Raw genomic sequence first — 72,089 nt, 5'->3', positions numbered from 1 at the left:
TATATGATTCAATATCAAATGCGAAGAAAACAGAAGCAGTGTGGTTTGATCGAAAACCGATCTATTTCCACGGGAAGAGGGAGTTGGTTCTTTTATTGAGCATCAACGGAGTACAATGATGGTGCACACAACTCTTTGTATCTTTGCTTGTTCTCTCCCTATGCACACACCATACAAGAGAACCCTCAAAGATTATCCCCAAGTGTTTCCCAAATCTAATACTTACTCTGCGTATTTCTCACTCAAAATGCAGGTGATTATTTTCTACAGAATTGCTTGATATGAATATGACAAGGGATTATTACGTGCTAATATTTTGAAATAATTTCAATAAGCTTGTTGTCTCGAATGTACAAACTTGATGGTAATTGAAGATGAAGTATCAAATATTCGAGTGTAAAATGACTCGAGAGACAATAGTTGGCTCATACCCTGTGGTGCCCCAAACCTCGCCACGTAATCATAAAACATGTGACGTCATATGCATAAAAATTTTCTTTTCAACGACGTAATAATATAATGCATATACGACAAAATAGTGCAATCACCACACTATCTACGTCAATGCAGCAGAAACAATATAATAAATACACACATACAACTCAAGTAAGACAATAAGCTATACTGTCTCTATCTACTATCAACTATAGGACTGTTTGACTAGACACACCTAGTCCTTCACCACTATCCTGTCTCACAGCATAGTCCTGTAACCTGTCCAACAGAAACATCCCCCAAAGGGTGAGCATATACAACAATCATCATCGTAATACATAACAGTTATATTAACAACATAACATATAACTGAAATCATAACAGAAATACTCCCTTTGCTGTTTCTGGACAATCAAACCACCAACAACATCACTCACATGCTACTGCAGCAACAACATGGACGATACGTCGCACCCCAACACCGGCGACAGCAATATCGTCGAACGAATAACATCAACAATACGTCGCACCCCAACTCCGGCGACAACAATATCGTTGAACGAACAACATCAATGTGACAACATCAACGAGACGTCTCCCAACAACGATTGTAACGCCCCAGATTTGAAGACTGTCCTCACTGTACCAAGACGAGTCTTTCCAGCGTGCTTATGTCCTCACTCACACGCACCCTAGGAAACTTCCCAGGAGGTCACCCATCCCAAAATTGCCCCAAGTCAAGCACGCTTAACTTTGGAGTTCTTATGTGATGAGCTACTGAAAAGAAGATGCACCTTCGTGATATGAGTAGTACCAATCAAATCTTTTAAGCCCTCTTCAACTGTTCAGTCCATTACATTGCACAGTCTCGGAATCCCTCTCATTCCCGTGTGGGTCGGTTCATTCATGTTCCCTTCACCTAGAAGCCTGCCAGGAGCCGCTCATTGTCCGTGCAACTGATGGCACCGGCGTTCACCCCCCTGCCCTCTTCGGCCCCGGGCCTCACATGCCCACCAGCTTCCGCTTGGTTCGTCCCCGAACCACACCGTACTAAGAGAGGTCGGCTCTGATACCACTTGTAACGCCCCAGATTTGACGACTGTCCTCACTGTACCAAGACGAGTCTTTCCAGCGTGCTTATGTCCTCACTCACACACACCCTAGGAAACTTCCCAGGAGGTCACCCATCCCAAAATTGCCCCAAGTCAAGCACGCTTAACTTTGGAGTTCTTATGTGATGAGCTACTGAAAAGAAGATGCACCTTCGTGATATGAGTAGTACCAATCAAATCTTTTAAGCCCTCTTCAACTGTTCAGTCCATTACATTGCACAGTCTCGGAATCCCTCTCATTCCCGTGTGGGTCGGTTCATTCATGTTCCCTTCACCTAGAAGCCTGCCAGGAGCCGCTCATTGTCCGTGCAACTGATGGCACCGGCGTTCACCCCCCTGCCCTCTTCGGCCCCGGGCCTCACAACGATAGTCAACAATATCAACAATAATAAACAACAACAAATATAATATCAAATCACCCAATTCCGGTGATTTAGCATCGTTCAACGCAATAGTATTCATCAATACTAAACAATAACAACATATGCTCGTACATCAACACGTACTTGATAATCAAGTATATATAAAATCTGGCTATTTCTTTGATCCTGAGGCTTGTGATGTATCTAAATAATTCAACAATAATTATCAGATCATTGTCACCGTATCAACACAGTTATAACAGCCTCAATATATAACATCAAATAGCCCAACAACAATTAATTCAACAAAATATAAAATTCGATTATAATTTCGTATTGTTCAACAATTTAATATTCTGGTGTATTTACTTCACAATACTACCATCAAATACACCCTAATTAATTAACTTCAAATAATAGGCTATTTTACAACATCCGTCAAATTATGAAAACTTTATAAACGTGTAGCCTATACTTCATAAACTCCGAATATATAATCAGAATTAATAACAACTGACAAACAACTCTCCAATCTCAATCTAATGATTAAAAATCTCTAATTATAATAAATTAGGAATAATTCAAAATAACACCACTATAATCTTCTCTACTTCGTTAAAATCATACACTATTCAACAATCTTCAATTTCAGTATGATTTAACAATTTATCAGATTTATTCTAGAAATCGAAGAATTTCAAATATCACCAAAACTACAAAATTTATACCTCAAATCGAAGACCTCGTATCAACGATCTCAGAACTGAAGTCGGTTCGTCGATTGAATAAACTGATAAATCGCACGATAAAAAAGAAAATCTGAAAACTATTTCTCTCATTCGCTCACCTCACGTCTCTGGCCTCATGTTCGTGCATATAGAATTGATTTCAATTCTATCAATTCCACCGATCAAAGTTTAGTTTATTATTATTACATTTTTTTTTAAATTTTTTTAATATTATATTAATAAAATAATATAGTATAATATATTTAACATTTTAACACCGGTATATCTCTTTGGATCAGTCAAACGATTAAATTTTCCAAAACTCAAAACATGAAACTTCTATATCTTTGAGTTTTCTAATTTATATCCAAATTTCAAATCATTTGGATTTCATATAACCAACATATGTCATATTTCTCTCTTTAAAAATCATTAATTATTTAATAATATCACATTACTAAATCAACAACTTGTGATATTACTTCAGGCATTACATACCCGATCAGACTGCTTGTTTCCAAGATAAAGATCAAAGTTCAAGAATCTTTTTGTCCATTGAATTGAGGGCGTGACTCAGTCTAGATCGTGTTTGACTTTCATGCGTAGTCAAATTCACATCATTTGGTATCAAAGTCATGGCTTGCTTTGATTATATCATTTGATAATTAGGTCTAGGTTTAGAGACAAGTAAGTTATCTCGTGTGTGATTTTTTTGAGTTTTCTTCGTTCTACTATTTGAGTTCCTTATTTTTATTGCGTCCCAAGAATTCTATTAAGAATCTTGTTATATCGTTGTCTTTTGTTCATGAATCTCGCGATTCTCAAAAATTCTTGAGTCGTTCTTCGTTATTTATTGTCACAAAAATTTCATCGTTTCTTGTCGTATAAGTATTTTAAAAAAAAGAATCAATCAAAAAACAAGAAGAGGAGATCGATCAATACAAAAAAAGAAAATAAAGAGTGTGTCAAATTTTCTTGCTCGCATTTTAACATAGAAAATTCTTCCTTTTTGTGTGAGTCATATTCGAGTCTTAAAATCATTTGTTTTTGTGCCGTCCAAATGAGTCAATTTGCAAGTGTCGTGAAGTTTAATCTTTGAGTTTGATGCACACAAGCTACAAAGCCTAAATGTACCCTTAATTGAGAGTTCTCAAATTTGCGTGAAAATGCTCGAGTCTGAGTCTTCTTTAATGGAGAGGAGTGTGAGATATTTTTAGCGAGGACGAAAGAAAAAGCTGGTAAAATTTTCTTTGGAGTGACTGTTATGATTTGTGTGAGTTACAGTTACATATTGTTGTTATTTCTACTAACTTTCTTGCAGGTACAACATGTCTGACGATCGAAAATTTCAAACATTGGTTGGAGAGTTGGGTAGAATGTGAGAGGAGTTTAAGCCTTTACGTGAGAAGTATATGCAAGTTGATGGCAGTGGAGAAGCGAGAAGAGTTGACGGGGATAGAGAATCAGGCTTGAATTGAGATGATGATATGTGGTGTGATAAGATTAGTAGAAATAGAATTTGGGAATAATATAGAGTGAATGATGTTAAGATGACAGCTCCATCTCTCCATGGATGGAAGAGTCACTCCAAAGGAGTATCTTGATTGAGAGGAGAGGATGAAGTGTACTTTTGAGGTCCGAGATTATTCGGAAGCCATGAAGGTAAGATGATCTTATAGCGAGTTAAACGACTATGCTACTACGTAGTCAGAGAAATTAGTGTTGGGTAGGAGAAGATGTGGAGAGAACCCTATAGTCAAATGGGATGAGATGAAAAGGGTGATGATGAAACCATTTGTTCCTAATCACTATGATAGGAGAGTTTATAGAAGAGATACGTTACTTGTATAAGGCGTCGTTGACATTCACATGGAGGTATAGCATAGAGGAGGAAATCGTGGCTAGGCCAATGATTGATTCAATTCATGGAGTTCCCAAGCATCGATATCGAGTACATCTGAAACTTTCAATATTCATACTTATGATATTAATGCATTTGGTATCAAGAAATTGGACATGATATTAGTCAATGTCTAAGTAAATAGGTGGCAGTGGTAGATTCTGAAGTGGGACTTGAATCCAAAGTTGAAGTTGAGCTTGAGTCCAAGGGTGAAGTAGAGAAAGTTGAGGATGATGATATTCCACCGGGTGTTGATGGGAGTGTTGAACAATATGCAATGGAAGGCGAATCATTAGACGAAGAAAAAGTCCTTAATATGTCTACTATGAAGGCGGATAATAGACAAGGTGAAACTTTGGTTCATACATGCGTTGAGGAAAAATGTATGTCTTGTTCCATTGAATCCAAAAGAAGTTCTTGAGGATCAATTGGAATTTCATGAAATGGGTAAAAAAAATGTGAGAAGGCCGAAAAAGAAAAAGAAAAGAAAAGAAAAAACCCGAATATGATTTTTTTTAAAAAAAAGATGAGAGGAAAGAGGCCAATAAAGATGTGGAAAAAAATAAATTGATGGTACAAAAGAGTGAGATTGATAGATACTTGTTTTTGCATAAACCTATTTGACGCGATCATGAATGAGCCTCGAAATGGGCAAGCTCTTAAGAAAGTATGGGATCCGCTAGTGCGGTGGATAAGACTAACCACTAGATGGCCCTAACTAATCAGCGGATAAGAGTAAAATCTATACGTTCAGATGGGTAAAAATAACCGTTATATGACCCTAATACGGTGGAACAACTGGAGGATGAAGAAGAAGATCAGTTTTGGGATGGTGTTTAAGCTTCATTCTGTGAAGAAAATAAGTTATCTTCAAGTTATATTTTTAATCATTGCACGCTTCTGCACTTTTGTTGATTATGATCATTTGTACAGAAGATCATCTATTTTACGAAATAGACTGATTTTAGCAACTTAATTTACTAGAGGCTTTTTTTAGGATTATATGATTCTGAAACAACGCTTCACCCGACCACACCTCGGTTTTGGGGCGTGCAAAACGTGGGACGAAAAGGTTAATGAAACTAAATTATAATGTTAGAACTAATTATAATATCAAAATCTTGTTATAATTTCTTTTAATGAATTAAATTAGAACAATGGTTGACCAAATACAAGCGTATATCCCCGTGGAGTAAAAGAAAGCTGCCCAATCCCAGTAGCCGCCGGAGCCTTATTATCCCTGATCAAGCCACCGTCTCCAACTCCAGAGCAAGGTGGTACCACCCCAAGAGCTGGCGAAAACAAAGAGCTCTCCACCACTACCTGCTTCGCCTCCACCTTCCCTACCTGTCGGCTAACATTATTTCTAAGCTCCTCCATCGCCGCCTTCAACTGCTCCAGATCTTTCAGCCCCATCTCCTCAACCGGAGCCTCCCACCACGACCCAACCCCGTGCGTAGCTTCCCTCAGCCGCCTCACTTCCTCTCCCCGCCGTTTCTCCACCTCCAACTCACCGACCATGTCGTTCAAGTACATGTTAAGTTCCCTCACACATGCAACACGATGAGCCTCCACGAGCTGCATGGAACTGGTGGCGCTAGGCAGAGTATTTGAATTTGATGACCACGACAAGTAGCGATCTATGATCGAATCGACAGCAGGATGCCCGAAAGAGAACACTTTCTTGCCCGGAGAGAAGACGATGATAGCAATCTCCGCGCCGCAAAGGGTGCATAGTTCGCTCGCTTTCTTGAACAGACCGGTTCGACGCTTCGAGAATGTAACGAGGAGATTTCTTGCTTTCGACATCTTCGCCATTTCAATCTTTTGACGACCCCTGGTTTTTCCGGCCATGCCTGAGGTTTTTGACTTCCTTTGTAAAGAAAGGCAGATAAATAATAAGAAAAATAAATAAACAATATAGGTTATAAATAGGGTTTGGTGTTTCGTAATACTATGTAAATTTTAATTTCCCTTTTGAAAATGTTTGATATTTTTCCTTTTAAGTTTTATATTCATTGTATTTGGGAACATGAACATTATCTATTTAACACACAATTTAATGCACATTGCCTCTTAATTTCAAATGGAGTAGGTATCTTGTCACGAATCTTTATCTGTGAGACAGGTCAACTTTACTGATATTCACAATAAAAAGTAACACTTTCAGCATAAAAAGTAATACAATTTCATAGATGATCCAAATAAGAGATCCGTCTCACAAAATACGACCCGTAAAATCGTCTCACACGAGTTTTTGTCTTTCGAATTATATATACGTACTAAATTACATATTTTGAGAAAAATATCAATATTTCGCAATAGTAATATAAAAAAAACAATAAATCCTACGCACATTAAATGCTGTCCCATAAACGAGTACGATGTACATGTGTTGAAAATATCAAAGATCGCATTTTTCAAGTTTGGAATTTTAATTTCTTGTATTGATTTTTTGGAGTGTTTTGTCTTGGTACGAAAACGATTTTCTTTGATATAATATATAACCAAAAGTAGAAATGTCATCAAATAAGCAAGAAATGTATACACAGAATTGTGTTAAATATAAGATAAGGTCTCAAGTTCGAGATTCGGGTAAACACTTTCCTTCTCAAATGTCCAAAACACGGTGTCTTTCAAGAATGGATGATCATGAAGTGATTCAAAAGTTTGTCTATAATCTATATATTGTTTATAGGATCGAGCACTTGTCGCTTTACCAAAAGCTATAGCTGGTGATAATGGTGCAACTCAAATCTTTTAAACTGCATAACAGTTCAAGCAGCACGATTCAATCGCTCTATCAAGCAGGGACAATTATTGAACCAATAATGTCTCTCCCGATAATTGCACTCCTTGCAATCAATAAGAATCGAACTCATGACCTTGGCTCTGATATCAATTGTAGGACCGAGTACTTGCCGTTTTACCAAAAGTTATAGCTGGTGGTAATGGACCAACTCAAATCTTTTAAACCGCATATCAGCTCAAACACTACGGTTCGATTGATCTACCAAGCAGGGACAATTATTGCACCCAACATTGTTCCAAAAATTAATGTATTTGGATGTATCTATTTGATTTAGATATAAATATTTGTCTTGAGAAAAAAATTCAAATTTGATTTTCGAATCCCACCTATATCGAATGTATTTAAAATACTAGACAATTACTAATTAAAATGACTAGGGAGAAAATTTTGAAATTTACCTAATAGTATATTTCATGTGAGACCGTCTCACGGATCATAATCTGTGAGACGGGTCAACCTTATCCATATTCACAATAAAAAAGTAATACTCTTAGCATAAAAAGTAATACATTTTCATGGATGACCCAAATAAGAGATCCGTCTCACAAATACGACCCGTGAGACCGTCTCACACAAGTTTTTGCTTTTACCCTAAATGGACTTGAATGAGTTTTTCCCCTTCTCCAGCAAGTTAAATAAACTTGGAACAATTAGTTTGAATGTTTTAGCAACCTGGAATAACATCTGTTATAATGTTTAGTACTATTAAAATCCTAGGATTAACATTAATTTAATTTTAATATTTTGAATATAAAAATAGCCACATGAATGGGTTTTTTTAAATAACTTTTTTAAAAAATATTTCAAAAATAATGTAGATGATGGAATTGAATTTTGCAAAATTAATCTAATATTTTGTTGCGTCAGCCATTAATAGCAGAAGACGCTGCAAAATGGCAGCAACCAAGCTGACGTGTGCAGCTACACATGGCAGGGTAGCGGATGAGTATTATTATTTATTGAATTTGGATACATATCTTAGCAAAAACTTGTGTGAGACGGTTTCACGGATCGTATTTTGTGAGACGGATCTTTATTTGGATAATCCATGAAAAAGTATTACTTTTTATGCTAAGAGTATTACTTTTTATTGTGAATATGGATAGGGTTGACCCATCTCACAGATTGTGATCCGTGAGACGGTCTCACATGAGACCTACTCTATTAGTAAATAATTAGAAAACTACATACAAGAAATGAAAGTTGAAACTTAAGTTTAATAATTTGAAAAATAGATCATTTTGAATGGTGAGTTAGTCAACAATTTTTTTTTAAAAAATCTTTATTTATGAAATATTAATTAATTTATATTTAAAAAATTAAACTTAATTTTGTTTTATAAATATTATTTATTTAAATACGTGTTGGTTTAGTTTTAAAAAAAAAATGTTTATGTGTATACATCAACTTATTTTTTATTTTATTATTACTAGTAATATGATTAATAAAATAATAATAACAATAGTTGGAATATGAAAATTCTTGAATTTTCTTATACAAAATTTTTGAATTTGTAACTTTTTATTTTTAAAACAAAGCATTTTATTTATTTAAATATACATTGATTTAGCTTTCAAAAAAATAATAATAAAAGAAGCTTTGTATGTGTATCGTTTTACTTATTTTTTATTTCTTTAAATAAATGAATCTGAGCTTCAACTTGCATTTATTGTGTATATATTAATTTGAAAGATAAATCATTTTTTATTTTTCAGTTTTGTAGGAATTTTTTTTGGATCTGTGAAAAAATTTCGAAAGAATTTTTTTTTAATATTTTTAAAATAAATATTTTTCTAAATTGTTGACTTGTTCACAATTTTAAGTGATATCTCTGAAATCGGTGATGCTAGCTGGGAGGTCAGATCCCTGCTTGGAGAGCTCGGACCAAACGTTTGAACGCTGTCTGGGAGGTCGGATCTTCACCTTGGGAGCTCGGATCAGACACCTCGAAATCCAGAAACACAAACAAGAGTGTTAGAAGGGGGCCGGAAGGTTGTTCCGGCGTAGCCCCTCCGACGCTCAAGTCAGAAAACTGAGAGAGAAAACTGTGTGTGCAAAGAGAATGTGAAAAAGTATGAATGAATCTTAGAGTTAACGAAACCTGGTATTTATAGGGGAACGATAGAGTCCTAGTTTTGGTAGGATTGGATCCTCAGAATCTTCGGAAGATTTGATAAGATATCGTGATAGATTTGCTTAGATCTCCGATGGGCTTTGCCTTTCTGGGCTTTGATCTGGGTGGGCTACGCGCTTATTGTTTGAATAAGAACTCTTGTGGATATGAGTCCGCCTGATGCTGGGACCTCCTGGGAGCTCGGCTCGGGAGCTCGGCCGGAGAGTCTCCAATTGTCCTTCTATCACCTTCTGGGAGGTCGGCTTGGTTGGAGGTCGGCTCGGTATAGGAGGTCGGCTAGGGAGCTCGGGTAATGCATCTCCAATCGTCCCGATATCTCTATGTAGGAGGTCAGCTCGGCTTCATGCGGGGAGGTCGGCAAGGGAGGTCGGCACGGGACCTCAGCCGCCCTCTCTGATCGACGGTCCTGCTGTTTTGGGAGGTCGGCTGGGATGACCTCCCGGATGACCTCCCGCTGATGACTTCAAGTGCTCCTTTGAGTGCTGGGCCTCCCTCGAGATGGGCTATCGGGAGCGGGCCGAGCCCATCCACCATCCGGGGGTATCATTAAGTTATCTATCTTTCTAATTAGTCTATTTGCAAAAAATGGAAGTCGGAGGCTCGAATCATTAATTTTAAAAAATAAAAAAATAAGTAGATCGACACATATACACAGCTTATTTTATTATATTTTTTGAAAACTAAATCAACGTATATTTAAATAAATAAAATATTTTGTTTAGAAAAATAAAAAGAATATGAATTCAAAAAATTTACATACGTAAATTCAAGAATTGTTATATTCCAACTATTATTATTATTTTTTATTAATTATATTACTAGAAATAATAAAATAAAAATAAGTAGATGGATACATATATTATATGGGTTTATTTTAAAACTAATTTAAATTTTATTTTTTTTTCAAAAATAATGTAAAAAAAAAAAGGTTTGCAAATTTACGGCAAACCGTGCTTTGTAAGCACGGACGCTGCACACGTGGAGCAGCGTCCGTGCTTACAAAGCACGGAGGATGCTCCACGTTGGAGCGTCCGCGCTTACTCCAACGTGGACGCTGCTCCCCCTACTTTTTTTTTGTTTCATTCCTTTTCTTCGTTCCGTAATTACTTTTGACCGTGACTTTTGTTTTTTTCCATTCATTTTTTTTGTTTTGTACGATCTTTTCAGAAGTTCACGTGGTTCAATTATACAATGAAAATTGATTTCAATATATATATCATATATTCGACGGATGGTTGATCAATTTCCTCTTCATTTTCCTTTCAGATTTATTGGTTGATCAATTTCTTCTTCAATTTCCTCTCAGATCTTCATTGGAAAAATGTCTAACATCGATATACTCTTATATTTTGGTGGTCATGTGGTTCTCGATAATGGATCTGTTGAATATAGCATTCCATTTGTTAGACCGATACGAGTAGTACGGTCTATTAATTTGTTGGAGTTGGTTGAAGTTGTGCATAAAATGTTAGGAATCGATCCAACGAATTTTTCTTTGAAGTTGTCAACAAAATATTCATTCATGGAAAGATCATCCTGGCATGAAATTCAAGTCAATCTCGTTGATGATGATGCTCTACAGTTTATAATGCAATGTGACAATATGCGTATGTTGCATTTATACGTGGAAGCAAATTCAATTGAGCGTGATGCTGGATTTGATGATCCTGAATCCTACGTTCCACATGCATCCGATTCAGGTTTCAATAATCAACCCGGTACATCTACGTATGGTGGTTTCCAGGATGTAGAATCTTATGTTCCACAGGTTACTGAAGGACTCGGTAATATGAGTTTCAATGATGTAAGTGGGTCTTGGGATCAATATATCAATGTCTCGTCGGAGCAAAATAATGCTCCATATTGGCCAAATCCAACATTAGATACGAGTACTCGTTGTCCGGATCAGGCCAATAATGATGATATTTGGAGGACTGATTCTGAACCTGATATGTCATACAGCGAGTCTGAAGATGAAGAATTGAATGTTGATGATGAAGTGAATACTTTTACAAATCCAGATGAGGGGACATCATCTCGACAACCCCCTCGTGATACATTACAGAGGCAGACCGTACCATTTCTTTCAAACACTTCCGAAATGCCATCGTTTTTCAATAAATTTTTTGGGGAAGAGCGTCCTGATTCTGTCGATGTACCTTCTGGAGTGCAATCAAGCTATTACAATCCGGATAGCGGTGAATTATGCGTTAATATGTTATTTAAAGATAAGAATGATCTTATTGCATCTGTGAAAGATTATTCAGTCAGAGTTGTCAGACGTGAGTACCGTGTTGTGGAAAGCACATGCAGTTTGTGGAAGTTACGTTGTAAAAACAATTCTTCTACTGTCATTTGTCGATGGGGACTTCGCGCTTCTTTGAAGGCCAAGACTGGTTATTGGAAAATAACAAAACATGGCGGGCCTCACACATGTATATCTACCTCTGTTGGTGTAGACCATAAGAATTTGAACAGTGATATGGTGGCACACACGCTACTGGGAGTTGTTCGTTGTGATCCTGCTTACGAGATTAAGTATATCATCGAAAATGTGAAAGATAAATATGGATATCAAATCTCGTACACAAAGGCATGGCGTAGTTTGAAACGTGCTATGGAAATTGCTTATGGTACATGGGAGAGCTCCGTTCAATTACTTCCCAAATATATGTGTGCTTTGTGCAAATATAATCCGGGAACAGCTGTGGAGTGGAAGCATCTCAGAGTCAACAATGAAATGAGTCAGACACTGAACTATGTTTTTTGGGCATTCAGGCAATGTGTTGATGGTTTTCGGCATTGTCGGAAAATAATTAGTGTCGATGGTACACACTTGTATACCAAATACAAGCACAAAATGTTGATCGCTGTTACTCTGGATGCGAACAATCAGGTTCTACATAGATAATTTTTTGAAAAAAAGTAAATAAATTCAATTTTTTTAAAATTAAATAAATTAATATTTTACAAATAATATTTTTTATAAAAAAATTGTCAACTAACTTACTATTTGAATGGTCTATTTTTTAAATTATTGAATTTGAGTTTTAACTATCTTTTTTTTTTTTTGTATTTAGTCTTCCTATTTTACTAATAAAATATATATTTAAATTCAATAAAAAAATTAATAACAAAAAAATAAAAAATAAATAAACAGAGGCAGCTCACCTAACCATCTTCTTGTAAAACCATAAATATTACGGAAAATAACAAATGGTGTGTCGGCGACCGTGACGCCACGGCCACGCCAGCAGCGAAAAGGTAGTTGACCGTTAAATTCGACAACTCGGTGCTGCCACCCTTTTCAGCTATACCCACTTTCAAATATTTTTAAGGGTCTCTCCCAAAACCCTAGTATTATTGGTTGGAATATACCGTATATACATACACAACTGGCAGTTCACCTAACCATCTTCTTGTAAAACCCGTCCTGATTTTATAGAAATTCTTGACGGGTTTTCCAAATACTCTTTGCCGGATCATCAGGGAGTTGGGTTCTTGTAGTTTAGTCCTTTAATTCTCTTGATTACAGGAAATCTTTTGTTTTTGTGGTTCATAGTTCAGGTATCATTCATGACTTCTGTAGGAGATTTGGGTTCTAAGATTACCCCGATTATGGTTAAAGATCCGATTTTTTACTTCAAAAAGGGGCTATTTGGTGTTCCAATTTTAAGACATGAGGTTTGGTCTACTGCTAGGAAGTTTAGGAGCGGTGAGTTGAGAATTGGAGTTCAGGCCGTGATGCAGGTTGGAGCGGAGAGTGCTGAGATCTCTAGGAAGAATTCGAAAGAGGCTCTGGGGATTGATGTTGTTTCAGAAGAAGAATTGAGAAATAAGGGGTTCTTGGGATTAAGGAAAACGAAGCTCGTGTGTACGATAGGGCCGGCTTGTTGCTCGTTGGACGATTTGGAGAAGTTGGCTATGGGGGGGATGGTTGTGGCTAGGCTTAATATGTGTCACAATACAAGGGAGTGGCACCAAGATGTGATTAGGAAGATCAAGATGTTGAATGAAGAAATGGGGTATTGTGTGTCCCTTATGATTGATACAGAAGGTAGCCAGATTCATGTGGTTGATCATTGTGCTCCCTCCTCTGTCAAAGCAGAGGTAATTTTTATATGTTCTTTTTCAAAATGATGCTGTTGATTTGGGTTATTTATTTCGAATAAGCAAGAAATTTGGTGAAATCTTGTGGTGTATCTGTTTATTTTTCATTGTTAGGATGGGTCTATTTGGTACTTTACGAATGAGAAATTTGAGGGCACGCGTCCTTTTACGGTTCAAGCTAGCTATGAAGGTTTCTCTGAAGGTTGGTTGATTAAATGAAAGTGAATTTCTTAGTTATTTCTTCCGCTTCAGAATTTTTTTATATGTATGCTGTTGATTTAGGTATTGATGTGGGAGATGAACTTGTCATTGACGGAGGAATGGCATCGTTCGAAGTGGTGGAAAAGGTTGGGAATGATCTGCGTTGCAAGTGCACTGATCCCGGTTTACTCTTGCCTCGAGCTAAACTGAGTTTCCGGAGAGATGGAAAGCTAGTAGGGAAGAATTATGAACTTCCAACTCTGTCAACCAAGGTTAGGCACCAATTTAAGATTTATTTGAGTTGATGGATATTACAGATATGTTCGGAAACATTATGTTTGGTAATATAATTATCAATCTTTAATTTTGACATGTAGGATTGGTCTGACATCCAGTTTGGAATTTCGGAAGGCATTGATTTCATTGCCATGTCGTTCGTGAACTCTGCAGATGCTGTAACGCACCTGAAGAATTACATTTCTTCTCAAGCTTCTAAGTAAGTGTAGTGAGTAGTTACCTGTCTAGTTTTCCTCAAAGCATGTCAAAGTACCGACATATGGCATAGTATCATTTCTATTGTTTCATTTTCTACAATATAATCTTGTATCCCGTATAGATTCAAGTTATACTGCATTCGTCTAGAGTATAAATCGTGTATGAAAGCTGATCTCCGATCCACAGATCAATAAAAGTTTTGGCAAAGATAGAAAGTTTAGAGTCCCTTCATAAACTGGAAGAAATTGTCAAGGCTTCTGACGGAATCATGATAGCAAGAGGAGACCTTGGAGTTGAAATCCCACTCGAACAGATCCCCGCGATTCAAGAAAAAATTACTTCCCTGTGCAGACAGCTCAATAAGCCGGTCATTGTTGCTTCTCAGCTTCTGGAATCAATGGTCGAATATCCTACCCCAACTAGAGCCGAGGTAGTCATGGGGCCTAAATTTCTTTCTTTTGGAACCACAATGCTACTGCTCTTCTTCACTTTGAAGGTACTCTTTGTCCTAAAAAAAACTGACCCGTGATTTATTTCTTTAGGTTGCTGATGTTTCTGAAGCTGTTAGCCAGTACGCAGACGCGCTGATGCTCTCTGGAGAGTCGGCAATCGGACCGTACGGGCTAAAGGCCCTTTCCGTCCTGCGTATGAGTAGTAGTAGAATGGAACTATGTAGCGGCGAAGAGAATAAGCAAAATGTCTTGTTTCAACACAATCTTGGCGCCTCTTTTCCTGATCAAATCGCTGAACAAATCTGCAATTGTGCCGCACAAATGGGTATGTCTGCTGTTATTTATATTTGAAGGCTTTCGGTTACAAAGTCTGCTGTTGCATTTTAAGTAACCGAGTATTTCTACGCTTCCAAACAAACATATAGTCCTATTTTAGCACTCAAAATACATAAAATTCTGGACTTCATTAAGTCGAAAACAGGTGGAGAATGTAAATTGTCGAAATCAGAAATCAAGAATTTGTTTAGATGCACTGTTTTATATACATCCACGCTTGTTCTTTGCTGACTAATTAGTTACATCTGCAGCCAACAATTTAGGCCTCGATGCAATATTCGTGTACACGAGACACGGGCAGATGGCATCTCTTATCTCGCGAAACCGTCCAAACTCTCCTATATTTGCATTTACCAACGACAGCAACACCAGGATGATGCTTAATTTGCAGTGGGGTGTAACTGCGATTCTCGTCGATCTTTCTGATGATATCGAAGCTAATATCCAAAGATCCATCGAACTTATGAAGACGAAAGTGCTTATCAAGGAGGACGATACAGTCCTAGTGGTCTCGGATATCATTCCAACTTCGGTTACACAAACTGTGTTTCAATCTATTCAAGTGAAAACTATCATGTAGAGACGAAAAATTTACGAAAACTTCATGTAGATGATGAAGTTTCATATGTTCATACATGCTTATTCTTGCGATTGAAACATTTCTTAACGCATCTATGGATCTTCTCTTCAACGATATACTTAGTATCAAGAATGCATGTATCAAATTGGATACTGTTGTTCTTTAGCTGTAGAATTTTATCAAGAATTGCAGCAGAAACTTGAATACACTATTCAAGAACATAACTTTATTTATTAAGAAAACCACCAACAGAAGTATCTGAAGAAATTAAAGAAGAAGATACTCACATATACATGAACCAATTTGGTTCAAATAATTTTTCATATCCATGAATTGGCTAAAGTTTTATTATTAAGGCATCCAAAAACGTGATATTTCAATTTTTTTTAATTAAAAAATATAACGCCACAAAAATTATTCAAATTAAATTAAGAACGTACGGAAAGAAATATTGAGAAGAACTCAGCCTTTTGCTGAATTTGACATTCCTCCAATATCTGCAGTCAATCAAAAATTGTTCAAATAATAATAATAATAATTGTTGAAAATAAATGATTTGAATATTGAAAAGGAATAGTTGAATATTTGAATGCTGAAAATAAGAGTTGTAAAATTAGAAATTTGTGTGTGATGATGTAGGTAATGATGTATTTTATTTTTTGGATTATGTGTAATGAAACTCTATAAATAGATCTCTCATTTGTGAAGAAAATCACAATTGAGTAGAGAGAAAAATATTATAAAGTGTGTAGTTTGGTAAATTTTGAGAGTTTGAGATTTTTACTTTTTACCATAAATTTTTATTTTTTAACAACACGTTATCAGCACGAAGCTCTAAAAGTCCTACATACTTTTCCAAGCTCCAAACAGAAGAAAAATGTAACAAAAGTAATTATATTTATTTTACTGTTATTTATTTAATATACAATATAATGTTGTTATTAGAAATAATAAAATAAATTTTTCATAAACTTGTTATAAATCCTGGGAGGATGTTAAGACGACATCCCACACTCCCGGTAAGAGATACGACAAGTATAAAATCCTATAAGGTTTTTAAACAAAATAAATTATGACACTCATTATAATATTATGATATGATATACATAATTATTTAAACATGTCTAATATTATATATACCATATTATTATCATAAAATTATACAAATACATACCTTTATTTTTTTGTACACCAACGATCATAAATGGTAAAAATAGGCTAGTTTTTGCCCTATAAATATGATCTCACAAACACATTCAATCACTCCAACTTTCTCTTCTTCTCTAAAAATTATCCATCATCAAATTTTTCGAAGAAAAAAGAAGATGACTTTCTCAATGATATTTTTAATTATTTTGGTTATCATACTCACGAGTCTTGTATTTATCGGAGAATATCCTCCTCGTGCGTTTTCTTTATTTTTACAAATACTTGTACTTGTTGTTTATCCGTTACTTTGTATTGCAATATTTATTAACTAATAAAATGCATCGTAATTTTTTTTAGCACCACCATGTCAAATTTAACAAAGCTCGAATTTGTTGCGCTCGACATCACAGGAAAGAATTATATGCCATGGACTCTAGATGTAGAAATGCATCTTGAGTCATTAGGTCTAAGCGATACCATTAAAGAAAATGACATATGCACGTCACAAGTAAAGGCAAGAGCCATGATATTTTTGCGTCGACATCTCGACGATGGATTGAAATGTGAATATCTGACTGAAAAAAATCTCATGGCTTTGTGGAAGGGATTAAAAGAATGATTCGAACATATAAGAGAAGTTATACTTCCGACTGCCCGGGATGAATGGAATACATTGAGATTCCAAGAATTTAAAAAAGTCAGTGATTACAATTCGGCGATGTATAGAATAATCTCGCAATTAAAATTTTGTGGACATGAGGTCACAGAATCTGAGATGCTTGAAAAAACATTTTCCACGTTTCATGCATCAAATATTACTCTACATCAACAATATAGAGTACGTGGATTCGTGAGATATTCTGAACTCATCACCTGTCTTCTTGTGGCGGAAAAAAATAATGAGCTATTAATGAGAAATCATCAGTCCCGACCCACTGGATCAACAGCATTTCCAGAAGTAAATGATGTAAGTAAAAATCAATTTAAACCTGGAAACCAAAATCAATTTCAAAGACAAGGTTTTGGTCGAGGTCGAGGTCGTGGATGTGGACGTGGAATTGGTCGTGGTCGTGGACGCGGCCGTGGTTTTGAAAATAATAGAGATAGTTATTTTTATAACTCATCTCAAAAGAGCGTCCCAAACCATCCACTGAAAAGGCATCATGAGAATACAAGTGTTAATGAGAATCACTCAAAAAGATATGAAAGTTCTTGTTACAGATGTGGTACTCCAGGACATTGGTCCAAAGTTTGTCGAGCCCCTGAGCACCTTTGTAAAATTTATAAAGAATCATTAAAGGGGAAAGAAAAGGAGACCAACTTCACTGAACGCAGTGACCGTTTGAGTGATTCAACTCATTTTGATGCTGGTGATTTTATGAATGATTTCTCTTGAAATGATCAATATGTTGGTGGGATAGAAATGAACAATATTGATGCTGCAGATTTTCTCAACGATTTCTCTGAAAATGAACAATATAATGGTAGAATATAAATGTACAATAATTTATTCATAGAATAATGTTTTATTGTATAATTATGATATGTGTTATATTTAAAAATATATTGCCAGTAATTTATTTTATTGCATATTTTTTGAAGTTCAAATATGGAAAGTGCTATGAGCAAAGCTGAAGTTTGCATACCCGATAGTGGTACAACGCAAACTATCCTCCGAGATAAAAGATATTTCTTGGAACTAAAACCAACAAAAACAACGGTGATTACAATATCAGGTCCTGTAGACTTGATTAAAGGATGTGGTAAAGCACAATTTTTGTTACCTAATGGTACAATTTTTTTTTATCAATGATGCTTTATATTCACCACAATCGAAAAGAAATTTGTTGAGTTTTAATGATATATATTCTCATGGGTATGATACTCAAACAATGAATGAAGGGAATGAGAAATATATGTATCTTATCACATATAAATCAGGAAAGAAATATGTGATTGAAAAACTACCAATGCTCCCTACTGGATTGCATTATACACATATAAGTCCCATTGAATCAAACATGGTAGTTGATAATTTTCGATATTAACCAATTGGCATGATCGATTGGGACATCCTGGTTCAACAATGATGCGAAGAATTATAGAAAATACATATGGTCATCCACTGAAAGACAAGAAGATCTGTCAGAATAATAAGTTTCAATGTAAAACATGTTCTCTTGGAAAACTTATTATAAGACCATCACCAGTCAAAACCCAAACTGAATCACCAATGTTTCTTGAACGTATTCAGGGTGATATTTGTGGACAAATCCATCCACCATGTGGACCATTCAGATACTTTATGGTATTGATTGATGCCTCCAGTAGATGGTCACATGTATGTTTATTGTCAACTCGAAATGTTGCATTTGCAAGATTACTTGCTCAAATAATAAAATTGAGGAATCAGTTTCCCGATTATACAATCAAGAAAATTAGACTTGATAATGCTGGTGAATTTACTTCCCAGACTTTCAATGATTATTGTATGTCTATGGGAATCATTGTTGAGCATCATGTTGCTCATGTACATACACAGAATGGATTGACTGAATCATTGATTAAACGTCTCCAAATGATTGCTAGACCAATGATTATGAAAACAAAGCTCCCTATTTCTATATGGGGACATGCAATTTTACATGATGCTTCATTAATTCGCATCAGACCAAGTGCATATCATAAATACTCCCCATTACAGCTTGCATTTGGTAAAGAACCAGACATTTCTCATCTGAGAATTTTTGGATGTATGGTGTATGTGCCTATTGCACCACCACAACGAAAGAAAATGGGACCTCAAAGAAAGGTTGGAATTTATATCGGTTATGATAGTCCATCAATCATTCGATATCTTGAACCTCAGACAGGCGACGTGTTCACAGCACGTTTTGCTGATTGTCATTTTAATGAGGAAATCTTCCCAATGTTAGGGGGAGAACAGAAACATGCCGAAAAGGAAATTACATGGTATGTATCATCATGGTTACATCTGGATCCAAGAACAAAACAATGTGAAAAAGATGTACAACAAATTGTACACTTGCAAAGAATAGCAAATCAAATACCAGATGCATTTGCAGACACAAAAGGGGTAATTAAATCATATATACATGCTGCAAATGCCCCTGCTCGAATTGAAATTCCAAAGAAACAAATGGAAGATACTCATGATGTCATTAAACGCCTGAAGCGTGGAAGGCCAGTCGGTTCCAAGGATAAAAATCCTCGAAAAAGAAAATTCATAGAGAAACACGATGATCGCAAAATAAAGAATGATGTTTCTGAAGAAACACATGATGATCACAAAATAGAGAATGATGTTCTTGAAGAAACACATGATGATGAAAATGTTCTGTCAGAACCACAAACTGACGAGAATCATGAAATCTCTATCAATTACATTAATACTGGAAAAATATGGAATCGAAAAGATATAGATGAAATTGATGATATATTTTCTTATAATGTGGTGATCGAACTGAACTTGCACAGTAAAATCCCCAATAAAAATATGATTTTGTATGCTCAAAATAAATCGCAAGTGCACGATGTCAAGTTATAATATAGTGTACGTGAGTACGAGTATCGTTCCACTGAAGACTGTGTTTCACAATTATTATTTTAGTTATTAAAACTTTAGCGACGAAATTTGATTGTTTGTTTTATGACTAATAAAATTCAAGAAAATTTAAATAAACAAGCTCAAAGATTAAATGATGAAATATGAATGCTAAATCAATGGATTAAATTTCAAATGATAAAAGAATTTGTTGGGAATTCTGGTTCACCTACCCCTTATTAATTAATTAATTCGTTCGATTGTGTTCTACGCTTCCGACAGGATTTCCTATTCAATTGAACACACTCTCTCGAGCTATGCCAAACTAATTCACTCAATGAAGTAATTAAATGTCTTTAATTATTTATCAAGAATGAACCGCATTTCGATTGATGAAATCCCCTAGTTTTCGACCCTAAGTACTATGACTATCGGCACGTATCCAATTTCATATGTCTATGCAAATTGTAGATCCGCAGATTATACTACTCGATCCTATCACTAGTTATTCTCTCGAACTCATTCGTGATATAAAATTGTCGTAAAAGTTAGCTACGCTCAACGACACAATGAAAATCGTAGAATAATCAAGAATAAATCACAAACCGAAATATAAATTAACCAACTGAAAGTTTGGGGTAGGATCCCCTTTAATCCCAACAAATATTAAAGTTAGCTACTAAAATTCATTGTAAAAATAAATGCAACAATGTTTAAAAATGAAAGAAACTAGATTAGAAATACTAGACGAGACGAAATCTGCGAAGAACGGTGCCCGGAAAACTTCAAATCTTCACTCCAAGCGCAAAGTTCTCTCCAAAGCTCCTTGACGGCTGTCGAATTATGTCTGAATGAATGCCCAAAATTCGTGCCATCCCCTTTCCATAGCAACCACCATCCAAATTAAGGTAAGAAATCGCGAATGAAACTTTCCAAAAATAAACGGCGCTCGGCTGGTGCGGCATTCGCGCTCGGGCGGTAGAAAATCACCGCCCGAGCGCCAAATCTCTGTCTCGGCACTTCGTCTTCTCGCGCCCGGGCGGTAGAAATGTACCGCTCGGGCGCCAAGTTTCTGTCCAACTTCTTCAGTTTATTCACTTTGCTATATTTTCCGTTTTCCGACCATTTTTCCTGCAGATTCATCACACACAAGTGAGACATGATAAAATGCAAATAATTACTATAAAATGAACAAAATGTAAATGAAATGCATGCATGCACAATGTAAACACAACTAAAACTAATGCAATAAACACGTAAAAACACCACTTATCAACCCCCTCATACTAACCTTTTGCTTGCCCTCAAGCAAAACAGGTTAAAGCACGAGACTCTAAATAAACACAACAAAAATAAATAAAAGACTCCAACAAGAACTAACCAACACCATTAAATGTCGATGGTGAGTTGACACGTTTATGCTCATGCCTCAGTTTACTTTCCCACTACCAATCATGTAATGCCCGAATTTTGAAAATGTGATGGTTTATGACTTTAAGTTATGGTATAAATGGTAATGAATGTTATAGAATGGAATAGAAAATGGATGGTAGAATCAAAGATTGAATTTGAGCTAAATAGGTAATGGAAGTGCAGAAACGGTATGAAAAATGTGACAGTAGTTGTGGTTTTTAGAATAATATTTTGTATATTGATCCAATTGATGTGAGGCCACTTCCATTAGAAAGATATGACATAAGACTATAACTTTCCAGTTTTGAGTTTTGGTCAAATCATTAAGGAAGACGAGCCAAAAGCGCCCCGAAGTGTGCCGTGCGTATCGTCGTTCCTACAATGACACATGTTGGGATATTTAGCATAACTTTTTACTCAGAGCTCCAAATGATCTGAAATTTTGAGAGGTTAAATAAAGGACAGAGGGCTACAACTTTGTAGTTTACGACTTTTCCAAATTCTGAAGGGAAGAGGCGTTTCGGAAGCGATCTTTGTAGTGGAGGTGCGCAGTGTGCTCGCCCTAGCGGACAAAAACATCCGCCCTAGCGAGCCTTGTTCGAAATTTTTTATTTCTGGCCGAGAGTTACGCGCCCTAGCGGACAAAAACATCCGCCCTAACGAGCCAGCAAGTTGAAAAAGCGTGTTTGGTGTTTGGGAAGGCATAAAATCGAATGGGATCCTCTTTTTACTCATTTTCCTTCTCCTTCTCTTCTCTCTATCGGTTTGGAAGCTAGGGTTCTCTTCTTCCTTTTCATTTTATTCATTTCTTCTTCAATATATGGGAGATTGTTCAACGAAATTATGAAATGAAGTTAGATTTGTGATCCTCTCTCCAAGATCTTCAAGATGGTGTAAGTATGTTATATTTTTATTCAAGTTTGGAAATGAGTTGAAGTTTAGAATTGATATTTGAGTTGATAATTGAGATATTGAGATGTTGGAGACGTTGTAATTGTGTTGGTTTGAATATAAAATGGAATTGAAGCCAATGGCAAAGCATAGGAGCAAATTTCTTTACCACGCATGCCATGTGTTTGATGAAATGATTCAATGAATATTTTTATGGCATATTAAGGTTAAGAAATTTACGGATCTTGATTCGAAGCAGTATTGAACTAATTATGAATTTTGAACAGAAATTACTTTGTTTTGATAGATGATCAAAGTCCTTGAGTTATAGTAGAATTCAAAGGTTCAAGACTTCTCACCTACGCATTTCGATCTTCTTTTGGTAATATTTGAAAGGTATGTTACGGTCGGTAACATACGAGGCAAAAGTATCATTTTATTTAAGTTGAAACTCTATGGCTAGCTGAACTATTGTGATTTGATGATGATTGTTGTATTGAGATGAGTTGATTATGATATCGAGATGATGATATTGATTTGCATCATGACATTGCATATTGAGCCACTTGTTGATTCAGATTTGATATGGCAGAGGTCGCCTCGATTTATTGATTTGTTGGACGTATGGGGCTATAGTTGAGTTGGCATAGTGTATGCGGAGGTCGCTGCTATGGCCTGAACACTCTCTATAGGCGCACCATAGTCTTGGGATTGTAGAACACAGCAATCCACCTCGAGCGGATGAGTCGGTGGATGTTGCTGGGTGATTCTATTCCCTTGGGTACCCTATGACCAGACGATTCACTTGATCTTGAGATTTATTGATAGCCCACAGCTTCTGATCATGCATTGCATTATATTGCATCTTTATGAATTTATATTAACTATTTGAAATTTTAATTCTCATATGTTATTGATTGTATCATACTGGGTTTATACTCACCGGCATGTCGGCTACCTCTTGTTTTCATGTGCTTGACGGTAGGTGAGGCGAGGCTTGGGATGCCAGAATCCAGTTCCAGGCGAGGAGATACGAGTTAGAGTGGGATTCTCGGGTCTTAGGAGCTATGTGATGATGTTTGGATTTCTTTTGTTCACTAGTTATTTTGACATGTTGAAAATTATATTTCAAACATTTGAGACATTTAAATTATTCTGACGATGTTTATGTAAGTTTGTGAACAAGAAATTATATATTTTATTAAATCGTTTGGTTTGATACATTTAAAATTATTAGTATTAGATATCGGACCCGAGGCCCCACATTAGGTGGTATCAGAGCGTGGATATTTGGGAATAGGGTAGGTTGAGTCAGTTTGAATTGCTTGATCATGAGATATATTTGCTAGCATTTTCATTGTGCTATGATGTGAAATACATTATTTAAATTGAGATATTATATTGTTGAGCTTTATTCGAGATTTTTGAGATTATTGAGTCTCGAGAGCCAGAGATGATGGATACGAGATTGAGATGATTATGATATTGTGATTTTATATTTGTTTGATCTATTGTATATCAGACATGGCTACTCGTGGTAGAGGTCGTGGCAGACCTAGACAGGACGTACCGGTGGCACAAAATCAGGGCAGTGCTACTCATACTGTTAGCCAGATTTCAGTCTTTGCACCCGCCGATGTTGAAGGGTACAGAGAATGCATTAGAGTGTGAGAACTGGTTGGAGAATATGGATCACTTATTTTAATCTCTTGAGTATCCAGATGATCGTAGAATCAAATTAGTTGTTCATCAGTTATTGGATGTGGATAAGAGTTGGTGGATAATGACCAAGAAAGTTTTAGAGGGTCGAGGTACGATTGTTACCTGGGATATGTTTAAATCTGAATTTTATCAGCGTTTCTTCCCTACCTCTTACAGGAAAGATAGGGGAGCCGAGTTTGCAAATTTAAAGCAGGGAAATCTGAATATTGAGGACTATGTTGCTAAGTTCTCGAATTTACTGAGATTTGCTCCTCATGTAGCATCTGATGAAGAAGCTAAGGCTGATCACTTTATAAATGGTCTTAATCCTGATATCTTTACCCTGGTTAATACTGGAAGGCCTAACACTTTTGCTGAGGCTCTTGATAGAGCCAAGGGAGCTGAAACCGGAATCATTAGGCAGAGAGGTTCTCAGTATTCGCAACGACCCCAACAACCACAGTTTCGACAGCAGTTCAGACAAGGTAATACTGGCAGTAATAGTGGCAACATAAGAGAGCAGTTTCGGGCTAGAGGCAAGCAATTTAAGAGGCATGGTAGTAATTTTTCGAGTTCTAGTGGATCGAGACAGTCTGGTTCAGTTCAGAGCACTGGTTATTCAGGTCCAACTTGTGGTCAGTGTGGTGGTAGACATTATACCGATCAGTGTAGAGGAGTCTCGGGAGCTTGCCATTTGTGTAACCAGGTGGGACACTATGCTCGAGTGTGTCCTAACCGTGGCAGTGATATGTCTCAGAGTGTGGGATCATCGAGACAGACACCTCACCAGAATCGTCAGACCCCTTCAGTTCATTCCTATCAGCAGTCAAACCGGTCGGATCAGAACAAACAGAGTGGTAACCACAGAGTAGGACAACCACCTAGACAGCAGGCTCGAGTTTTTGCACTCACTGAGGATGAGGCACATAATGCTCCAGATAATGTTATTGCAGGTAATTGTTTTCTCTCAGGTTATCCTGCTTATGTTTTGATGGATACTGGTGCATCACATACTTTCATAGCTGAGCACTTTGTCACATTTCATTCGTTGAATTCTATGCCATTATCATCTACATTATCTATTTCTACCCCACTGGGCAAAGTGATGAGGTCAGCTGAGATGATAAGTGGTTGTGAATTTTTTTATGAGGATAATGTCATTGAGCTTGATTGTATTGTGTTGGAGATGTCTGATTTTGACTGCATAGTTGGTATTGACATGTTGACAAGATACAGGGCTACTGTAGATTGTTTTCAGAAGATTGTTAAGTTTAAGCCTGATATGACAGATCATTGGACATTCTATGGTAAGGGTTCTCGAGCTAAGATTCCTTTGATATCTGTTTTGTCCATGACTCGTTTGTTGCAGAAAGGAGCAAAATGTTTCTTGGTTTATGCAATTGATATTTCAAGGTCAGTACCTAAATTGGCAGATATTCAAATTGTTAGTGAATTTTCAGATGTATTTCCCGATGAAATTCCAGGATTTCCTCCAATCCGAGAGGTTGAGTTCAACATTGAGTTGATGCCAGGTACACAACCTATTTCTAGAGCTCCTTATAGGATGGCACCAATTGAATTAAAAGAACTAAAGGAACAACTTGAGGATCTATTGGCCAAAGGATATATAAGACCAAGTGTTTCACCTTGGGGTGCTCCGGTTTTATTTGTGAAGAAGAAAGACGGGTCTATGAGGCTTTGTGTCGATTATAGACAGTTGAATAAAGCCACAGTAAAGAATAAGTATCCTTTGCCAAGGATTGATGATCTCTTTGACCAGTTGCAGGGTTCTTCAGTATATTCTAAGATTGATTTAAGATCCGGATATCATCAGTTAAGAGTTAGAGAGGCAGATGTGCCTAAGACTGCTTTTCGTACCAGGTATGGGCATTTTGAATTTTTAGTTATGCCTTTTGGGTTGACCAATGCACCTGCGGTATTTATGGATTTGATGAACCGGGTGTTTCAAAGGTATATAGATCAATTTGTGGTGATATTCATTGATGATATTCTTATTTATTCAAAATCTGAATCTGAGCATGCCGAACACTTGAGAGTTGTTTTGCAAATTTTGAGAACTGAAAAGTTGTATGCTAAATTATCCAAATGCGAGTTTTGGTTGGATAGAGTGGTTTTCCTTGGACATGTGATTTCAAGTGCAGGTATATCAGTTGATCCGAGTAAAGTTGAGGCAGTCATCAATTGGTCTAGACCGACATCAGTTCCTGAGGTGCGTAGTTTTATGGGTTTGGCAGGATATTATCGTCGATTTATTGAAGGATTCTCACAGATTGCGAGGCCAATTACCCAGCTGACACAAAAGAAGCACCATTTATTTGGTCGCAAGCATGTGAGGCTAGTTTTGTTGAACTTAAGAAGAGATTGACTAGTGCTCCAGTTCTGACTATTCCATCAGGTGTAGGAGGATTTACAGTGCACACTGATGCTTCACTTCAAGGATTGGGTTGTGTATTAATGCAACATGGTCGTGTGGTTGCCTATGCTTCACGACAGTTGAAGCCACATGAGTCTAGATACCCAGTGCATGACTTGGAATTAGCAGCAGTGGTTTTTGCCTTAAAGATTTGGCGTCACTACTTGTATGGGGAGAAATTTGAGATATTCACTGATCATAAGAGTTTGAAATATCTCTTTTCACAAGCGGAGCTGAACATGAGACAGAGACGTTGGCTAGATTTGTTGAAAGACTATGATTGCGAAATAAAATATTATCCAGGAAAGTCTAATGCAGCAGCCGATGCTTTGAGCAGAAAAGTATGTAATATGTCTTTGATCACTAGCGGTGTATCTGATTTAGTAGAAGAATATTGTCTTTCTGGTTTAGATTTTGTGGTAGATACTCAACCTGTAAAAGTAATTATGATTCAAGCAGAGCCAGAGTTATTTGTAAAAATTAAAGAGGCCCAAAGTTTAGATCAAAGTATTCAGAAATCAGTTGAACTCTTCAGATCAGGACATCGATCAGAATTCCAGGTCAATAATGAGGGTATTTTGTTTGTGAATGATCGTATTGTAGTTCCTAATATTTCAGAGTTGAGGATGCAGATTTTGCGTGATGCTCATTGCAGTAAGTTCAGTGTACACCCTGGAAGTAAAAAGATGTACAATGACTTGAAGAAACAATTTTGGTGGAAAAGAATGAAATCTGACATAGCAGAATTTGTATCTCGTTGTTTGAATTGTCAACAAGTGAAAGCAGAAAGAAAGCGACCAGGAGGTCTTTTGCATAGCCTTAAGGTTCCAGAATGGAAGTGGGACCATATTACCATGGACTTTGTCACGAAATTGCCGAGGTCGTCGAGAGGTTGTGATTCAATTTGGGTTATCGTTGACAGATTAACTAAGTCTTCGTGTTTCATTCCTTATCAGATGACATATATGCATGATCAGATGGCCAGATTGTACATCAGAGAGGTTTTGAGATTGCATGGTGTGCCTAAATCAATTGTATCAGATCGTGATCCCAGATTTTCTTCTCATTTTTGGCAGAGTTTACAAGAGGCCCTTGGTACTCGTTTGCATTTGAGTACAGCATATCATCCTCAGACAGACGGACAATCAGAACGTACTATTCAGACATTAGAGGATATGTTGAGAGCTGTAGTGATGGATTTTTGTATTGGTTGGCAGGATTCTTTACCCCTTGTCGAGTTTTCTTATAACAACAGTTATCAAGTGAGCATTGGAATGTCACCATTTGAAGCATTATATGGCAGGAAGTGTCGATCTCTTCTGTATTGGGACGATTTATCTGAAGCACCAATTGTAGGACCTGATATGATAAGAGATATGACAGAGAAAGTAAAATTGATTCAGAGTCGTATGCGAGCTGCTCAGGATAGGCAGGCTAAGTATAAGAACATCAGGAGACGACCATTGATTTTTGAGAAAGGTGACAGAGTTTTTCTGAAAATATCTCCTTTCCGTGGTACAGTTAGATTTGGAAAGAAGGGTAAATTATCACCAAGATTCATAGGTCCGTATGAAATTTTGGAACGTGTTGATGATTTGGCTTATAGATTAGCTCTTCCTCCTGCATTATCAGGTGTTCATGATGTTTTTCATGTGTCCATGTTGAGAAAATATCATCCAGATCCTTCTCATGTACTTCCACCCGATGAGGTTGAGTTAGATCAGAATTTGAGCTACATTGAGAGACTGATTCAAATTCTAGACAGAAAAGATAAGCAACTCAGAAATAAATTGATACCGTTGATTAAAGTACAGTGGAACAGACATGGTGTCGAAGAGGCAACTTGGGAATTAGAAGATAAAATGAGACAAAAATATCCAGAGTTATTCAAATGAAGTACGCTTCTATTCTCGGTTTTATTTTCAGTATTGATTATTACATGATAAACTTGAAAGAGATGATTGATTTCGAGGACGAAATCTATTTTTAGAGGGGAGGAATTGTAATGCCCGAATTTTGAAAATGTGATGGTTTATGACTTTAAGTTATGGTATAAATGGTAATGAATGTTATAGAATGGAATAGAAAATGGATGGTAGAATCAAAGATTGAATTTGAGCTAAATAGGTAATGGAAGTGCAGAAACGGTATGAAAAATGTGACAGTAGTTGTGGTTTTTAGAATAATGTTTTGTATATTGATCCAATTGATGTGAGGCCACTTCCATTAGAAAGATATGACATAAGACTATAACTTTCCAGTTTTGAGTTTTGGTCAAATCATTAAGGAAGACGAGCCAAAAGCGCCCCGAAGTGTGCCGTGCGTATCGTCGTTCCTACAATGACACATGTTGGGAGATTTAGCATAACTTTTTACTCAGAGCTCCAAATGATCTGAAATTTTGAGAGGTTAAATAAAGGACAGAGGGCTACAACTTTGTAGTTTACGACTTTTCCAAATTCTGAAGGGAAGAGGCGTTTCGGAAGCGATCTTTGTAGTGGAGGTGCGCAGTGTGCTCGCCCTAGCGGACAAAAACATCCGCCCTAGCGAGCCTTGTTCGAAATTTTTTATTTCTGGCCGAGAGTTACGCGCCCTAGCGGACAAAAACATCCGCCCTAACGAGCCAGCAAGTTGAAAAAGCGTGTTTGGTGTTTGGGAAGGCATAAAATCGAATGGGACCCTCTTTTTACTCATTTTCCTTCTCCTTCTCTTCTCTCTATCGGTTTGGAAGCTAGGGTTCTCTTCTTCCTTTTCATTTTATTCATTTCTTCTTCAATATATGGGAGATTGTTCAACGAAATTATGAAATGAAGTTAGATTTGTGATCCTCTCTCCAAGATCTTCAAGATGGTGTAAGTATGTTATATTTTTATTCAAGTTTGGAAATGAGTTGAAGTTTAGAATTGATATTTGAGTTGATAATTGAGATATTGAGATGTTGGAGACGTTGTAATTGTGTTGGTTTGAATATAAAATGGAATTGAAGCCAATGGCAAAGCATAGGAGCAAATTTCTTTACCACACATGCCATGTGTTTGATGAAATGATTCAATGAATATTTTTATGGCATATTAAGGTTAAGAAATTTACGGATCTTGATTCGAAGCAGTATTGAACTAATTATGAATTTTGAACAGAAATTACTTTGTTTTGATAGATGATCAAAGTCCTTGAGTTATAGTAGAATTCAAAGGTTCAAGACTTCTCACCTACGCATTTCGATCTTCTTTTGGTAATATTTGAAAGGTATGTTACGGTCGGTAACATACGAGGTAAAAGTATCATTTTATTTAAGTTGAAACTCTATGGCTAGCTGAACTATTGTGATTTGATGATGATTGTTGTATTGAGATGAGTTGATTATGATATCGAGATGATGATATTGATTTGCATCATGACATTGCATATTGAGCCACTTGTTGATTCAGATTTGATATGGCGGAGGTCGCCTCGATTTATTGATTTGTTGGACGTATGGGGCTATAGTTGAGTTGGCATAGTGTATGCGGAGGTCGCTGCTATGGCCTGAACACTCTCTATAGGCGCACCATAGTCTTGGGATTGTAGAACACAGCAATCCACCTCGAGCGGATGAGTCGGTGGATGTTGCTGGGTGATTCTATTCCCTTGGGTACCCTATGACCAGACGATTCACTTGATCTTGAGATTTATTGATAGCCCACAGCTTCTGATCATGCATTGCATTATATTGCATCTTTATGAATTTATATTAACTATTTGAAATTTTAATTCTCATATGTTATTGATTGTATCATACTGGGTTTATACTCACCGGCATGGCGGCTACCTCTTGTTTTCATGTGCTTGACGGTAGGTGAGGCGAGGCTTGGGATGCCAGAATCCAGTTCCAGGCGAGTAGATACGAGTTAGAGTGGGATTCTCGGGTCTTAGGAGCTATGTGATGATGTTTGGATTTCTTTTGTTCACTAGTTATTTTGACATGTTGAAAATTATATTTCAAACATTTGAGACATTTAAATTATTCTGACGATGTTTATGTAAGTTTGTGAACAAGAAATTATATATTTTATTAAATCGTTTGGTTTGATACATTTAAAATTATTAGTATTAGATATCGGACCCGAGGCCCCACAAATCATAGTCAAGTCAAATCGCAAACGAATACTCATTCTCATCTACACATAAATCTTGACACTAATTTGAACGTGTGTGTGTGTCATGATGGGTCTAGTCATTGGTACTTCAAATAGATCAATCATCAAATCATGCGAGTCACTCAATTAACACTTCAATACAAGTATCACTAGCATGCACCCCCGTGTCCATTCATCACTAACCATCATTTGAACTTTATTAAATTTTTAAGTGCAGACAAGGGTGTCAAAAAGAAGGAAAATAAGCTCAAGTGGCTAAAAGTTGGCAGTACACCGATCATTTTCATTGTGCAATTGTCAAGATTTTTCGTCTGACTTTCCTCGTCTCCTTACATCTCCAACTTTTAGCCTAGGAATAGAATTTCATTCCCTTTATTTCGGCTTCCCCCTCACCTTACATCTCCTTTTTTTTTCTCAAAGATCTTTTTGAAAGAAACTTTGTTATTTCAACATGTTGATGCACAATTTTCACAAATGTACTCCCTAGGCTAAGAATATATAACTTTTGGATAATAGCTGGTCAAGAGTATAATATGTAAATTCAGTGCATCGGGAAGGAGGTATATGTAAAGTTCAAGGCACATCAATTGCTCTCATTCACGATCCCAATCAGTGACTTATTTCCACGGGTTTACATGCTAAATCAACTTGTAAATGATGTCTTTCAAGTTAACTACACAAAACTTTCAAATTTCACCATTATTCCTACAAAATTCTAGCCCCCACACATATGTGCTTAAAAAGTTCAAAATTTATACCATAATTCATGCTTTAACAATCACGAGTATCCTTCACGAAGTGACCCAATCAATATTTTTTTAAACTATCAATTCACCATCATCATTGGCTCATAAACATGTCTTCTCACCATAAACGACACCAAACAAAAGAAATGCAACGAAACTAAGCCAATTAACTAGACAAACAAAACAAACTACCCACCCCCTCATACTTGAGTTGTGCAATGCCCTCATAGCACAAAACGAAACACACAATAAGAACAAAAAGAACTCATGAATGCAAATGCAAGATGGAATATGCAAAAATAAAAAGAAAGGGGAAACAGTAAACTCCCCTGATCAAGGCTCATCCTCGTCATGTTCCGGCGGTTGCACTCCGGCGGCACCCCCGTGCTGGTAATAATCATACTGGAACTGGAATGGGGGAGGAGGTAGCGGAGATGGCGGCACGGTCCCTGGTTCAGTGCCTCCTTGCACAAGTAGCGAGCGCATCATGGAGTCAATGTGCGATAGATGGTCGGTGACATATGAGTTGAATTGACCCTGATACGTTTGGAAGGCGAGATTCTCAGCCATCATATCAGTTTGAGTTCTCCGGCGGGGTGGTGGTGGACGGGGACGTGCAGCGGCGGTGCTAGAACCACCTACATCTTCCTCGGGAGAGGGGAAGTCGATTTGGCGCTTGGCATTCTGCCTTTTCCAGTCGTCGATATAGATCGGCTTCATGGGTTGAATCCATTCCTCGTCGTCCCGGAATAGAACTCCCGCACGGGCACACAACTCGGATATAATCGTCGGGAAGAACAGATCGACGTGACTGTTGCGAGCACACAACATGATTTGAGAGTTGATCAGTGTGCCCACATTCACGTCGTAGCCGTGACTTAACGCAAAAAGGAGAACCGCTCGTTCCTTTTGGACCTCGCTCTTATGCGAGACCGGCATCATCCGTCGGGCCACAAATAAGTACCACATGGCAACGTCAGCGGTTAAGAATTTCTCGTCGAAGCAGCTCGGCGGTCCGCCCAATGGTTTCCACATAGCACCCGCACCCGGATGGCATAGCGCTGTGATGATCAAGTCATAGTTCGGGTCAGTGGCTAAAGCCTCAAAATGAGAATTGTCGACCTCCGCCGTTTCCAAAAGTGCATTGATAGTTGCCGAGTCATACGGGACGTGAACACCCCGAACAAACACCGTCCCATTTCTCCCCTCCATAGCATTTGCGTAAAATTCACGCACCACCGAAACTACCGCCGCCTTAGGATGATTGGAAAAAGTTTCCCATCCACGCCGTTCCAATTCTATCCGAGTTTCTACGTGCCTATCTTCATGTTGTTTTCGGAATCCCCTCTCCACTATTGGATTTCTATTTATCTTAACATGCTCATAACTAGCCCGAGCTTCCTCACTAACAAAGCGATGCCTATCAAAAGTCGAAGAAGCGGAAGTACCTCTTTGTTTCTTCTTTGGAGCCATAGGAGTGGAGGAGAGAGATTGTGGGGGAATCGGTGAAGATGACGCGTGAAATCCGAAGGAGGAGCGTGCCCACGAAGCTTGATTCTTGATGGTTGGAGTGATTCCCTGCAAGAAGATGAGAGGAGAGGGAAGAGGGATAGGGATTGTGAGAAAATTTGGGGGGAGATTTCGTGCAGAATGAAGAAAGAAAAGGGGATCTCGCGTTTAAAAGGCATCGCGCTCGAGTGGTAAAAAGTTACCGCTCGAGCGCCAACCACTCTGGACTTAAAAGTCAGAGGTATTCGGGCGCGCTCGAGCGGTAGGAAATCACCGCCCGAGCGCCAACTTTCTGTAAGCCGAGTTGGGTTTTGCGCTCGAGCGGTACAAAAATACCGCCCGAGCGCCAACTTTCTGTCCAGAATCGCATTTTTTTTTTAAAAACAAAAATGAAAAACAAGAAACGAGATGAACAATAAATACGAATAAAGATGACAATAATTAAAATTGAATTAAATGCAAGATAAGAGAAAAAGAATAGTTCTCAATTTATAATCGAGAGCTTGACTGTCGGTCCGTCTCAGTTCGGATTATCTTGGAACCGTGTGATTCCAAGTTGTGGCTCAACTGTGCCACCCATGTAGTGCTTGAGGCGCTGGGCATTGACCGTGAATGTCCCGTCCTTCCCATCTTTCAATTCGACAGCTCCCGATGGATAAACTTTCGAGATCACGAATGGACCGGACCATCGCAACTTCAATTTACCGGGAAACAAGCGCAACCGGGAGTTGTAGAGCAGAACACTTTCACCCACTTTAAATTCTCTCTCGATGAATCTCTTGTCATGAGCCTTTTTGGTTTTCTCCTTGTAAGACAGTGCAAGATCATAGGCCAAATTTCGAAATTCCTCCAACTGGTCCAATTGAAGCAACCGCTGTTCACCTGCATCAGTAAAATTAAAGTTTAGCGCTTTTGTGGCCCAGTATGCTCGATGCTCTAACTCAACAGGTAGATGACATGCTTTACCAAACAAAAGCCTATACGGTGTAGAGCCTATAGGTGTTTTAAAAGCAGTCCTATACGCCCAAAGAGCATCATCTAATCTTACCGACCAATCTTTCCTACTGACACATACCACTTTCTCCAGAATTCTCTTTATCTCTCGGTTCGACACTTCCACTTGACCGCTCGTCTGGGGGTGATAAGGGGTAGAGATTTTATGTGTGACACCATATTTGCTCAAAAGTTTTTCAAAGAGTTTGTTGCAAAAATGAGTGCCACCATCACTAATGATTGCTCGTGGTGTTCCAAAGCGGTTAAAAATGTTTTTCTTCAAAAATTTTAGAACCACTTGAGCATCATTAGTGGCGTATGCTTCCGCCTCTACCCACTTAGACACATAATCCACCGCCACCAAAATGTATTTTTTCGTGAAAGAACTGGGAAACGGTCCCATGAAATCTATCCCCCATACATCAAAAACCTCACACTTAATGATATTATTTAAAGGCATTTCGTGACGGTTAGAGATGTTACCTGACCGTTGGCATTTATCACAATGTAGCACATAAGAACGAGCATCTTTAAAGAGGGTTGGCCAATAAAAGCCACATTCGAGTACCTTAGATGCCGTCCTCGTTGGTCCAAAGTGACCACCTACCTCACGATCATGGCAATGGTTGAGAATCTTATAAAACTCTTCCTCCGCAACACACCGTCTTATCATGGAATCTGCACAAATCTTAAACAAGAACGGTTCCTCCCAAAAATAGTATTTCACGTCAGAAAAGAATTTCTTTCGTTGGTGAAAAGATAGGTTTGGTGGAGGTGTGCCTGTGACAAGATAGTTAGCGAAATTTGCATACCATGGACAATTTCTCACCTCAAATAGTTGCTCATCCGGGAACCAATCATTGATAGCATGCTCAACAGAATCATTACAAATACATTCTAATCTAGACAAATGATCTGCTACCACATTCTCAACACCCTTCTTGTCCTTGATCTCTAAATCAAACTCTTGCAACAATAATATCCACCGAAGTAAGCGTGGCTTTGCATCTTTTTTAGCAAGTAAATATTTGAGGGCCGAATGATCAGTGAAAACAATTATTTTGGACAAAACAAGGTATGAATGAAATTTGTCAAGTGCAAACACTACGGCTAGTAGTTCCTTCTCAGTTGTTGCATAATTTAATTGAGCCTCATCTAAGGTCTTACTTGCATAGTAGATTGTATGAAATACCTTGTTTTGTCGCTGGCCAAGCACGGCCCCCACTGCAGTGTCGCTGGCGTCGCACATTATCTCGAAAGGTAGATCCCAATCCGGTGCCACCAAGACAGGAGCCGTCACCAAGCGCTCCTTAAGATTCTCATATGCCTGTAAACAGTCAGAAGTGAAATCAAATGGCACATCTTTCAAATGGCATCCGTCTAAAAGCAAAAGTGCCATAAGGACAAGTGAAAGTGGTTTTCTCTTGGTCTTCGGGCGCAATCATGATTTGGTTATACCCAGAATACCCATCTAGAAAACAATAGAACTCATGACCCGCTAACCTCTCAAGCATTTGATCAATAAAGGGAAGGGGAAAGTGGTCTTTACGGGTGGCATCATTCAATTTCCTATCATCAATGCACACACGCCATCCCGTAACAGTCCTAGTGGGTATTAATTCATTATTTTCATTTGTGATCACCGTAATCCCACCTTTCTTTGGCACACACTGAACAGGACTTACCCATGCACTATCAGATATAGGATAGATAATACCTGCGTCGAGAAGCTTAATTGTTTCAGCCTTTACTACCTCTTGCATCTTTGGATTTAATCGTCTTTGAGGTTGCACAAGAGGTGAGTACTTCTCTTCCATCAAGATCTTGTGCATGCAGACTGATGGATTGATCCCTTTGATATCCGCTACCTTCCACCCAAATGCACTCTTGTGTGCTTTCAATACTTCCAACAGTTTGTCCTCCATCACATCTGTCAAAGCAGCAGAAATAATGACAGGTAAAGTTTTATTCTCACCTAATTACACATACTTGAGGTGTGGAGGCAACGGCTTCAGCTCAAGTGTTGGGGGATCCTCGATGCTTGACTTTTGAGGGGTCAAATCTCTTCGTTCTCCTAGATCCTCTAGTCGCATCCTCATTGGTCTTCTCCATGGTTGGTTGGCATTAAAGTGTGCCACAATTTCGGCTCTTTCCTCATCCAATTCCTCTTATCCCAATTCAGTATCGATAGTGGCCTCCAAAGGTCCCTAAGAGCATCCTGCACATAGTTAGACGCAAGAGAGTCAAAAGCATCAATTCTAAAACAACTATCAAAATGCAGTGTGTGCTTAAGTGCATTAAACACATCAAAAGTAATCTCTTCGTCGCCCACTCTCAATCGCAACTTCCCTTCTTGCACATCAATCAGTGCATTGCCAGTCGCAAGGAACGGTCTACCCAAAATCAGAGGCATCTCCTCATCCTCATCCATATCAAGCACCACGAAGTCCGCAGGAAAGATAAACTTGTCCACTTTCACTAGCACATCCTCGATCACTCCGCGGGGGTACTTGACAGACCTGTCAGCCAGTTGTAAAGACATCCTCGTCGGCTTAGGCTCTCCTAATCCGAGTTTCCTGAAAACAGATAAGGGCATCAGATTAATACTTGCACCAAGATCACACAACGCTTTACGAAAAACAACATCACCAAGCATGCAAGGGATAGAAAAACTCCCTGGGTCTTTTAGTTTCGGTGGGATTTTGTTTTGCACCAAAGCAGAGCAACTTTCGGTCAAATTTACCGTCATGTGATCCTCCAATTTTCTCTTGTTGGCTAAGATGTCCTTTAAAAATTTAGCATAACTAGGCATTTGCATCAAAGCATCGGCAAAAGGAATATTAATATGCAATTTTTTAAACACTTCTAAAAACTTACCGAATTGTGCATCTAGTTTTGCCTTTTTTAATGCTGCAGGAAAAGGTGGAGGGATAACAATCTTAGGTTGTGCAGTGAGTGCTGGTGTAGAGTTAGATGACTTACCTTGAGACGTCGCAGCATGTTCATCTGGCACTTGGCTTTTCTCTTTTTCTCTAGGCTCCAAAACTTTTCCGCTCTTCAACTCAATGGCCTTCACTTGCTCTTTTGGATTAGTCTCGGTATTACTTGGCAAGGTGCCCGGCTCTCTACTTGCTATCATCTTGGCCAACTGTCCAATTTGATTCTCGAGCCCCTTTATTGATGCATCTTGGTTTTGGAGTCGAGTTTCAGTGGATGAGATAAACTTAGACATCATTTGTTCCAAGTTGGACTTTTCTTCTCTAGGAGGATCGGATCTGTACATCGGTTGTTTCGCATATTTTTGTCCTCCTTGCGGCCTATTATGACTGTTTTGACCGCCCCATGAGAAGTTGGGATGTTGCCTCCACCCAGGATTATATGTGTTCGAGTAAGGGTCATTCCTTGGGCGGTTTTGGACTCCCACTTGATTCACCGGTGCCTCATCTTGCACATAGAAGGGATTTCCATCTTGACAGTCTTTCACATAGTGTTCCCCTCCACACTTCTCACAGAATATCTCTTGAAGACGCATAGCCGTGCCACTCACGTTCAAGCCGTCTATTTTCCTGTTTAAAGCGTCAAGTTGTGCCGTAATAACAGAAAAATCAGTTACCTGGTGAACTCCGGCACTTCTCCGCTGGTTGTTCCTGTCAGATTGAGGATGATAGCTGCTCGCAGCCATCTCCTCCAACAACTCATATCCTTCTTCCGCAGTCTTCCTCAAAAGGTTCCCACATGCAGCAGCATCTATCATAGTACGGTTAGGAGTAAGCAAACCGTAATAAAAGGTTTGAACGACTAACCCAAGTGGCAACTCGTGATGTGGGCATCTTCGTAATAGATCTTTGAAACGCTCCCACGCCTCATATAGTGACTCTTGATCGAACTGAGCAAATGTTGTGATGTCTGCCCGCAGCTTCATGGTCTTCGATGGAGGAAAGTATTTGATGAGAAACGCCTTCGCCATGTCCTCCCATGTAGCTATCGAACCTACAGGTAAAAAATTTAACCAAGCTTTAGCTTTATCACGCAAAGAGAAAGGAAATAAACGCAGTCTAACAGCATCATCAGAAACTCCATTAAATTTAAAAGTATCGCAAATCTCAAGAAAATCCGCGATGTGTGTGTTTGGATCGTCCACAGCAGTTCCTCCAAATTGGACGGTTTTATGAATCATCTGGATAATGGCTGGTTTGATTTCGAATTGGTTTGCCCGCACAATCGGCCTCACAATGCTGGGGCATGCACCATCCAAAGAAGGCTGGGCATACTCTAACATGGGTATGCGGCGTGGCATCTCAATTCGTCTCTCGTTTTGGCGCTCTGCCTCCTGCTCTTGTTCGTGCCTCTCCATCAGTTCCTTAAGTCTTTGCTGTTGTCTTCGCCTGCGGAAAGTCCTTTCAATTTCAGGGTCACACTCAAGCTCCAAGTCAAGTGACTTTGGCATGCACCGGAAGAGATATCTGAATCAAAATATGGAGTGTTAGTTCAGTAAAAATAAAATACACTAAAGAAAATAACTAAAAATATAATTGTAGATTAACAGTCCCCGGCAACGGCGCCAAAAACTTGATCGAACTGAACTTGCACAGTAAAATCCCCAATAAAAATATGATTTTGTATGCTCAAAATAAATCGCAAGTGCACGATGTCAAGTTATAATATAGTGTACGTGAGTACGAGTATCGTTCCACTGAAGACTGTGTTTCACAATTATTATTTTAGTTATTAAAACTTTAGCGACGAAATTTGATTGTTTGTTTTATGACTAATAAAATTCAAGAAAATTTAAATAAACAAGCTCAAAGATTAAATGATGAAATATGAATGCTAAATCAATGGATTAAATTTCAAATGATAAAAGAATTTGTTGGGAATTCTGGTTCACCTACCCCTTATTAATTAATTAATTCGTTCGATTGTGTTCTACGCTTCCGACAGGATTTCCTATTCAATTGAACACACTCTCTCGAGCTATGCCAAACTAATTCACTCAATGAAGTAATTAAATGTCTTTAATTATTTATCAAGAATGAACCGCATTTCGATTGATGAAATCCCCTAGTTTTCGACCCTAAGGACTATGACTATCGGCACGTATCCAATTTCATATGTCTATGCAAATTGTAGATCCGCAGATTATACTACTCGATCCTATCACTAGTTATTCTCTCGAACTCACTCGTGATATAAAATTTTCGTAAAAATTAGCTACGCTCAACGACACAATGAAAATCGTAGAATAATCAAGAATAAATCACAAACCGAAATATAAATTAACCAACTGAAAGTTTGGGGTAGGATCCCCTTTAATTACAACAAATATTAAAGTTAGCTACTAAAATTCATTGTCAAAATAAATGCAACAATGTTTAAAAATGAAAGAAACTAGATTAGAAATACTAGACGAGACGAAATCTGCGAAGAACGGTGCCCGGAAAACTCAAATCTTCATTCCAAGCGCAAAGTTCTCTCCAAAGCTCCTTGATGGCTGTCGAATTATGTCTGAATGAATGCCCAAAATTCGTGCCATCCCCTTTCCATAGCAACCACCATCCAAATTAAGGTAAGAAATCGCGAATGAAACTTTCCAAAAATAAGCGGTGCTCGGCTGGTGCGGCATTCGCGCTCGGGCGGTAGAAAATCACCGCCCGAGCGCCAAATCTCTGTCTCGGCACTTCGTCTTCTCGCGCCCGGGCGGTAGAAATGTACCGCTCGGGCGCCAACCTTCTGTAATGTCTTTCAGTTTTTTCACTTTGCTATATTTTCCGTTTTCCGACCATTTTTCCTGCAGATTCATCACACACAAGTGAGACATGATAAAATGCAAATAATTACTATAAAATGAACAAAATGTAAATGAAATGCATGCATGCACAATGTAAACACAACTAAAACTAATGCAATAAACACGTAAAAACACCACTTATCATGTGGCAATCGACATCATAAATGATAACGAAGATCATGAACCAAAATCTTTTGGTGAATGTAAAAATCGGCAGGATTGGATAAAATGGAAAGATGCCATCCAGGTTGAATTAGATTCGCTAAATAAACGTAATGTTTTTGGACCTATAGTCCTTACACCTGAAGGTGTAAACCTGTTGGATACAAATGAGTTTTTATTCGAAAGCGAAATGAGAAAAATGAAATAGTAAGATATAAAGCTCGACTTGTTGCACAAGGTTTTTCTCAAAGGCCTGGAATTGATTATGAAGAAACGTATTCTCCTGTGATGGATGCAATTACGTTTCGGTATTTGATTAGCTTGGCGGTGTCTGAAAATTTAGAAATGCGTCTTATGGATGTTGTTACAGCTTACTTATATGGATCACTTGATAGTAATATATATATATGAAAATCCATGAAGGATTTAAGATGCCTGAAGCACAAAGTTCAAAACCCAGGGAATGTTATTCTGTGAAATTACAAAGATCATTATATGGGTTAAAACAATCAGGTCGAATGTGGTATAATCGACTAAGTTATCACTTGATGAAAAAAGGATATGCAAATAATTCAATATGCCCTTGTGTTTTCATTAAGAAAACAACATACGGATGCGTAATTATTGCTGAAAATGTTGATGATTTAAACATCATTGGAACAAATAAAGAAATTCAAGAAGTTGTGTCATACTTGAAGGAAGAATTTGAAATGAAGGATCATGGAAAAACCAAGTATTTTCTGAGTTTACAAATTGAACAAAAAGAATGTGGAATGTTTGTTCACCAGAAAAATTATACAGAAAAGATCCTTAAACGTTTTAATATGGATAAAGCAAATCCTTTAAGTACTCCAATGGTTGTTAGATCATTAAACATAGAAAAGGATCCATTCCGTCCATGTGAAGATGATGAAGATATTCTTGGTCCAGAAGTACCATATCTAAGTGTCATCGGTACCTTTATGTACCTTACAAATTGTACAAGTCCTGATATATCTTTTGCCGTGAATCTGTTGGCAAGATTTAGCACATATCCAACAAAGAGACACTGGAACGGAATTAAACATATATTCCGTTATCTACGAGGAATGACAGACTTGGGACTTTTGTATTCAAAAGATGCTAATCCAAGTATAATTTGTTATGCTGATGCTGGATACTTATCTGATCCACACATGACACGTTCCCAAACTGGACATGTATTTACTCGTGGAGGCACTGCAATATCTTGGCGTTCACAGAAACAAACGCTCGTAAAACTTCATCAAATCATGCCGAGATTATTGCACTACATGAAGCAAGTCGTGAATGTGTGTGGTTAAAATCAATGACACAACATATCCAAATTTCATGCGGATTATCATTCGATGAGAAGCCTGTGATACTATATGAAGATAATGCTGCATGTGTTGCTCAAATGAAAGAAGGATACATAAAAAGCGACAGAACTAAACATATTCCTCCTAAGTTCTTCGCATTCACCAAGGAGCTTGAGAAGAATAAATGTATTGATGCTCGTCACATTCAATCAAGTGAAAACTCATCAGATCTCTTCACAAAGGCACTTCCTACGTCAATATTCAGAAAGCACATATATAATATTGGGATGCGCAATCTACGAAATTTGTGAAGAATTGTTCATGTCAACATCAGGGGGAGTTTACGTGACTGCACTCTTTTTCCCTTACTATGGTTTTTATCCCAATGGGTTTTTCCAAGTAAGGTTTTTAACGAGGCAGTACAAAACATGTAATGAAGACATCATCATATCATGATTATCATCACAAGAGGGAGTGTTGAAAATAAATGATTTGAATATTGAAAAGTAATAGTTGAATATTTGAATGTTGAAAATAAGAGTTGTAAAATTAGAAATTTGTGTGTGATGATGTATGTAATGATGTATTTTATTTTTTGGATTATGTGTAATGAAACTCTATAAATAGATCTCTCATTTGTGAAGAAAATCACAATTGAGTAGAGAGAAAAATATTATAAAGTGTGTAGTTTGGTAAATTTTGAGAGTTTGAGATTTTTACTTTTTACCATAAATTTTTATTTTTTCACAATAATAATAAATATTTTTGAATGGCTATTATTTTGAAATTTAATTAAAAATTTATTTGATAATTAAAAGTAATTTTTACCAGTCATTTTCAATAATGAAATAAACATATCATTTCAATCATAGTCAGTATACCAATCATGACCTTAGAATACAATGGTAATCCAAAACTGATAGCTTCAGTTCTTTAAAAAAAAAAAAAAACTTTGAAGGGCAAAAAGAAAATAAGATACAATACAACTATAATAACAATATTAATATTTAGTTTCATTAAAAAATAAATGAAAATAAGGGTTTTGAGTTTAATTTATATTTATCAAATTAATAGTTTAATATATTTAGGGGCGAAATTTCATTTTCAAAATAAATAATCATTAAATTTTTTTTAAATATGAAAATAGCACTTTCACAATTGCTACAGTATAATACTTACATGCATAGAGATGTCAATGGGGAGGGTTTTGGGTTGTCAATGGGGCGGGTTTGGCTAAACACAAGACCCTCCCCATGAAAAAAACTTTGACACATTACCCGCCTCATCCCGGTTAAATATTTTTCGGATCCACTCCACCTCGAATACGAAATGGAGTCGGGTAGACCCGTGAGACCCGGATTTTTTTAAAATAAAAAAGTAATCTTTCTTCTCACATGACTGAATTATGAAACAGACAAGCCTCTAAATACATCATTGTGGAAAATTAATTCATGTATTCGACCAAACTTAATAATAACAAACAAAGTATTTTCACGATAAAAAGAATTACATACAAAAAAAAAAGAGTTACTAGTTCTCAAAAAAAATCTTGACATCCCCAAAAAAAGTCATAACATTATTTAAACAGATCAATATAAAATCAGTGAGTAGACAATATTTAAGTCTACTAAGATGAGGACTAACTATCCTTCCACTATTGCTAAAAGCAGATTCAAATATAACAGTTGACATAAGAATAGCTAAGATCGTTATAGTTGAGGTGAACTACTAAAAAAATGAAAATTAATAAAACTAAAACCCTAGAATATTTATATGCACATATATATGGGGAGAGTATGTGGCGGGTATTATAGGACCCATGACCCGCCCCATATCCAGACGGGTCTGAAAAATTGGACCTGAGACCCATCTCATGACCCATTTAGTATGCCCAAACCCACCCCATACAAGCGGATCCATTGCGGGTCGGGGTAAAACTCGGACCCATTGACATCCCTATACATGCATCTGGTATATATATGTAATAAAAATTATTTTTAAAAAGATATATAAATCTAGTAAAATGGAAATGCATAAAATAAATATGTTGATTCAAAATAAATTATTTAAAAATTAGACGAAAGTATGATATCGATATTTTCATTAAAATTTATCGATTCAAAATCGAAGGTTGATAGTATGGGTGAAATGCTTATATACAAATGAGGTGGAAAAAAAACACCTAGAAATCAAAATAAAACACTATATAAGGCATTTAGTCGGGGCAAGAAAAATAATTGTGGAGACAGATTCAAAGATATCATTCGATGCTATCTACTCTGATGCATCACGTGTCATTGAATTTGGTCTCACCATCACAAGTCGTGCACTCATTAAGAACCAGAGTTCGCTCAAAATCGAACATTTTTGTTTATGAGTGAGTCTCATATGACTATGAGATCGTCTCACGGATCTTAATCTGTGAGACGAGTCCACTCTACCGATATTCACAATAAAAACCAATATTTTTATCAAAAAAGTAATATTTTTTCATGGATGACCCAAATGAAGATCCGTCTCACAAAATACGATCCGTGAGATCGTCTCACAAAGTTTTTGCTTTTGTTTATTTACAGGGACACACATATTTAATTTAGGGGACAATTATTATGAATTGAAATATGTGTAAAGTTGTTGGCCGGATCTCCTTTTTATTAGGATCTCGTATTTGAGAAAAATCGAATTTTATGGGAAAAAAAAATTAGATGGTTATTAAATATGTTTTTATTTTTTTATTTTATTTAAAATTTTATAGATAACAATTTTTTTTTAACGAGGGGGCAGGTGTTAACAAATATTTTTTTTTTTTTGTAACAATAATAATAATAATTTTTTTTTTTGAAAAGATAATAATAATAATAATTAAAAGTGTAGAAAATGTTGGTTTCATATATTTGTATCAACGAGTAAGATACTGCCACGCGTAATATTAGCAGCCAACGGCCCAGCCCCACCCGGTACCCACCCCGTCCACCTACAGAAAGCCGCCACAAATCTCGCGCAGAATAGTGACCGAGAACCCGCCATTTCTAACATACGCCAAGGGCGTGACATTTACTGGAGTAAGTTCCGCCACTCCTTCTGTAGTAAAAAACTTCTGGTTGCACTGGTTCGAGCCCTCTCTTTCACGATTAGCTTCCGTGATTGAATTTGAAGAAGAAGAGAAAACGAATTTGATATTTGGAAACGGATGGTTTCGACTGCAATGGCTTCTTGCCTTCAGCTGTTGAAATCCAGTCCGTCGAATTTTCTCGTGAAATTCGGGTGTTCTTGCTTGGAAATTAACGCGAAATCATCTGTAAGGCGGAATCTCAGGCTTCAGAATTCTGGGATCGTATTTGATTATAGGAGGTTTTGGGTTACTTGTGAAGCTGGAGCAAATGATGATCAAAACAAAGGTGAGTACGAGTAAATTTTTTTTTTTTTTTTTTTTTTTTGCATTTTAAATTACTTGAAATTGCTCAGTTTTTACAGCTGATTCCGTGAAGTTCTTGGTTATTTTGCCTATTTTGATTGGATATGTATGTTGATTTTTAAGTACACGTGAAGTATAATGATGAAAATTCTAGATTTATAAAATATCTGTAAGGACCGGGTATCCCAGAAAATTCTGATGACGGAAGATGAATCGAGATAAAAGGGGCGATGCTATGTATTTGGGGTGAAATGAGGATTTATTTTGGAAATATTGTAGAAAAATTTAGGAATAGTGATCACCCTTTGCTTATTCAATACCTTAAAAGTCCTTTTATGGCGATAATCTATTGCCAAATTGCTTACAGATTTTGCATTGGTGAATCTTATTATCTTTCAGTGGTTTAACTACACAGAAATCCATTTATGAATGTTTTAGTTCTGTAGGTATCAAAAGCCACTGATTCGCCGGTGACAATTTACTGAAACATTTTATTTTTCTGCTGCATATTGTCCCTGTTTCCGGCGAATTCCAGCAGAATTTTGTACTAGTTCCTGTGGCTGAAATACGTTGAACGGAAAAACTGTTACCCGATTTAACAGTTTACTTCTGTGATATTTTAACTTATCATGTTATGTTTTAAATAAACCGGTTTCTTTTTTATAACTTTCCCATAGGCCATAACTACTTGATGCAATACTTCACTGAATGTAAACGCTCGAACTAGTTCATATGGGAAGATTGTTGCTATAAATCTTTCCTTCTTGAGGCATAGTGTAAGTATGAACTCTTTGCACCGGAAAACCGTTACCCGATTTAACAGTTTACTTCTGTGATATTTTAACTTATCATGTTATGTTTTAAATAAACCAGCCATAACTACTTGATGCAATACTTCACTGAATGTAAACGCCCGGACTAGTTCATATGGGAAGATTGTTGCTATAAATCTTTCCTTCTTGAGGCATAGTCTAAGTATGAACTCTTTGCACCGGGTAAATTGATACATCCTGCAGAAAGATTTGACTTGCTTATGTGTTCCTTTAGTTGCTGTCATCGATTAAGTTAAAACATGCTAATTACTATGTATGTTAGGTGAGGAACCTCCCGAGTCTTTATTTATGAAAGAATTGAAGAGGCGGGGGATGAATTCTTCTTCTTTGCTCGAGGAAAAAAATAGAAACATCGACAGAGACAAGGAGATAAAATTCAGGGAAGAAGATGGGGGTTGGAGCTACAAAAGAAGAAATGGGGTTACAACTGATGATGAAAGAAGCATATCTAATCAGAGAGAAAAGTCGATGGCAATCAATAGTGAAGGCCTAGAGGTTGGTTGACTATCTTTTTCTGATTTATTTATTATCATGGGATTTTTTGGAAATTTACTATGTTGCGGAACTGCATTTTATACTGAATAGATATATAATATTAAAATTTATTTCTGGGTTTTCTACATGGATCCAATCCTTCTCAGTCTCCCCTTAAGCTTATTTTCTTGGAAGCAGTGCAGGTTCTTCGTTTAACAACTGTTTGGGGATCTGTATATAACTTTTGCTTTATGATACAGGGCTTGATCCCGCGGGCTAAACTTTTGCTTACCCTGGGAGGAACATTCTTTCTTGCGTTCTGGCCGTTGATTCTTGCAACTATTGCATTCTTCTGTGCTTTGTATCTGGTAACTTTCGTTGGTAAACTTGCAATATTTGTTGCCCCTATTTGTAAATACACTCCATTATTACCATTTCAATAGAATAAGATGTGGTGGGGATACTTACTTCACTTTTGGTTCTTCGTGCTATTCGAACTAGCCACGTGAAGAGTGAACAAAATTACCTGATGAGAAAATGCCACAAGACGTTTCTATCTGAATTCTGTGTCATACAGAAGCTTTATCAGATTTCGGATTCTTAGCTCTTGGCTTTAAGCCAACTGGATTTGTTGTCAAAACTATTGATATTAGCTGAACTTAAGGTTACTTGGGCTTATATCTTATATCGTCTACTGGGTGGTTTTTTTAATCCTAAATTCGTGTTTCATCATCATATTGCAAGTTTGCAACAATGATCATTGGATACATGCATTGCTGAATTATCGCATTTTCGGTGTCTTCGTTGTTTCTAGTTAAATTTGTTTGATCGGTTTTAGATATTCGGATATGGATATCCTAAAACTCAGTCAAGCCTTAACTAATTCTCCTATCTTTTCTGCAGTATTTTGGACCTGAATTCGTTCATGATGGAAGTAAAACTTCAACGGCTCCACCCCCGTATGTCGACCCATATGTACTGCTCGAAGAAGAAAGGATATACAAAACAGCTCCACTTCTAAATTGAAGGACTGAAACAACTTCATGTATCACTGTTACCCACTGTCAAATTGGATCATTACGTAATTCTTGTTCTGTTAGAAATGGGATTCTATTTTATAGAACCAGGGCTTGTTATATAAATTCAAGATCATCCTCTAAGTTTCAAGAATAAATACCCGACTGGCACCATCTTTCGAAAACTGAACCGAAGGATTTTTTTGTGGTTCGGTTCTTAAACTAACTCTCAATCGGGATTTTTTTTTATTATCTTGGTCGATTATTTATTTTAAAAATTGAGGTGATTATTTTTAAATAAATAGTTAATCAAATCTATTTTGCAAATTTCTCCCTCTCAAATACCTACTTAAATTATATAAATTAAATTTGATTTTGTTTTTATTCATTTATAATAAAAAAGCTGAATATCCATAATATTTTGTAATATAATTATCCCATAATTAATTTTTAATTAGTTTGAAAACTGTACTTTTTTTCTCTTGATAGTTAGAATTTAGAGTAGGTCTTGTGTGAGACGGTCTCACAAATTTTTATCTGTGAGACGGGTCAATCTTATCGATATTCACAATAAAAAGTAATATTTTTAACAAAAAAAGTAAAAAAAAAATTATGGATGACCCAAATAAAAAATCTGTCTCACAAAATACGATCTGTGAGATCGTTTCACACAAGTTTTTATCTAGATTTAAAATAAATTGGTTTTCAATTGGAAATAAATAGTTGTGTGAACCATTGATTTGAGAATAGTAGTCAAACTTACATAAATAATATTCAGGGAAAATGCGACCAATTCTTGTGAGATTCACACTAAGTTCATACGGTCCCGTGACGTCCTATCAGATCATACTTTTATATATGCCTTATTTATTATTATTTAGTGCCCAAATTTCAAAATTTTAAAACTAGGGATGTGACATTATACACATGAAAACTAATGGTCTCTTATAATATTATATATATACAAAGTTTGGCTTTGGTTTGACAATATAAATTAGGAAAAATTAAATATGTTTCTTGATGTATTCATAGTAGGTAAGATGTAAACATATGTAATAATTTAGAATATGGGGTTACATTTAAAAATTCTTAAATTTTATTACATGTGTGTATGATGTTGAGTGAGTCTCATGTGAGACCGTCTCACGGATCTTAATCTGTGAGACGGGTCAACCCTATCGATATTCATAATAAAAAATAATAATCTTAGCATAAAAATTAATACTTTTTCATGGATGATCCAAATAATAGACTCGTCACACAAATACGACCCGTGAGATTGTCTCACACAAATTTTGCCTATGATGTCTATGTTGGAGCAATTATTGTCTTCATCAATAGATTGATCAAATTGTTGTGTCGTTTGAACATTCAAATTATGATAATTGTCAATTATAATTTTGAATAAAATGACAAATGTTTTATTCAATTCTCATCATCATTTCTCATCGATTGTAAGATATCACAATTATTGTGAAGTCGATTGTTGGAGATGAATAATAATTCATGCAACACGATCGAAACATGACGTTTTGGTGAATCACAAATAAAGAACAGAACTTGCAATATTTGAAATATGAATGATGATAATAACTAATTTTGTGGAAGATAATACCCAAATAATAGAAGCTTCTCACCTGTTTATTGCCAAAATGTCTTACTTCTCTCTTTCAAACCAAACCATATCATTAACAAAAACACGATTTTGTCAATGCATACTTTTCATTGCTTCAACTACAAAATCTTTGTCTCTTCGATACTCAAAATTTTATTTTATTTTATTTTATTGTTTTCCTCTTGGAATCTTCCACAATGGAACATAACCAAAATTTTATTTTGATAATTTCATTTATCAAAATTAACTCTAAACGCAATAATTTTGTTTTTTTTTTTTACGAAAAAAGAACTAAAAGTGCGAAAAGAATTGGTAAAACTTATAAAATCAATTTTTTTAATTTTATTTATCTAAAATCAACTCGATACTTGAAATCAACGATAAAATTATTTCGAAATATTTGAATTTTATACCAAATTAGACTTTTTTTTAAAAAAAACTACAGATTAAATCTGGAATAAGTTTAAAAGTGGATATTTATCTATATACATGGATTAAAAAATGTGACACGTGGATTTTTTTAATTTTATTTTAAAAAAAAAACCTAAATTAATCCGAACTTCTAGAGGCCAACCATTCTTTTAGATAAAATCTACGTTGGGTTGTCCGAATTCTATTCCGTCTTACTTTTCTAGTTGACCAATCGATATTTTTGCAATGACGGAAATGCCCCTGTGTAACTATATAATTTATATAAACTACATAATTTTTCTCAAGAACAACACAGAGAAACATGCCTAAGATCGTCGCCCTCTCTTTGGCAGCCCTCCTCCTGTTTCTTGCATTGTCCCGTGTCGAAGCCCGGCCGGAGCCTTCGTTCAACGACGTTACTCCGATGGAAACTTATCGTGGGGTAAGTTTTGTTCGGTTGAGATGATTTTGTTTTCGAATTTCTTTTGAACAAATAATTATATTTGCTTTTATTATTTTGTGTATATATTGATACATTTTCATTAAAACAAAAAACAAAAATCTCAAAGTATTTCTGATTTGATTCATTTGAGAAACATAATTTCCGGAAATTCTGAAATTTACATAATCTTTTGGAAAATCATTTTTGTTTATTTCCACCGACTTTCACCGAATTTTAAGCAAATCAGCCTTTTCCCTTTCAATCTATAGTGTGTATGTGCCTGATAATATGAGACGTGGAATTGCATATGTCAATTTTCATTTCGTGAAATGAGTTGATCTGATTTATATTTACAAACTCGCGGGTCAATTTTATTAGATATTTCTCTTATTTTTTCTAATTCATAAAAAATATTATTTTTTATGTGAAAAATATTATTTTTTCATTCCGGAATATTAAGATTGAAACTTGGACCTAACTCAACTCCAAAAGCTAGACCAAGAGGGAGGATTATCCAAGCCCATATATACAACTCCCAGGTTGTTTATCTATACAACTCCCAGGTTGTTTATCCAACTGATATGAGACAATTAACACACCCCTCTCACGCCCAGAAATGAACATCTGGAACGTGGAGTTTACAAATGACCTAGTTATGGGCAGAACGGGTGGCCTAATTATAGGCAGTCCAACATATAACGCTGGAACTTAGGCTCTGATACCATGTTAAGATTGATACTTGAACTTAACTCAACCCCAAAAGCTATCTCAAGAGGGAGGATTGTCCAAACCCATATATACAACTTCCATGTTGTTTATCCAACTGATGTGGGACAATTAACACAGATATTAATCGAGTCGACGTCTCACCTAGCCAACTGAAATATATCTATATGTGTTTGTGTGTGTTTTTTTTATTATTTAATTTTAAATTTTTTGACGTGAATTGATCTTTTTATTTAATTTGTGTTTTTAATTATGGCTGCAGGATAATGAAGTGGCAAAAGTAGATGTAGATAAAGATAGCTGCGATGGCCTGCGAGAAGATGAATGCATGATGAGAAGAACACTGGAAGCTCATCTTGATTATATATACACCCAAAAGAAGCAACCCTGAGATTTAATTTTTTTATTATTAATAATATCGAGTCAATTTTTATTTTTCAAATTTAGGAAATTTTGTTATGTATTATTTTGTGGTGATTTGTAATTCCTCCTAGGTTTAGATACATGGGATGTGATAATTTAAATAACATATTTTTCTTTATTTGTAATAGATTTTATCATTTTATAGTGCGTGTAAATAAATAAGTTATTTGATTTTTTTATTTAAATATATAGCGATCATTGGATATAAATGAAAAATAGAAGAAGGGGCTTGAGATTTGGAAAAAATTGTGTTAGACGGTCTCACGAGTCGTATTTGTGAGACAGATCTATTATTTGGGTCATCCATGAAAAAACATTACTTTTTATGCTAAGAGTATTACTTTTTATTCTGAATATTGGTAGGGTTGATCAGTCACACATATTAAAATCCGTGAGACGGTCTCACAGATTAAAATCCGTGAGACGGTCTCACATGATACTCACTCTTGAAATTTTTAATTTTTATCTAAATTAGACAATTTTAATGTCAAAGGTGATTATATTAAATGCCTCTACAGTCTCCTATATTTTCTTCTCAGAAATACTCTTTATCTCCAACAATATTTCTATTTTATGAAAAAAATTAAACAAAGAAAATATAAGAAAATTCAATCTAATGTTTTTTGAGAAAAGTTATAAATTAATAGAATTAGAATTTACAAGAAATTTAATTGTATTCAAATTATTCTATATATATGTATACTTTAATGTATATCAATCCTGATGAAAATTAGTATTGTGGGTATAAGCTACTAAATGGGGATTTTTAAGGGAAAAATACGTATTTTTTAAAAATGGGAAAATTACATATTTGGTTATGTACGTAGTTTGTAGTTTTTTTCCATTTTTTTCATGTTAATAATAAATTTATATTTGTAATCATATAGCTTGCATTTTTTTTTTGTTATGTCAACGATGAATTTTTATTTTTACTCATGCAAATTTTATTTTATTATTTCAAAATTTTTATTTTTTTTTACTGGAGTCCATCATGTTTTCTTCCAAATAATATTCTATAAAAATCACAACACTTATATAATTTTATTTCCAAAAATCCGTGCCAGCATTCATGTCCATAACTAAAAATACAAATCCACATTAACATGAGACAACAAATATAAAAAGTACAATTACATGATAAAAATGTAATTATCTCAACATTTAATTAAGGTGGTCGGAATATGATGTCGTAATACAATATTATTCGGCGGATTTTTCGGGGAAACCCTCCCATGCTCAAGATATGGACTGTAAAAATAGGAAAAACAAATATAGGCTTGAATAATTTTAAGCGGAAGGCATATCTTAAAGATTTTTCCAAAAAACTCTCGTGAGATCTCATGCGAGTTTTTTATGCGACATATCTTATTGAATATTTCAATAATTAAAAAATTTGAAAATATTTAAAATAAATTCTTATGAATACTATTTGAAACTAGTTCGAGAACTTGAAAATTGATAGGACCTAGGATCTCAGGTTCTTGGTGTCGGACACCGACAATATCTTGATTATCCGTGGTGATATCAAGAGGTGTCATCTATCCTCAACACCTAACAAGGGTTTATTTCATCCTACCTTGTGAGGCACTGTCCCCATGAGGTGATCAAAGGTCCAGATTTAAACACACATACACCCTATGAAGTGATCAAAGGCCCAGATTTAATCACCATGTAAAATCAATGGCTGAGATCCTGTGAGGGCACTGCCCCCACAGGTAGCATCTACTCTACCCCCAACAAGGTCAAGCCGACGTGTGTAAGATCTAGGGGATATGTGGAGACGCGTTGGTGGATGCATTAAAAGCATAAGATAATTTGGCCTTTAACTAAGTTTTACTGATCAAGTATTAGAGATAATTTTTTTTTATTTAAATCATTCAAAAATTCAACGATCGTGGACCATTAAGTTAAATCAACATGTGCATCGACCCATACTTATGCATTATTTTTGATCATGAGTCGTTAGGATAGTACCAGTTGGGTGGTACTAATACTTTAAAAATCTAGGTACTTAAGCCTGGATGTCTTGAGTTCAAGTGTTGGGAGAGACGAAATAAACAATTTTCCATGAGTGAGAAATTCTATGAGTGATTGTGCATGGGCATGGGCTAGGCTCATGATCGACTATCTTAACGACCTATGATAAGTACTGGTGCATGGGTATGGGCCGATCGAGAGCCATGTTAGTTCAGCCTAATGGCCCATGATCGTTACAAAAAAAAATGTATGCGTATATGATGTTATGATGAGTCATGTTTTGGCAAGTTATGATTTTATACGATATGTTTACGTTATGCTTTTAAGTTCATGAAATGTATGTTTTTTACAGTATTTTTCACTATTGCATGTTATGTATATGTATTCGATATAAAATTACAAGTGTGTTGAGTCTTTATGCTCATTAGGTGCGAATTATGCAGGTGAGCATGTTGATGAGGAGGCTGAAGGTGTCGAAGCCTGAGTCGGCAGGACTGGATGTGCGCACATGAACTAGAGGACCACTGTGGGGATCCGGACGCTAATCATTTTTTTAATCATGATTGGGACTAATTAATCCATGATAATAAACAGGGTCTAATTTTTTTTTTGTTTAAATGCGGAAGGTAATGGAATCAAACTCCTATACATATCAGTATAAAAGTATAAATCTGATAAAATATACAATCATACATACTCAGGTTCAACAACTACTATCAAGTGTTTAAACCCTAGCTCTAGTCCAAGTCCGGTATCACCACTCTATTCTCGGTCTGTCTTTACCTCTGTGACCCTGTACCTGTCCCACCTGTTGCCATGCACACATACAAACAAGACAACAGCCGGATAACTCCGGTGAGATATAAATATCCCAGTATAAACAATGTATTACATGCAATCATACATCCCAATCTAATTTAGACTTTGGTATGCTGTATCGAATGTGTCTGAGATAGACGTCGATATACATCTGAAGCTCTTCGATACACCGTAAGTCTAGAGTCTTATCGGTTCTGAGAAAGACTCGGCGGTTCTGCCCTAGCTAGGCTGTCTGCCCTAGACTCGGACTCTGACTCTGTTCTAAGTCAATACATTAACATATCAATCTGATAATCTGCAAATATCAATGCAATAAAATAAAGTATGTGATTTAGGGAAACTCAAGTCAAACCTAACTCGAGTTGTGCAATCCCGAATCAACATTTATTTATACCTTTCTTGCTGTCGCTCTGATACAATCGAAGTCTCGATTCAAAGTCTGTCACTGTTCAATCTGGCAATGACAATATCAATATATTCTGTATCAATAATCTAATCAAATCACAACATCTCTGTTATATCAAATTCTGACAGTACAACAGTACAATCTGGCGATACTGATAATACTATATCAGTCTATATCAATTCCAATCATTTACAATCAATCACCATACAAATATGATACCACTTCGCAGTCAATTTCATTCTGAAATTCATAACAATTCCATAATCAATCCGTTTCTTAATCTGACTTCGATTCTACTCTATCTAACATGTCAAGAATAACATATATGACGTGTATTCAATTCTAACAACATCATAATTTCAAAACATGTCAAAACGTAATAAAACTTATGTACCGTAGTAGCCTGCGTTGGTAGGAACACAGTGTCTAAGTCGGATTTAAAATCTAACGGACGGATTGATCGTAAATCAATTTCTAAAATCAAGAATCAATTCTTTCCTCTAAATTCGATTTTCCTTTCTTTTCTCTGAAGGAATGATGTGTATATATATATATATATATATATATATATATATATATATATATATATATATATATATATATATATATATATATATATATCACGTTGCATGTATTGAAACGTGTTATCTTTTCGTGAATTAGGGTTGGCGCTCGAGCGGTGCAAATCTACCGCTCGAGCGCGGTATCTTCTGTCCAGCAATTTCAAGTCGCACCCTTGGCGCTCGGGCGGTCAAAATCTACCGCCCGGGCGCCGAACCTTCTGCCCGTGACGTGAATTACCGAAACATTGGCGCTCGGGCGGTTGTTTTCTACCGCTCGGGCGCCACTAGTTCTGTCCCCACATTATGTAATTCATAAGTTTGGCTTAATTCGATCTCGTAATAGCCCGGCTATAATTATATCAATTCAACTTCAATAATCTGTGCTTAACATGATATAAAATCTAGGGCATTACATTTTCTCCCCCCCTAAGATACGATTTCGTCCTCGAAATCACAAGCATTCAATCGTATCAATAAGGAGTATATATATATATATATATATATATATATATATATATATATATATATATGTATATGTATATATATATACAAACTGTATACAAATTTACATCATCTAAACAACTCTGGGAATTCTTGTCTCATATCTGACTCAGTTTCCCAGGTCGCTTCTTCTATACCATGACGAGTCCATTGCACTTTTACAAGTGGAATTGTCTTTGTTCTGAGCTGTTTTTCTTTGCGATCAATAATCTGAATCGGTTTTTCAACATAGCTCAGAGATTCATCAAGCTCGGCCTCGTCTGGCTGAATAGCATGTGAAGCATCAGGAAGGTATTTCCTTAATAACGATACATGAAAGACATCATGTATCCCAGATAATGAAGGCGTTAAAGCAAGTCGATAGGCACGATCTCCTATCTTCTCGAGAATCTCATAAGGCCCAATGTATCGTGGAGATAATTTCCCTTTCTTGCCAAATCTGACAACTCCTCTGAAAGTTGAAATCTTCAAAAATACTCGGTCTCCAACCTCAAATACCAATGGTCTACGTCGAACATTGGCATATTTTGCCTGTCTGTCTTGTGCTGCCTTCATTTTCTTTCGAATTAGCTTCACTTTTTCTGTCATATCTCTGATCATATCTGGTCCAATCTCAGGAACTTCAGAGATATCATCCCAATAGAGAGGGGATCTACACTTCTTTCCGTACAACGTTTCAAAAGGAGCCATCTCAATACTCGTCTGATAGCTGTTGTTGTACGAAAATTCACAAAGCGGCAATGCATCTTGCCAATTAGTGCCAAAATCTAGCACTACTGCTCTCAGCATATCTTCCAATGTCTGGATAGTCCGCTCTGACTGTCCGTCGGTCTGTGGATGATATGCGGTACTCAGATGTAACTTCGTACCGAGAGCCTGCTGCAAACTCTGCCAGAAGTGCGAAGTAAATCGAGGATCACGATCTGATACAATCGACTTCGGCACTCCATGTAATCTGACCACCTCTCTGACATAGATCTCTGCCATCTGGTCAAATCTGTACGTCATCTTGTACGGAATAAAACATGCGGATTTGGTCAATCTATCAATCACGACCCAAATTGCATCACCACCGTTGGAGGAACGCGGCAACTGTGTCACGAAATCCATGGAAATATGATCCCATTTCCATTCAGGAATGGACAAACTCTGTAATAAACCTCCTGGTTTCTTTCTTTCTGCCTTCACCTGCTGGCAATTCAGACATTTGAAAACAAATTCGGCGATGTCAGTCTTCATTTGTTTCCACAAGAACTGTTTTATCAAATCGTTATACATCTTTCTGCCGCCAGGATGAATACTGAATCGACTGTTGTGCGCTTCTGACAATATCTGTCGTCTCAAATCTGAAACATTCGGCACAACCAGACGATTATTCACATACAAGACGTTATCACGTACCTGATACTCTGATCGATGTCCTGCTCTAACCATCGATACTGATTTCTGTACATTCTGATCAACTTTCTGAGCTGTCTTAATTCTTATAATCAGCTCAGGTTCTACTTGCACCGTATAAAGTCTCAACGGTCTATAATCTGTTTCCCAGACAAACAGCAGTCTTCTATCAAATTTGAAACACCAATCGTCGATAAGGATAAAGAACATACCTTTCGACTCAGTGCATCAGCTGCTGCATTAGACTTTCCTGGATAGTATTTGATTTCGCAATCAAAATCTTTAAGCAAATCAAGCCATCTTCGTTGCCTCATATTCAATTCAGATTGTGAAAACAGATATTTCAAACTCTTATGATCAGAATATATCTCAAACTTTTCACCATAAAGATAATGTCGCCATATCTTTAATGCAAAGACAATGGCTGCCAATTCCAGGTCATGAATTGGATAGCGGGTCTCATGTGGTTTAAGCTGTCTTGAGGCATAAGCGATAACATGCCCTCGTTGCATCAACACACATCCCAACCCTCTGTGAGAAGCGTCGCAATAAACCACAAAATCACCAGTACCGGATGGAATAGTCAACACCGGTGCACTGGTCAACCTCTTCTTCAACTCCATAAAACTGGTCTCACATTCTTCAGACCAAACAAATGGAGCATTCTTCTGAGTCAGCTGAGTAATTGGTTTGGCTATACTCGAGAAATCTTTAATGAAACGACGGTAATATCCTGCTAAACCCATGAAACTGCGAATTTCAGGTACTGATGTCGGTCTTGGCCAAGAAATCACGGCTTCCACTTTACTGGGATCAACTGATATCCCATCTCCAGATATAATATGACCCAGAAATACTACCTGTCTTAGCCAAAACTCACATTTCGATAGTTTAGCATATTACTTCTCAGCCCTTAGAATTCGCAATACAGTTCTTAAATGCTCAGCATGCTCACTCATATTCTTTGAATAGATCAAAATATCATCAATGAATATAATCACAAAATCATCGAGATATTTCTGGAATACCCGGTTCATTAATCCCATGAATACAGCTGGGGCATTCGTCAGACCAAACGGCATGACAATAAATTCATAGTGTCCATACCTGGTTCTGAATGCTGTCTTTGAGATATCAGAATCTCTGACTCTCAACTGATGATATCCCGATCTTAAATCGATCTTGGAATATACTGAAGAACCCTGCAACTGATCGAATAAATCATCTATACGAGGCAAAGGATATTTATTCTTTATCGTTGCCTTGTTCAGTTGCCGATAGTCGATGCAGAGTCTCATCGAACCATCTTTCTTTCTTACGAATAGTACTGGTGCACCCCAAGGAGACACACTCGGTCTGATGTACCCCTTGGCCAGTAAATCTTCCAACTGATCCTTCAATTCTTTCAATTCAACTGGTGTCATTCTGTACGGAGCTCTAGAAATTGGTACTGTACCTGGCATCAGTTCAATGCTGAAGTCTATCTCTCTAACTGGAGGTAACCCCGGGATCTCATCTGGGAAGACGTCAGCAAACTCACGTACCACTGGCAGATCTGCCAATGCTAGACTCGACTTCAGTAAATCTACTGAATATACAAGGAACCCTTCTGCTCCTTTCTGTAATAATCGAGTCATGGATAATACGGATATTAAAGGAATTCTCGATCTAGATCCCTTACCGTAAAATTTCCACTCTTCAGCCATATCTGGTCTGAATCTCACTATCTTGTGGAAACAATCAACTGTAGCTCTGTACTTGGTCAGCATATCAATACCGATAATACAATCAAAATCGGACAACCCAAGTACGATGCAATCTAACTCAATCTCATGCCCATCATACTGTAGTACACAACGCTTAACAGAATTTACAGATATCAAACCTATCCCCAAAGGCGAAGATACCGACACTACAGTAGCTAAAGACTCTACAGGCAATGCATGACTCAATGCAAATCGTTCAGAAATAAATGTGTGTGAAGCACCGGTATCAATCAGTACATAAGCAGAGTATCCACATAAAGAACAGTTACCTGCCACAACGTCATCTGGTGCTTCCTGGGCATGCTCCTCTGTCAAAGCGAAGACTCTGGCCTGCTGTCTCGGAGGCTGACCAACTGTCTGGCTTCCTCCTGGCCTCTGCTGTGACGGAGCTGGCGCTGGCTGGAATGTATGAACAGCAGCGGATCGTCTCTCAGTCTGTGCTGCTGATCCCGATGACTCGGCCCCCTGCGATCTTTGGGAACCTCTCTGAGGACACACTTTCGCAAAGTGTCCCGGCTGTTTACAGAAATTGCAACTACCAGTCACTCCCTGGCATTGCTCAGTTGCATGTCTTCCTCCGCAAGTCTTGCAATAAACTCCAGTGTAACTCTGGCTCAGTCTGGAACCACTGGAGCTGGAAGAACTACTGCCAGATTTCTTGAATTGCTTTCCCCTGGCTTTCAAAAATTCTTTCTTTCCTCCACTACTGCTGCCACTCTCAAATCTGGGAGGTGGTTGCTGTGGTCTCGGTGCTGGAGGCACAAATGAAGCCCCTTTCTGTCTCATCAGACCGGCTTCTGCTCCCTTAGCTCTGTTCAGGGCATCAGTAAAATTATCCGGTCGCTTTGTGTTCACCAATGTGAAAATGTCGGGGTTCAGGCCGTTGATGAACTGATCAGCTGTAGCTTCTTCGCTGTCAGCCACATGTGGAGCAAATTTCAGCAAGGAGGAGAACTTTGACACGTACTCCTCTATGTTCATCTGTCCTTGCTTTAGATTGGCAAACTCCGCCCTCTTGTCCTTCCGGTACGACACTGGAAAGAATCGTTGATAAAATTCAGTTCTAAATATATTCCAGGTAATCATCGTACCTCTATGCTCCATCGCTCTCTTTCTCGTAATCCACCAGTCCTTTGCAACGTCGTGTAACTGGTGTCCAATTAATTTCACACTCTTCTCATCCGTATACTCCAAGGATTCGAACAGCATCTCAATATCATCGAGCCAACTCTCACACTCCACAGCATTCTCTGTGCCTTTCAAGGTCGGCGGATGAAATGACTGAAATCGTTTCAGTAACGTTTCCATTGGAGTCGGTGTGACATCCATTGTAGGATTGGATGTACTTCCCTGTTCTGGTACTCGTCTCGGAGGCATATCTAATAATCAAATAGATTAGTAACAGATACAACAATTCTGTTTCAATCCTCCTCTGATCATCTTACTGCTGATCTAGAATCAGTACTGATCCAATCTCAATAAAACATATTACTATATCAAATCAGATAAACAAGTAACATGTAATAGAGCAGTAAGACATGCTAGCATTCAAAAGCAGGAAAGAAAACCTCAATCTACCCCGCTCACTAGCCTCTTCTATCTCAATCTAAAGGATCTATCGCTCTGATACCACCTGTTGTGGGGACCCGGATGCTAATCATCTTTTTAATCATGATTGAGACTAATTAATCCATTATAATAAACAGGGTCTAATTTTTTTTTGTTTAAATGCGGAAGGTAATGGAATCAAACTCCTATACATATCAGTATAAAAGTATAAATCTGATAAAATATACTATCATACATACTCAGGTTCAACAACTACTATCAAGTGTTTAAACCCTAGCTCTAGTCCAAGTCCGGTATCACCACTCTAATCTCGGTCTGTCTTTACCTCTGTGACCCTGTACCTGTCCCACCTGTTTCCATGCACACATACAAACAAGACAACAGCCGGATAACTCCGGTGAGATATAAATATCCCAGTATAAACAATGTATTACATGCAATCATATAAACCATATATAAAAGCATAAACAAACATCGAAGCATGTATCTAATCTGACTACATGAATCAATGACTCGTGATCTAATCTTATCTTATCTCAAATCTAGGGATCTCAATCTAATTTAGACTTTGGTATGATGTATCGAATGTGTCTGAGATAGACGTCGATCTACATCTGAAGCTCTTCGATACACCGTAAGTCTAGAGTCTTATCGGTTCTGAGAAAGACTCGGCGGTTCTGCCCTAGCTAGGCTGTCTGCCCTAGACTCGGACTCTGACTCTGTTCTAAGTCAATACATTAACATATCAATCTGATAATCTGCAAATATCAATGCAATAAAATAAAGTATGTGATTTAGGGAAACTCAAGTCAAACCTAACTCGAGTTGTGCAATCCCGAATCAACATTTATTTATACCTTTCTTGCTGTCGCTCTGATACAATCGAAGTCTCGATTCAAAGTCTGTCACTGTTCAATCTGGCAATGACAATATCAATATATTCTGTATCAATAATCTAATCAAATCACAACATCTCTGTTTTATCAAATTCTGACATTACAACAGTACAATCTGGCGATACTGATAATACTATATCAGTCTATATCAATTCCAATCCTTTACAATCAATCACTATACAAATCTGATACCACTTCGCAGTCAATTTCATTCTGAAATTCATAACAATTCCATAATCAATCCGTTTTTTAATCTAACTTCGATTCTACTCTAACATGTCAAGAATAACATATATGACGTGTATTCAATTCTAACAACATCATAATTTCAAAACATGTCAAAACATAATAAAACTTACGTCCCGTAGTAGCCTGCGTTGGTAGGAACACAGTGTCGAAGTCGGATTTAAAATCTAACGGACGGATTGATCGTAAATCAATTTCTAAAATCAAGAAGCAATTCTTTCCTCTAAATTCGATTTTCCTTTCTTTTCTCTAAGGAACGATGTATATATATATATATATATATATATATATATATATATATATATATATATATATATATATATCGTTGCATGTATTGAAACGTGTTATCTTTTCGTGAATTAGGGTCGGCGCTCGAGCGGTGCAAATCTACCGCTCGAGCGCGGTATCTTCTGTCCAGCAATTTCAAGTCGCACCCTTGGCGCTCGGGCAGTCAAAATCTACCGCCCGGGCGCCGAACCTTTTGCCCGTGACGTGAATTACCGAAACATTGGCGCTCGGGCGGTTGTTTTCTACCGCTCGGGCGCCACTAGTTCTATCCCCACATTATGTAATTCATAAGTTTGGCTTAATTCGATCTCGTAATGGCCCGGCTATAATTATATCAATTCAACTTCAATAATCTATGCTTAACATGATATAAAATCTAGGGCATTACAACCACATTTTCCACACATCATGTTTTTGAGTTAGGAGTAGATATGATCATTTTTATACGCTTTGTTTTGACATGTTGATGATTACCAGGATTTTTATTTGTTTTATTTTTACATACATTTAGGATGGACGAGTTGGCTATAATTTTTAAACTGCAGTATTTTATCTATTATATGATTACGATTACTTTAAAAAAAAAAGACGTATTTTTCAGCAGTATTGCATGCATAATTTTAAGAATTTCGAAAAAATTGAGCTTGTCGAAAAAAAATTGTAGCATTTTTAAGTAGTAGATGTTTCAGTTAGTATCAGGGCAAGGGTCCTGTATAAGGTTGTGCCACGGCCAGCTTCTGCAGCTCAGTCTTCAAGCCTCAAGTCTGTAAGATTTTATGTTTTAAATAGTTTACTGTTATCACCTGCATGATTGCATGATTTACCTTTTACAGTGATTTACAGGACATGTTTAGCTGCTTTCATGATTAAATGTTTTAAAAAACTAGATTGAATTGCATGATGGATTACGTTTAGAATTTGAACTGTATTCAGATATCATGTCTCCGAGATGCGCCCTAGTACAGACCGACATGATGATGCTTCAGGATGTGGCCTCCCAAACGCGTGTGGGACCTGGATGCTAATTCATTTCTTAATCATTCTTAGGAATAATTGGATCAATTTAATAAACTGGGTCTATAATTTTTTGTTTTTTTTTTTTAAATACAAGTGCGGAAACATAATGAAATCCATCTGATATAAACATCAATATAAAAGTACAAGTATTGTACAATTACATTACAATCAAATTAGAGTTCAACTACTATATATCAAGTGCTAAATCCTAATCTATTTCTGGGCCCGGATCTCCACGCTAACTGTAATCTCTCATCGTCTTCTTGACCCTGATCCTGTCCCACCTGTTGTCATGCACACATACAAACACAACAACAGCCGGATAACTCAAGTGAGAAATACATTCTCAGTATAAACAATGTGTACATACAATCATATAACATATATAAAAGCGTGAAACATATATCAATAACATGTACCAAAATCTGAAAGACGTGAATCGATATAATACTGTAAATCAACTAGTGACTCATCATCTCAGACTCGACTCATCTATAATCTAGGGATCCCGGTTCCTGGATATTACAATATACCGAATCTCCGCAATAGAAGTCGATCTGCGCCTACGCAACATCGATATAAACGAAATATCCAGTGTCTTGGCATATCCGTCAAAGACTTGGCATTTCCACCAATGACTAGACATCTCCGCCCATGACTCAATACACGCTTTGCTATAAATCAATAGACTAAGTATATCAATATCATGAATTGCAAACATCAATGCAATAAAATAAAAATATGTGGTTTTTAGGAAACTCAAGTCCAATCTGACTCGAGTCGATTTCCCGGTTAACATTAATTTATACATTTCTTTCTGTCAATCTGGCGAAGTCAAAGTCTCGAATTCGAAGCATGTCAATACTCAATCTGGCAATGACAATATCGAGGAGTACAATATTAATATACCACTCAAATCAATATTGGATATAATCATAACTCAATCTAATTCTGTTTCAACGACATAATGGCACAATCTCAATATGCCCAGCAATACAAATCAACAAATATCAATTCCCACAACTCATAATCGATAACAATACAAATCTAATATCAAATCTCAATCAAATCCATTCTAAAAATCATAACAATTTCATACGGTATATGTTCTTCAATCCGATTTCGATTATACGATGTCTACTATATCAAGAACACCATATATGAATCATATCTGATCCTTTCAATAGCATATTTTTAAATCATATCAAAACATAAGAAAACTTACGTCCGTGTGAAACCTGCAACGAGAGAAACACAGTACTATTTTCGAATCGAAGATTAGACGGTCGGATCTGTGTAAAATCAAATTTCTAGTCTTCAAAGGAAACTTGAAAATCTCTCCTAGCTTTTCTCGATTTTTCCTGCTCCTTTCTGAAGAAATAAGTGTTATATATCATGCATGGTGACAAAACGTGGCATGATTCTTTAAGCAGCACGTCTCGCGCATATGCGCGACCCTCCTCGGTGCATAACCTTCTCGGCAGCTCGCGCATATGCGCGCACCATCTCCGCGCATATGCGTGAGGTTCTCTGGACTTGGCATAATTTCCTGCACAGGCTCGCGCATATACGCGCACACCCTTGGCGCATATGGGCGAGGTCCTCTGCCCATCTCGCGCATATACGCGAGGGGTACTGTCCTCACACATAATTCACGTCTTCATTCGTCTTTCCCGGTCTGATCCTTTCCATCTATAATCATATCAATTATCAATAAATCATTTCAGATTACAGTAATAAAATTCTCGGGCATTGCACGCGCCCCCAGTACAGACTGACAGTATGATATTTTAGGAGACGGTAGGGGCCCACCTCCACCGTCGCCGTCGCCGTAGCCATTGGATGCAGCTACCCATGTACTGGAGGGTATGAACATGATTGATTCATCTCATAAATAAAGATATGTGAAACCATCTCAAAAAAACTTTGAATTTTAAAAAACTGAATCATAGGGACCATACAACTTCTCAATTTTTAGCAAATTGGGCCAATCACTTTCGTTTGAATCATATTGTTGTATTAAAAAAATAGTTATATTATCTTTATATTGCAATTTATCATCTTGTTTTTTTTTTAATCATCTTACTCCATCAGTTAAAAAATATTTTAAAGGATACTAAAAGTCTAAACCTGAGAGATTTTATGGTATTTTCTAAAAGAACCTTGTTTCAGAAAACTTTATGTTCAAAAACTTGGTGAAAATACATTGCAACACTTGAAATGTTTTTCTTTTTTATGAGTTTGTCAAATAGTAGTATTTGTATCATCAACATATATGTCAAATTTTATTGACGTAATAAAAGAAGAAACAATTACGTTTTGAGTAAGTCTCTTGCGATATGGTCTCACGAATCTTTATCTGTTAGACGAGTCAACCATATCGATATTCACAATAAAAAGTAATACTCTTAACATAAAAAGTAATATTTTTTTATGGATAATCCAAATAAGAGATTCATCTCACAAAATACGACCCGTGATATTGTCTCACACAAATTTCTGTGTGACACGAAAAAGAAAGAATTGCTTGATAATGATGTATTTAAACTTATTTAAGTTCTACCATGTTTATCTGAAGCTAAAGAAAAAACAAAATATGATTAACTTTTAATAAAGGTGATCATGATGCGGTTTTGTGGTTTGTTTAAGAAAAATTAAAACCGAATAGCGGTTGGTTAATATTTTAAAAAATAATCGCGGTTTTACATATAGAATTAATCTTACGGTTTTGAGCGGTTTCAGGCAGTTGCAGTCGATTTACGTTTTTTTAATGAAAAATATAAAAAACTTTGATTCCAATTTATTTTAAAACAACAACAATATAGTGTCTTCAAATATAAAATATAGTTCAAATCACACAAAGATAAAATTAGATAAAACAATAATTAAGATTCAAACTTAAGTTAATAATTCAACAACACAACACGCTCACAATAAAAATGATATTTACACTATTTTATTTTATTTTTTATTTTCAAATTTCAAAAAAAATATTGTTGTAAAAAAAATAAAAATCTAATAAATTAAGATGAAGATAAGTTTATTTTGTAGGAATAGTATTTTGAAGAGACTTATATAATAAAGGACGACTTTTTTTAATTGAATATGTTGTGTACAAATTATTATAATTTTAGGCCAAATATTATTTTAAACGGTTTGGGCGGTGCGGTTTAGTGCTGTTCTTGGCAAAAAAAATAACCAAACACTGAATGCGGTGCGGTTTATGATTACTATTTTTAATCGTGGTTTTTATAAAATATTAGAAAAATCGATGCGGTGCAATACGGTTCGAACGATTTGTGTGATTAATAAAAAAATTTGATCATCCCTCACTTTTAATATGATTTTATCTATCTCGAACCAACTACTGAACAATAAAATAATAAATAATAAATGAAATACATAAATGTTATATGGGAGGAAATGCGCCACGATTTTCTCGGGGAAGAACATCTGACAATGGGGTGGGGCTTGTCATTTAGCTTTGGAGAATCTCGAATCCGATCTCATGAAGATTCAATTTTTGTCCAAATCACTACTTCAAAAATAATTTGGGATGGGGACGAATTCAAGAAATCCCGAACCTAAACTTGTTAATGTAGCTATTGTTATTTCCTGTAATATTAATATTATTATGGATGTGTGTTGGAAGATCGATATGATATCTTTTGAAAATTTTAAAAAAAAATTAACTCGGGTCGAACTCGAACCCAAATACGAAAATTAATCACCAAATGGGTACGGTTTCGGATTTTTTCTAGGACCCTAGCCCCGAGAAAATTTATAATCCCCAAGTCTAAGATCTTTTGATTTAATATTTTTAGTGAGACGCGCCAAACACATATCCCGCCTTTACAACTTCCGCCTGGTAGATAATCAAAATGCCGAGAATCATTGTCAGACGAAAACAAAATTAGTAGAAAATTCCGGAGGAATTCTCAAGAAATGGGGAAGGTTCGGAATTACTGGCTGCTGAAGACGGAGCCGGGCGAGTGGTCATGGGATGACCAAGCTGCCAACGGAGGCTTGTCGAAGTGGGACGGAGTGAAGAACCGGCAAGCGCAGAAAAACATGAAGAGCATGAGGTTGGGGGACCTGTGTTTCTTCTACCATTCCGGCGCCAAGTCACGTCGCGTGGTGGGCGTGGTCTCTGTGGTGCGCGAATGGTGCGAAGACGACGATGGCGGCGGCGCTGTGGATGTGAAGATGGTGGGGGAGATGAAGGCGGCGGTGGGCTTGGCAGAGATGAAGAGGGGCTTGAAAGGGATGGAATTCGGTATGTTCAGGCAGCCCAGGTTGTCTGTTGTGCCTGTTGAGAAGGCCGTTTGGGATAAAGTCTGTGAGATGGGCGGAGGATATGAGGCTGATGGCCGATGATAGTAGGGTTGCGTTGAAGGTGTTTGTTGTTTTGCCCCAGAGGGATTAGTGTGTTGAAATAGTCGTCGATGGGAATTTGTAAAGCTGGTTTTTTTGCACCCGTCCGATCTAACAACGACCGCGCTGTAATTATTAATGAAAGTTTTATAAATTTCTGTATTTCATATTCCTAATTTTGATTTGTTAAAGTTCAAAATCTTTAATTTAATCTCTAAAAATGGCACTCAAATTCATTCTCGATACTAAATTAATGTTTGTTTTTGGAGCTCGAAATCAACAAACAAAACTCAAATAAGAGTAGAACTCAGTCCTCTCGTGAAACTTCTGTTATTGGACCATGTTTTGGGCTCCGTGAATTGATGAAGTATTGGGCTTGAGGCACCATCTTATTTGGAGCACCAATCAAAGCCCAACATAGAGTTTGGCCCAACACTTATCCATGCAGCAATAATGGCGAAAAAGATGACGGTTTTTTCTTGGCCACATAATTTATTTTGAGTGTGTCTCATGTGAGACCGTCTCATGGATACTAATATGTGAGACGGGTCAACCCTACCTATATTCACAATAAAAAGTAATACTCTTAGCATAAAAAATTATACTTTTCCATGGATAACCTAAATAAGAGATCCGTCTCATAAATTCGACCAGTGAGACCGTCTCATACAAGTTTTTGCCATTTATTTTTTGTCAGCTTTTTGTATGTAAATTAAAATTTTTTTAATGGAAATATGAAATATCTATGATATATATTTTAAATATCTATGATGCGGAAATTTTTTTAAAAAAATCAAGATATTTTGTTAGGGCAAAAACTTGTGTGAGACGGTATGCGGAAAATTTTTAAAAAAAATCAAGATATTTTGTTAGGGCAAAAACTTGTGTGAGACGGTCTCACATGTCGTATTTGTGAGACGATTTCTTATTTGGATAATCCATGAAAAAGTATTACTTTTTATGCAAAAAATATTACTTTTTATGCCAAGAGTATTACTTTTTGTTGTGAATATTCATAGGGTTGACTCGTCTCATAGATTAAGATCCGTGAAACGGTCTCATATGTGACACACTCTTTTGTTAGATAACATTCTGATTATGGTAAATTAATTAATTAATTTCAATTTAATTTCTCTTGAGTGTTTTTGCCTAAGAAGGTCTGGGTAGTAAGTCCTAACGTTAAGGCTGTAAAACCATAGAATTGCTTAGGATTGTAGAGAGAAATTAAAAATCGAAACACAAATTTTAATAAAATGAATTCAATTTTCTGTAGATCTACTTCTCTTAACTCCGCTACTTCAACTTCTTATGAGAATAGAAGGATAATAAATACCGAAGAAATAGTCATAGAAGATTTTGATAAATCAATTGATAATTGGGAAATTTCTAAAGTAAATAAAGATCAAATTTATAAAACTTCAAATTATCAATTCTTCAAAACAAATTGTACAATTAAAACTGAATTCCAAGTAGATAAAAACTTTCTACATAAAGACTTTTATGCTACACATAATAAAGAAAAAAGATTATGGTTTTTTGGAAAATTTATGGATACAAGAAAAGATATTCAACAAAAATTCTATGAATTTACAAATAAATATAAAATTCATATTTTATTTTTTGATTGGTTTGAAATATATTCCTTTCAAAATTCTTTATATTATCCATTTTCAAATTCTGTTAATCCTATTAAAAATAATATAGAAACTGCAGTTATAGATAGTAAACTCAAAAACCCAATTTTTAAACCATACCAAATAACTGAAAATAGTGTTAAAAATATCAAAGAGAATAATTTTGAATTTATAAAATTAATACAAGATAAATTAAGTAAAATGGATACAATAGTCAATAGCTCAAATCAACCCATAGATCAAATTGCTCCTAAAACACCAATATCTAATCTCAGAATAAATACCTTAAATCATATATATATATATATATATATATATATATATAACACATTAATTGGAAAAATTACTACAATAATGAAGATTAATTGGTATTTATTCTTCTGCTATATACATTCAAAGTACTATTTCAGGCATGTTAATACATTTTAGCAGATGATATCATTCCTATAGAAAGAAGATTGATTTTAATCAGGGACTAATTAAGGTATTTCAAAATTCAAAGATTTATGCCATTAATTTCGCACCTATTAAAACCCATATAACTTGCAAAACATTTTTTAAAAAAAAAAACTTGCAATTCTTTATGCAAATAAAAATGGCAAAGAAAAATATATCTTTGCTTCTTGTTTCAATTTTTTTCGCAGTGGTTGCAGAAAGATGTCTATCCCAAGAACCAGTAAGTTGCTACTGTTCTTACTTTGATTTTTGTGATTTTCTTTCTTCCTAGCTATCGTTTTTGCTAGTTACACAAATATAAAATAATTATTTCAAATTTTTATTTCAGCAACGTACATGGTGCTTGGTGAACCGCCTTGCCACTGACCGTGATTTGCTAAAATTTATGAACTTCGCGTGTTCCTCGGTTGTAAACTGTGACCCGATTAAGCCGGGGGGAAAGTGCTTTGCGCCCGACAAATTGCGCTACCATGCATCCTTCGTACTCAATTCCTACTATCGTGTGACGGGCGATTGTTGGAAGGGACTCGGTGTCACGGACTGGTCTCTAGATCCATGTAAAAAAATAAAATTTCTCTCTCGATTTTTTGTTATTGTGTTTATTATCATATATGGTGGATTTTAATTAAATAATCATAACATATTGCATACATTTTGTTTAGTTATTTTAAAATATAAGCAAATTTGAACGATTTTGAATTTTTTTGCAGTACTAATGTATCTATATCATTAGTTTTTCTTGCTAACCTAATTTTTATGTTTATGTTGATGTTTTGCAGCTTATGGTGATTGCCATTACGAATAAAACTGAGGCGGGATTGAATTATTACCATAATATAATTGATGTAGCACCGATGATTCCGATGTTTCCCATTTTAGTTGTTATTAATTATATTTATTTCTGTAAATGGAATAAGATTATATTATATTATTAGTGAATTGTGGTTAACGTAGAATATTTTTTTTCATCATATTTAGTGTTATATTTATTATAAATATAATATAAATGAGTTTTAATATTAAACAAAATAATTGAGATAAATGAAACTGTTTTCATATTAAGCTCTAAAGAATCGTGATATTATGTAAGCACTTCTTGTAAACTATCTAATTTAAGTATATGATCTAAAACAAAAGCAAATAACAATAATTTAGGAATTTCTAAAAAATGTTTTTCCTATTTTGATTTCATAACATAAATATATTGAACTAAATAATTATCACTAGATTTAATATGTTCACTAAAAATACATGTAATGTTGTGATAATGTGTTAAGATCAAGGTTCTAAAAAGCATGAAGCATCCCGAAACGTGGATGTCGAGCTCCAAGCTTTTCAAGCTTAAGCGAGTTTAGCACGAGCTTAAGCGTGAAAAGTGTTTTTTTATCTTTAATATAATTATAATTATCTCAAATCAATTAATAGATAAAATAATACATAAATATGATAAATTTAAGACTGATACATTAATTCTCATATTTATAAAAATATAAAAATCTCAAAATTACAATCTTTATTTGTTTTTACAACTAGACTACATTAAAAATTGTTAAAATTTATCAAATCATTGTCAGACACGCTTAATCATAATTAATATTATAAAATAAACATCTAAATTATAAACATAATTTATTATTTTAAAATAAAAAGACATACCTTCAAATTTTAAGAAAATAAAAAATAAACATATGCAATTAATTGTGCTTGAGCACGTTTAATTAATCGCTTTAGTTACGCTTAATTCGTTCAAACTACAATTTGACCGCTTTTTTCCTCTTTTCTCCGAAGCGGTGAGTTTTTGTCGAGCTTTGATCTTCAAGCTTAAGCACACTTAAGCAGAGGTTAAGCATGCTTTTTAGAACACTGGTTAAAACTGAATGAGAAGTAGGATAATAAATATAGGATAATCGATCACTAGCATCATTGAATACTTTTAGGCACTGTTTGGTACACGAGATAAGGGTGATATTGATAAATAATCCGCATTATCCCACGTTTGGTACGTTTTTAAAAAGCACATGATAATGTCATGGGCCCTTGATAAATACATTTTTAGAAGGATAAAACATCCTTAGTAAGAGGTGTGATAGTTTTAATTTAATGATAAAATATACTACAAATTATTTAATTATCTCCATTTATTTAAATGTATTTAAGTTAATGTTAAATGTTTATTAAATACATATATACAAATATATAGATACATATATATACACACACAAATAGTTATTAGACCCCTTTGAAGAACCTAAAGGGGGGGTGAATAGGTTCTTTTAGGCCCTTTAGCGTTTTTAAAACGAGTTTGCAAAAATTGCAAGCGGAAGACTTGAGGGACAATCACAAATAAAATGAATGCGTAAAGTAAGTGCGTAAAATAAATGCGTAGTAAAGTAAATGCGTAAAGTAAAGAGGGATAGAGATGTTTATGGAAGTTCGACGAAGAATCGTCTACGTCTCCCCTTCTCGATGAGGATCGAGGTATCACTATATCGACTTGGCTTTAGGAGCTCCAAGCTAGCTTTTACAACCACGCCTCGATGCGTCTACTTGGCCTTGAGGGCTCCAAGGATAGCCACGAACTTTACAACCCACTCGAGAGTATTACTTTCACTCTTTTTCTACAACTCTTTTGATATTACAACTCTTTTAATCAACGCACACAAGAGATAGTAGAAAGCTTTGTAAGAGACAAGAGAGTGGAGTGGGATATATGAAAATGCATCCTCAAAGGCCTATTTATACTAGTCTTGGACGCCAAGGTTCGGATCTTCTGTTTATGCTTCGGAACGTCCGATGTGATTGAAATCAATTTCCGTAATTTTGGGATGACTTCGGATCGTCCGTTCTTGACTTCGTAGGGTCCGAACATATGCTTCGGAGGGACCGATCAAACTTCGTATCTTCCGAACAGTTCTTTCAGACAGTGTGTGAACAGCTTCGGAAGGTCCGAACTCAAGTTCGTACCGTCCGAACATTCCCGCGTTTCCAGAGATTTGAAATCTTCAACACTTCGTAGCGTCCGATCATGTCCTTCGTAGCGTCCGAAATCTTACTCGATCAATCAGTCATATCAATTTGTCTCCGCATTGAAGTGATTTGATTGCTTGTGTTCGGAACGTCCGATCACGTCTTCGGAACGTCCGAACGCTCTCGTCGCAGCTTCCGAACAGCTTCTATTTTGCTTCTGAATTGCACAATTTCGGACCGTCCGAACCGAATGTCGGATCTTCCGAACGTAACCTGTTCTTAATTTCCTGCATGCCTCAATATAAAACATTAGTACATTTTTAATCCAAGTTTTGGTATCATCAAAACAAAAACTTTGGGATATGTTACAGCATTAAAAACATTAATCTCATCC

The 72,089-nt window shown here is 36.4% G+C and overlaps 4 protein-coding genes, 3 long non-coding RNA genes and 1 other non-coding gene across 8 annotated transcripts; 6 read left to right on the top strand and 2 right to left on the bottom strand.

Annotated features, from left to right (window-relative positions):
* Positions 1-437: 437 nt before the first annotated feature.
* LOC140810634 (uncharacterized) lies at positions 438-2,739 on the bottom strand. The gene is made up of 3 exons (XR_012113272.1): positions 2,638-2,739; positions 2,054-2,113; positions 438-714 (listed from the first exon to the last, which is right to left on the bottom strand). It is a non-coding gene; the product is annotated as an uncharacterized lncRNA (long non-coding RNA).
* Positions 2,740-5,686: 2,947 nt separating this feature from the next.
* LOC140809176 (agamous-like MADS-box protein AGL62) lies at positions 5,687-6,391 on the bottom strand. The gene has a single exon (XM_073166671.1). It carries the CDS (start codon positions 6,389-6,391, stop codon positions 5,687-5,689), a length of 705 nt encoding a protein of 234 aa, XP_073022772.1.
* A 6,343-nt stretch (positions 6,392-12,734) lies between these two features.
* On the top strand, positions 12,735-15,853 carry LOC140808859 (pyruvate kinase isozyme A, chloroplastic-like). Its single transcript, XM_073166167.1, has 7 exons — positions 12,735-13,593; positions 13,708-13,795; positions 13,876-14,066; positions 14,172-14,290; positions 14,476-14,719; positions 14,832-15,066; positions 15,329-15,853. Exons 1-7 carry the CDS (start codon positions 13,060-13,062, stop codon positions 15,655-15,657), a joined length of 1,740 nt encoding a protein of 579 aa, XP_073022268.1. The 5' UTR covers positions 12,735-13,059; the 3' UTR covers positions 15,658-15,853.
* A 22,153-nt stretch (positions 15,854-38,006) lies between these two features.
* Positions 38,007-38,112, top strand: LOC140810980 (small nucleolar RNA R71). The gene has a single exon (XR_012113375.1). It is a non-coding gene; the product is annotated as a small nucleolar RNA R71 (small nucleolar RNA).
* Positions 38,113-44,532: 6,420 nt separating this feature from the next.
* LOC140808860 (uncharacterized) lies at positions 44,533-47,391 on the top strand. Its single transcript, XM_073166168.1, has 4 exons — positions 44,533-44,861; positions 45,974-46,206; positions 46,446-46,553; positions 47,089-47,391. The coding sequence occupies exons 1-4, from the start codon at positions 44,654-44,656 to the stop codon at positions 47,209-47,211; spliced, it is 672 nt and encodes a 223-aa protein (XP_073022269.1). The 5' UTR covers positions 44,533-44,653; the 3' UTR covers positions 47,212-47,391.
* Positions 47,392-49,428: 2,037 nt separating this feature from the next.
* LOC140809962 (uncharacterized) lies at positions 49,429-50,989 on the top strand. Its single transcript, XR_012113210.1, has 2 exons — positions 49,429-49,669; positions 50,658-50,989. It is a non-coding gene; the product is annotated as an uncharacterized lncRNA (long non-coding RNA).
* A 15,072-nt stretch (positions 50,990-66,061) lies between these two features.
* Positions 66,062-66,843, top strand: LOC140809557 (uncharacterized). The gene has a single exon (XM_073167221.1). It carries the CDS (start codon positions 66,210-66,212, stop codon positions 66,639-66,641), a length of 432 nt encoding a protein of 143 aa, XP_073023322.1. The 5' UTR covers positions 66,062-66,209; the 3' UTR covers positions 66,642-66,843.
* Positions 66,844-68,846: 2,003 nt separating this feature from the next.
* Positions 68,847-69,626, top strand: LOC140810573 (uncharacterized). The gene is made up of 3 exons (XR_012113265.1): positions 68,847-68,948; positions 69,057-69,285; positions 69,508-69,626. It is a non-coding gene; the product is annotated as an uncharacterized lncRNA (long non-coding RNA).
* The last annotated feature ends 2,463 nt before the right edge of the window (positions 69,627-72,089 follow it).

This window comes from Primulina eburnea, chromosome 13 (genome assembly GCF_022965805.1).
Source record: "Primulina eburnea isolate SZY01 chromosome 13, ASM2296580v1, whole genome shotgun sequence".
Lineage (NCBI taxonomy): Eukaryota > Viridiplantae > Streptophyta > Magnoliopsida > Lamiales > Gesneriaceae > Primulina > Primulina eburnea.
The sequence above is the reverse complement of the archived record's forward strand: the minus strand, read 5'-3'. Positions and strand labels throughout refer to the sequence as shown.

Bases quoted from the DNA above. Each gene is read 5' to 3' on its own strand.
- LOC140809176 (XM_073166671.1), bottom strand. From the start codon at position 6,391: ATGGCCGGAAAAACCAGGGGTCGTCAAAAGATTGAAATGGCGAAGATG.
- LOC140808859 (XM_073166167.1), top strand. From the start codon at position 13,060: ATGACTTCTGTAGGAGATTTGGGTTCTAAGATTACCCCGATTATGGTT. The intron at 13,796-13,875 runs GTTGGTTGATTA...CTGTTGATTTAG, and splicing joins CTATGAAGGTTTCTCTGAAG to GTATTGATGTGGGAGATGAA. The intron at 15,067-15,328 runs GTATGTCTGCTG...TTACATCTGCAG, and splicing joins CAATTGTGCCGCACAAATGG to CCAACAATTTAGGCCTCGAT.
- LOC140808860 (XM_073166168.1), top strand. From the start codon at position 44,654: ATGGTTTCGACTGCAATGGCTTCTTGCCTTCAGCTGTTGAAATCCAGT. The intron at 44,862-45,973 runs GTGAGTACGAGT...TATGTATGTTAG, and splicing joins AAATGATGATCAAAACAAAG to GTGAGGAACCTCCCGAGTCT. The intron at 46,207-46,445 runs GTTGGTTGACTA...TTTATGATACAG, and splicing joins TCAATAGTGAAGGCCTAGAG to GGCTTGATCCCGCGGGCTAA.
- LOC140809557 (XM_073167221.1), top strand. From the start codon at position 66,210: ATGGGGAAGGTTCGGAATTACTGGCTGCTGAAGACGGAGCCGGGCGAG.